Raw genomic sequence first — 69,023 nt, forward strand, 5'->3', positions numbered from 1 at the left:
ACAAAAATTTTGAGGGGATTCTGGATGACTTCTGATTTCTGTCATTCTGCGATCGTCTCTGCCTGGGGTTGTATGCAGCTCACCGATCAACAGTAGGAAGGGTGTGGCTTTCCGCAGGAGTTAACTCCACCCACACCGCCGGAGCTGACATCCTCTAGCTCAGCCCCCTGGTGCGGCTCCGCCCACAGTGGCTGAATCCAGAATGCGTACCCCAGCTGCAGTTGTTTTATCATGGGATCTTTATATTAAAATTCTTTAGATGTTGATAGACCTTTATTTTATTCATTGATTTATATACGTGGTGCAACCCCAGCCCCTCATCATTGGATTCTTTTTTTTTTTTTTTGGCTTGCAAGGCAAGCACTCTACCAACCATGGGATCCAACCAACTATATCCCCCGCCCAGCCCTGGGATCTTTTCCATGGAAAAACTGACCGTTTTCCGACCTTTTATGTAAGGTCACATGTCTCAGAATGGACAATCTCTTTCAGGCCTTCTCATTTCCTAGCGGACCTCTTTCCCTTCATATCTTCCTGAGGATAATGACCAGGTAGGCTTCTCCTAGGACTTGAATCTGATGTCAAGGGCGGATCTCAACTCCTGTAGACCTGGTTTCTGTGACTCTCCACGTTGAACTTCTTGAGTGGTGAAGGCCTGTGCGTGTTAACTTCTAGTGTTAAGATGGAAGCAGGGTGTATGTAAAATGCTAACGGTTGAGTGGGAGCAGTATTTGAACAGAGAGTAGGAAGATGTCATAGAAGAGCCCACAGAACCAGGAAAAGGAAAAGATGTAAAATTTCAACAAGTTGGGTGTTGTAAATGTCTTTATTTTCCAATCAAGCAAGAAACTCTTATTAAGCACCTTCTGGATACAAAAGGTATGGGGTCCATAAATACTGACAGGCTGTGGCATGAAGAAGCCCTCAGGCCAGGGACCATGGAGTGTGCCTGTAATCCGAGTGGCTCAGGAGGCTGAGACAGGAGGATCAGGAGTTTAAAGCCAGTCTCAGCAATTTAGCAAGGCCCTATGCAATTTAGCAAGACCCTGTCTCTAAATAAAATATATCTAAAAAAAGGTATGGGGATGTGACTTAGTGGTTAAGCACCCCTGGGTTCAATACCTGCACAAAAAAAAAAAAAAAAAAAAAAAAAGAAAGGAAGGGAAAAAGAAAAAAGCCCTCAGGGACTGGGATGTGGCTTGGTGGTAGAGCCTTTACCTATCTTCTGTGAGGCCCTGGGTTTGATTCCCAGCACTGTAAAACAAAACCAAGCATCCCAGAAAGCAAGTTAAGACAGTGAGGTTTCCTGCAAGATGAAACTCTGGCATCTACTCTTTTTTTGTTCAGGGAAGCAGCTCAGAAATCTGGTGACCATTGCCACCAAGACTTTCCTCCGCCCCCACAAGGTTAAGGTCCTACTTCAGAGTATTCGAAAGTATTACCCAGATGTGACTGTGATCGTGGCTGATGACAGCAAGGAGCCCATGGAAATTAAAGATGACTATGTGGAGTATTATCTAATGCCCTTTGGGAAGGTATGTCCCCCTGAGGTTGGGGTACTATGCTCCCTAGACAAGAGGACCCCAGAGTCAATTCTACCCTGGATGGGGCTCCTTCAGTGGTCTCCAAAGGCAAGAGAAGGCCTGGATTGGGAGGGAGTGGGGCCTCTCCCTGAATCCCTTTGCTAACTCCAGATTTGGAGAGAAATCGGGTCACCCTCGCTTTTCCGCATTAAGAAGTGGCTGTTTTGGGCTGGGGATATAGCTCAGTTGGTAGAGTGCTTGCCTCACATGCACAAGGCCCTGGGTTCAATCCCCAGCACCGCAAAAAAAAAGAAGTGGTTGTTTCATCTTCCACCATATTTGGTGTGGAAATTGACAAGAGGTCCTTATAAGTAACTTGAGGTCTCTGACATCCTAAGGATTCCTGAAGTATAGCTCCAACAGCAGAGAAATCTCTCAGCCCCATGATTCCACCCACACTAGGCTCTGCGGGCCTGCCTGCCCCTTCCTCTCTCTCCCTCTCCCCAACTCTCTTCCCCACACCTTCCTGCATACATAAAGAAGGAAGTGGATATAATACTTCTCAGATGTCCCCCAAACTTGACATCTCTTAGGAAGTAGAGGAAGAATTACAGAAACCCTGTGAGATGAAAAAGTACTTCTGTCCATTCATAGAGTCCACAAAGCCAACGAAGAACTTTCTAGCTTTTCTTTGTCACAATCTTCGCCCAGAAAGTCACTGTCTCTTACTGTGTTTCCCTGAGACATGGACTCCCTTTGGCTCAGTGCTTCTCAATGTTGGCTGTGTATTGATTTCACCCCCACAGATTCTGACATGATCCATGAGGGGGTACAGCCTGACTATTGGGACACTCCCCCTGTGATTCTCCTTTGTAGCCAGGGTGGGCAACTGCTGATCTAAGCTTGTGTCACTTACAGGGTTGGTTTGCTGGTAGAAACCTGGCCATATCTCAGGTCACCACCAAATATGTTCTGTGGGTGGACGATGACTTTCTCTTCAACGACAAGACCAAGATTGAGGTGCTGGTGGATGTCCTGGAGAAGACAGAGCTGGATGTGGTAAGGGATAATCACCAAGTGTATCCCACCAGCAATCCGTAGCAGCGGGGAAGGGAAGGGCTGGAGAGGAAGAGAGGAAAGTGTAGAGGCAGGAGGGAGGGAGGGAGGGAGGGAGGGAGCTGATGCCACAGATGAGTAAGCACAGTTCTGGGCCTGAGAGCATTGCACAAGGAACCACAAGATGTGAGTTCTGCTTTTCCCTCCACACTTACTTTTCTCCGAGCAAATTACACCCCACCCCTTAAAATCCACAGTTGTTCTACCTTTAAAATGGTGTATTTGCGCATCAATTCCAACTCTCTCTGAGGACTGGTGGGAGATTAAAGAGAGCCATGCTTTGGTTCTGTCACAGAACTTTTTTTTTTTTTTTTTTAAATGTAAAGTCACCCTTATCCAAATGCTTGAGAACAGAAGTGCTTTGTAATTTGGATTTTTTAAAGTTTTGGAATAGTTGCATATACACAATGAGATCTCTTAGATAGGGACCCAGATCTAAACATGAAATTCAATTGTTTCATGTATACCTTATACACATATCCTGAAGGTAATTTTCTACACTAATTTTTTTTGGAGGGGGTATACCGGGGATTGACCTCAGGGGCACTCAACCACTGAGCCACATCCCCAGCCCTATTTTGTATTTTATTTAGACACAGGGTCTCACTGAATTGCTTTGCGTCTTGCTGTTGTTGAGGTTGGCTTCGAACTTGCGATCCCCCTGCCTCAGCCTCCTGAGCTGCTGGCATGCACCACCACACCCAGCAATTTTATACACTATTTTAAGTAATTTTGTGCATGAGGCAGAGTTTCACGGTATGAAATTTACTACTTGTAGAGTCATGTTGCCACTCAAAATATTTTGGATTGTGAATCATTTAGGATTTTAGATTTCAGTATTAGGGATGCTCAACCTGTAGTACAAAACTTTAAAAGCACACATGACCCCAATGACATTTAAAAAAGAGGAAAAAAAAAAAAAAGAGGAAAGTAATAAAAACACCAAAAGTCAATGTACCATAGAAAAGAAAAGAAAACAAGGAAATGAATCCTAAGGTATGTTATCATGACCACAGTGGAAAATCCACAAAGCATCTGAATGAACTCAGACGTGGCTGGCTACCCCATAGGGACAAATTACAGTAGCTTAAACAAGAGGGAAGGTGTAGTACCTGCTCTTGTGAAACTCCATGCTTGCAGTCTGGAACTCCATGCATGCAGCTTCCAAGAGCATACTGAACAACTACTTCCTCTTGTTGCCCCCCACACTCTTCCCCGCCCCACTCCCGCAGACCAGAAACAAGGGGGAGTAGGAAGTCCAGGGCAAACAGCTTTCTGTTTCTTTTCTATTTTTATTTTTATTTTTTTTAATTTCTAAACAAAATCTTGCTAAATTGCTTAGGGCCTCACTAAATTGCTGGGACTGGCTTTGAACTCTCATCCTCCTGCATCGGCCTCCCACACCTCTGCGATTACAGGCGTGCACCACCACGCCCAGCCTGCAGACAGGTTTCTTTTAAGGACACGATCTAGAAGTTGCATACACCAGTTCTAAATCATATCCCTCCAGTCAGAACTTAGCCACCTGGTTAAACCTTAATGTAAGGGCGATGGGAAATGTCGTCTTTAATTGGCTAATGGCCTTTTTTTTTTTTTTTTTTTAAAGTATATATTTTAGTTGTAGATGGACACAATACCTTTATTTTCTTTTTATGTGGTTTTGAGGATGGAATCCAGGGGCCTCACACGTCCTAGGCAGGTGCGCTATCACTGAGCCACAACCCCAGCCCCTCGATAGTTGACTTTAACTTAATTCATTCCACTTAAAACTCAGAGGATTCATTTACAAAAAGGAAGGAAGAAGGAACAGATGAGAAGGGACAATGAGTAGACCTCAGTGTGTCACCTTTAAATGATGGTGATTATTTCAGAACTAGTATATAGTCTGCCCTTGGTATTGGTGAGTTCTATAACAGGATTGAATCAACCTCTGATCAAAAATTGTGAGGGGTCTGGTGTTGTAGCTCAGTGGCAGAGCGCTTGCCTTGACTGTGGGAGGTACTGGGTTTGATCCTCAGCACCACATAAATACAATAAAGGTATTGTGTCCATCTATAACTAAAAATATATATATATTGTAAGGGGTGGAGTTACCTTGTTGCTGATATGTACTAGGTAGCTAGACCCATTGAGGATCACGACAACACTGAACATGTACAAATTTTTGTTTCTTGTCATTATTTCCTACACAATACAGTGTAAAAATGACATTGTATCAGGTGCTATAAGAAATTCAGAGTTGATTTTATTTTTTCAGTGCTAGGGATGAAACCCAGGGCCTCAGGGCATGCTAGGCAAGTGCTCCACCACTGAGCTACACACCTAGACCTAGAGAAGATGTAAAGTCTACAGGGAGATGTGCTTAGGTTATTTGCAGATACTGTGCCATTTTATACAAGGGACTTGAGCATCTAGGGATTTCAGTATCTGCAGGGGGTCTGGGAACCATCTCTCCATGGATACTAAGGATGACTGTACTTGCTCATCCTGTTTTGCTCAAGCTCAAACATAAATGCATTTATCTCCCACAGGGGCATGGACAGGCATGTGGAGTGGTAAACCGGGAGCAGACAGGAGGGGAGGAAGGCAGCTTAGATACATGGCTTCCTGCAAGGAAACCTGGCACACGTACACTTCACAAATGGAACATTGAGAATAGGCTGCCTCTTGCCTGTACTCAGATCATAGAAGGGAGTGCTGAGTGACCTTCTCCCAGGAGAGGAGAGCTCCCTGTAGTGTGATCAGAATATGGGTAGCAGGTGCCTGCCTTTTGGACTTGGAGGTAATGCTGTTCACATCAAGGAGATCAGGGTAGGCAGGAATTCAAAGACCCAACGGGCCCAGCAGCAGTATGGTACAAACTGTGACCGCAGGGCAAGAAGAGAAGTAACTGAGGGATGGTTTGAAGGGCAGATCCAGAAAAGGTGCCATTCTCCTCGTACCAGCGGTGGAGTCCAGTGGGGCTTCCTGGAGAGGCAGGATGCTCTCGAATCACATCTCTGTGCCCTCTGGCTAGGTGGGTGGCAGCGTGTTGGGGAACACGTTCCAGTTCAAGCTGTTGCTGGAACAGAGCGAGGGTGGTGACTGTCTTAGCAAGAAGAAGGGATGGTTCCAGCGCCTGGATGGCTTCCCCCGCTGTGTGGTGACCAGTGGCGTTGTCAACTTCTTCCTGGCCCACACAGAGCGACTCCAAAGAGTTGGCTTCGATCCCCGCCTGCAACGTGTGGCTCATTCAGGTGGGAGGCTGGAGGAGAGGGGAAGGGAGGCGGGTAGGGCGGACCCCTGGGCAGCTTGTTCTCACCAAGAGCCACACCAGTGGGTCTCCTTCCTCTTGCACCCCAAACTAGGGAGCGCGTGGTCTTTCTTGCCTCCTCTCTCTTCCACGTCTGTGCCTCTCCTAGGCTGTCCCTGTCTATCTGAGATGCCCGTCCCCTTCATTCCCCTCCAGCTCTGTCCTGCTTCCTAGTCGCTTTTCCCAGAAGTCCTTTCCCATTAAACTGCTGCTGGTAACTGCCCCTGCCTCCCTCTCCTTCCACGCTGGAGCCCACAGTTCTGTTCAGCAGAAGCCTGATCCTGCCTCTCTGCCTGAGAAGTGAGCTTATGGCCTCCCAATATATCAGGACAGGCAGGTTCCTGGAGTTAAGGTTGTGGCTTTACACGGAGCTGGACCTCTCTAGCTTCTCCCTTGACCGTCCTCACAGAGCTGCAGGAGGACTCAGGCTCTGTGGTGGCAGCTCTCATTTCCTCTCCTGCTCTCCCTCTCTTCACAGAGTTCTTTGTTGATGGGCTGGGGAGTCTACTGGTGGGCTCATGCCCATATGTGGTTGTCGGTCACCAGTCCCACAGTCCAGAGGTCTTGAACCTGACCACCTTGGAGAAGATCTATGGCATATACCGGAAAAACACCAAGGATCAGATCCAATTCAAACGGGCTCTCCACTACTTCAAGAACCATCTCCAGTGCTTCGAATAAAGGTGCAGAGCACAGGAAAAGCTCTAGACTGACTGGTTGTGGGTATCGAGAACAATGGAACTGGCAGGGCTACTGGAAGGTGGACTCCCAGTGAGATAAATATCAGCAAACCTGTTGGTGGATAGGGCCAGTTGGATGGGTGTCTCAATCAAAGGTTAAGGGTCATTAGAAATAGACCAATCCCTGATCAGGGCAATGGAGACTGCATGAGTAACAATTATTATTTGTATGATGCCTCCCCTTTTATGAAGCATAGAGTATATCACAATGTCACATCTGATTACACACAGAAGAAAACATTGGTTGGTGTCCTCATTCAAGAGGACCATTGCTGGGTCCTTGAGGATTATTTGGTGCAAATCATATGACAATCAGAAACATCACGTCTGGGACGAGTGGGAAAACGTTCATTGGATTAGACAAAGGGGAATCAAGGGAAGGGAGGAGGGATGGGAACAGCAGAGGCAGTAGAATGGATTGGACATAACTTTCCTGTGTACACGATCAGTGTAACTCCACATCACGTACAGCCACCAGAATGGGAGTAATACTCCATATAGGTACAATATGTCAAAATACACTCTACTAAAAAGAATGTAAAAAAAGGAAACATCATGTCCAGCATCACTGTCTTCCACACATTTTTTTTTTTTTTTTAATTTGGTGCTATCTTGTAGACTCCAAAAAAGGCAAGTAGTCTTGCCTTGAGGAGGTTGTAGCCTGGTTCGGGCAGCAGTGGGCCTGGTGGTTAGGACTGGCCAGAACTGAACTCCTAATAAGATGTACATGGGTGAACCAGCTGGTGGGTAAGGACAGTGAATGTGTGGAGGTGTAACTGTGTCATTCATGAGGTATGACCCCCAACTCAACATTGGCAATCAGATGGGTGTTGAATGCTATCCAAGTAGGATACAAGGCCTGAAGTATTCCTGAGTCAACAAAACCAACTGGACCTTACAGATGGTCATAACCCTGCTTGTACTGCAGACACAAGTGAAACTTCAGTCATTTCTGGTAAATGCTTACATTAGACAGAAACAAAACTTAACCTCAGCTAACTGTAAGCAGCCAACTAGCATATGACTATGTGAATTGCTAACTTACTCAAACTCTAAATTTTGGTTGTGCCTCAGATTTCCTTCCATAATGATAAAATTTACAATAATCTTATTTTGATAAAAGCATTCAGTGATTTGTTCTTTTTAAGTAGATTTAAGATGTCATTCAAGTAATTTTGACTTTTAAATGTGATATTCATTCATTGTAAATTCTTTTAATAACTTTGAATATTCTAGAAGAAAAATAACTTCTAGAAACATGGAAAGGAATGCTAAGTTTTAAATTTCCTAGATTTGTTACAATTAACCCACAAGGTAAATTCTATAGACTTTGAACATAGTTACACTTAATTTTTTAATTCCTTAATTACTGCTCAGTGCTGGTCCACAAGGAGATAAGAAATACCTGTCCAAATTAATCAATATATAGCTTCCTTCATCAAGAAAATTCTTCTGGGGCTGGGATTGTGGCTCAGTGGTAGAACGCTTGCTTAGCACGTGCGAGGCCATGGGGTTTGATTCTCAGCACTGCATATAAATAAATGAATAAATAAAGGTCCATCAACATCTTAAAAGAAAAATTGAGACTTTTTTTAAATTAAATATTCCATGAAAGAACAGGTTAACTAAGAGTTGAGCTTACAGATGTATGGTGGGGCCCCTTATCAGAGTTTTTGCTTTCTATGTTTCAAAGTCTGAAAATAATTGCTAAGTGCAGTGAGAATATACTTTGCACATTCACTTTTATTATAGTATGTCATAACTGTTGTTTTATTACCACCTATTATTGTTAATCTTTTACTGAGTTCTTTTTTTATTAATTTATTAATACAAATTAAACTTCATCATAGATATTTATGTATAAGAAAAAACATAGTATATGTAGGATTTGGTACTAACCATGGTTTCTGGCATCCCCTTAGGGTCTTGGAACATATTCCCTGCTAACAAGTTAACCTTGAAGCTCAGACGTACCACTGAGCACACTTTGAGTAATCTTGCTTTTGGTTAGGGGTCAGCAAACTTGTTTGTAAGGCACCAGATAATAAATATTTGAGGTTTTCTGAGCCACATAAAGTCTCTGTCCTATGTTCTTCTTTTTCAATATAACTCTTTAAAATTTGTAAAATCCATTCTGGGAGCTCAAGGAACCATTCAAAGACAAGCCACAGGTTGCCTGTGGCCCACGGGCTGCAGTTTGTTACCTTTGACTAGAACTATTTTTTAGAGTACAAATTATGTGAAAAATCTTGACTATAAAAATATAATTATGGATTTCTGAAATGAAAGCGAGGAAGTTAAGCTGTGGAATAAATATATGATAATTTATGAATTTTACATATGCCTGTACATGTGTTGTTCTTACTCATCTAAACATCAATAGCCTATCAACTAACCACCCAGATATGCACAAAATTAACTCCTATTTCCTACTTTTGATCACCTTAACCACAGATTTAAAATATTTTGCATTTCAGCTGGGCATGGAGGTGACACCTGTAATCCCAGCAACTCAGGAGGCTGAGGCAGGAGGATCCCAAGTTGAAGGCGAGCCACAGCAATTTACAGAAACTGCCTCAAAAAAAAAAAAAAAAAAAAGGCCTGGGGATATGGCTTACTGGTAAGAGTGCCCCTGGGTTCGATCCCCAGTACAGATTTTTTTTTTTCCTTTTACCACAAAAGTAAGAGGATAGAACAAGATTTTTTTTTTTTTTTTTTGGTACTGGGGATTGAACTCAGGGGTGCTTGACCACTGAGCCACATCCCCAGCCCTATTTTGTATTTTATTTAGAGACAGGGTATCGCTGAGTTGCTTAGTGCCTTACTTTTGCTGAGGCTGGCTTCGAACTCCTGATCCTCCTGCCTCGGCCTCCCGAGTCGCTGGGATTTCACTGGGATTACAGGAATGTGAGCTTTAATATTTAGACCTAAGGGTGAGGGTTTTCATTTATCCCAGGCCTGGTTCCATAATAAACAGTTGCTTACTGATTACTCACTTGCTGGGGATTAAACCCGGGGCCTTGTGCATGCAAGGTAAGCACTTACCAACTGAGCTATATCCTGAGACCAATTAGTCACCATCTTGATTTAGGTGGTAACCTTGTGCCCTTTGTGACAATTATAGCTTCTCCAACATCTCCCGCCAGGGCCCTTCGACATGCTGTAACATATCAGCCTGCTCAGCCACATTTTCTTCTCTATCCCAACATTTGGAACCATTTGCTTCAGCTGACAGGAAGAGTCAACATGGAGCTGCGGTGGGGTGAATCAGGAACCCCCTCTCCAGGAAGTGATCATCTACCATGAACTGTGTGACTCACTCCCCAGCTCCAGTGTATATGACAAGAGAGGCACAAGTCTGACCCTGTGTCTGATCGGAATTGGAGTTGAGTCCGAGAAACACCACATCTGGCTCTGTGGGTGGTAGTACTTGAGACGTTACACCTAGGAGCTGCAGAGGTGCCCCTTGGCACTGTGTGGACTGAGGCGCAGAGGTGCCCCTCTGCAGCTAGAGAAGAATCCATCAGCTGTACCGAGAGCAGCTGAGATGAGGTCTGCCTACCCACTTTTTTTTGACTTTCATGTGGAGGGATCTTACTGCCCTAGGCTTTTGGAAGATACTGCACCCTTTCATTCCATTTTGCTAACCCTAATTTGAGTTGGTTCCTGTTACAATAATCAGAGTGTCCTAAATAACACAACTCAGATTGGCAGAAGCTCCCATGACCTGCGACAGTAGGACAAAACTCAGAACGGTGGCATGCCTCAGTGATTTCTGCAGTGTTTAGGATGGTCCTAGAAGAGCTACAGACTTTATGCTGAAGTTGTCCTCTTTTAGGGTTTTAATTCTGCTAAGAATGCCCTGAAATACAAGTTTCCTGGCGGGCCTATGACTGAGTCTTGCAGGCTGCAAAAGCTGACTCTGCTCTAAGAAACAGCACCAGCAGAGGTAGGGGACTTCACAGGAGAATAATCTGGGCAAAGAGACCAGCCTGCCCATTGCAGTGTCTTAAACATCTTCCGCCCAGAAAGAGGAAAAGCGGGCAAAGAGTACCCGACAGAGGACATTTAACTGAGCCAATCTGAGGCATCAAAGAATCCCCCTTCATACTAATTCTTGCAATCATGCCAGGAAGATTTCAGATGTCACTTGGAGTAAAAGGCATGAGTTTCTTAGGAGGGGTAGGAAAGGGGCAAAGGGAACACTCTCAAGGAAGAGAGTGGGTCCTCTCGAAGTGGAGAGACACAGTGTGCCTCTCTTACCTTCTTGTTTTATTGGGGGTCCCAGGAAAGTTTCCAGAGTCCCACCCAGGTACATCTCTTGAATTTCGACAGACAGTAGAATGACATCAGGCTTTAAAATCCCTACTACCATGACAACTCTAGGCCACTTTGGCCCATGCTGACCAGTTTTAATTAGAACCGGTTCTGAACTAGGGATATAACTCAGTGGTATAGTGCTTGCCTAGCATGCATGAGTCCCTGGGTTTGATCCCCAAGGCCCCCAAAATAAAATAAATAAGTATTAGAACCTGTTCTTACAGATTTTTTATGGCCAGGTAGAATTATTCCTATCTCCCTGAGTTTTAGGATCTGATTTGTGTAAAGATTGCAGAAGTTCCAAAGTTCCCCGCATTAGGGTAACTTGTGTTCTTCTTATCAAGCATTTCAAGTCTGCATTTCTTCTGCAGGTAACAGGTAGTTTGCTGAGGAATGTAACACATCCTGCAGGCAGGGCTGCAGGGAAATTGCTTTTTTGAAGTGAAAGTGTGTGGGAGTCAGCACAGTGGAATTTATAGAATTATTTCCTTAACATATGCTTCCGCCAGTCACGTCTGTCTGTTCCCTACCACTAACATTTCCCATAATTCAACAGTCTTGGTAGACGCACTGTCCATGTCTAGCTATTAGCAACAGTTTCAGGGTTATTAACATTCCAAGAGGTCTCTACCCTCCACACTACCTCTTCCACTGAGCCCCATTTCTGTCTAATGGTCTTACAGAGGATTCAAGTTGACATACAGCTCTTTTATTTTTTTCTTAATCTTTTGCCTGGATGGCTTCAACCTCATATATGTCCATCAGTCTTCCTGCTCCAATTTCAAACAAGTCTCCATATAAATTCTAATTCTCTCATCTTTAAATTTCACCAAGAGATAATTAAGATTGTCATAACGTAATTGAGCAACCTGTATAACTGCACATGTCCCTTTTCTGTCCCATTGTGCTTGCAAAGATCCCAGCTCTCCAGCAAAGGACATAGATATGCCTTTCTTCATTTTCTACATTTTCCATTATAAATATTTCACCTTTATAGTCTAAAAAGATAACAATTATTTTTAACAGAGAAAGTGAAAACATTTAAGAAAATAAAATGTGGATGCATGCTTTGTTAAAAAGAAGAAGAATGGGCTGGGGTTGTGCCTCAGAGGTAGAGCACTTGCCTAGCACATGTGAGGCACTGGGTTCAATTCCCAGCACCACATAAATAAAGGCACTGCGTCCATCTACAACTAAAAAGAAGAAGAAGAAGGAGAAGAGGAGGAGGAGGAGGAAGAGGAAGAAGAAAGAAGGAGAAGGAGGAGGAGGAGACGGAGAAGAAGAAGATGACGACGACGAAGAAAGAAGAAGGAAGAAGAGAAGGGGAAGGGGAAGGGGAAGAGGAAGAGGAAGAGGAAGAGGAAGAGGAAGAGGAAGAAGAAGAAAAGTGGCTACCTTTCCCCATCAAATCCAGGAACAGGGACAGGACAACAGAGTGTTGGAGATTTAGAGCACCCTTTGCCACCAAGCACAAGGAGGCGCTGTTGGCTTGTCTGGTTCAGACAGGGCTCCAAAGGGAAGTAGGGTGGTTCGTGGCATGTATCACCTGGGTGGTGAGGACACAGAGTAGGCAGATCCTACCCCAGCTAACTGAGCAACTTGAGAGTGGACAAAGGTAAGTGAATAGGAATTCTTTTAACTATTCAAAGCATTATTTTATCTATCATTCCATCCACAATCCAATTAGAGGCTTAACAAGAAATTGGAAGAATATCTTATAAAAGTTGTTAATCCTGGCAATTTTCTATCACCAGATGCCATCTCTAGGATGTCATGCACAATGGATTTATGATAAAATAAACTAGTTATGGGGGGAACGAAGATTAGAATTTCTTTTCCTGTTTTCTGTGTTATTTAAAAATTAAGGGCTGGGGTAGAGGCTCAGTGGTAGAGCACTTGCCTAGCATATGTGAGGCACTGGGTTCGACTCTCAGCACCACATAAAAAAATAAAAAAAATATCGTGTCTATCTGCAACTAAAAATATTTTTAAAAAATTAATGTCCCAGTGGCTGGGGAGGTCCAGGCAGGAGGATTGGAGTTCAAAGCCAGCTTCAGCAAAATCAAGGTATGAAGTAACACAGTGAGAACCTGTCATCTAACTCCAATTAGAATGGCTATTATCAAGAAAACAAGCAATAATAAGAAGTGTTGGCGTGGATGTGCGAGAAAAGGCACACTCGTACATTGCTGGTGGAGTTGCATATTGGCGCAGCCACTCTGGAAAACAGTGTTGCGATTCCTCAGAAAGCTTGGAATGGACCCACCATTTGACCCATTTATCCCACTCCTCGGTTTCTACCCAAAGGACTTAAAGTCAGCATACTACAGTGATGCGGCCACATCAATGTTCATAGCAGCTCAATTCACAATAGCTAGATTGTGGAACCAACCTAGATGCCCTTCAATTGACGAATGGATAAAGAAACTTTGGTATATATACACAATGGAATATTACTCAGCCATAAAGAATAGTAAAATTATGGTATTTGCTGGTAAATGGATGAAGTTGGAAAATATCGTGTTAAGTGAAATAGGCCAAGCCCAAAAAACCAAAGGCTGAATGTTTTCTATGATAAGTGCATGAAAATATATAACAAGGGGGGTTGATGGGGGGAAGAGAAGAATGAAGGAACTTTGGATGGTGTAGAGGAAAAAGGGGTGGGAGGGGGTGGGGATGGAAAAACAGTAAAATGAAACAGACAGTATTACTCTACATATATGTATGATTACATGAATAGTGTGAATCTACATTGTGTACAACCATAGATATGAAAAGTTGTACCCCATTTGTGTACAATGAATCAAAATGTGTCTGTAAAAATAAAAAATATTTTAATTAAAAAAATTAATTTATGTCCCAGTGGCTGGGGAGGCTGAAGCAGGAGGATTGAGAGTTCAAAGCCAGCCTCAGCAAAATCAAGACATGAAGTAACTCAGTGAGAACCTGTCTCTAAATAAAAATACAAAATAGGGCTGGGGATGTGGCCCAGTGGTTGAGTGCACCTGAGTTCAATTCCCAGTACCCCCTGAAATTTAATTAATGTGATGTAAAAGGTCTCTGAACCCCAAAACTGGAAGGCCTCTTCTTGCCTCTTGATTTCCCTGAGTCCCTAAGGAATGATTAGTGACCCAGATTGGAAAGGTACCAGCCACAGTCAAAGACCAGTAAGCCCTGGAGCCTGCCCCTAAGAATTCATAGCCCAGCAATGTGGAGAGGGAGGGAGACTTGTCATTTACACAATTACCTATAACTCCAGTGAGTAATGACAAAAAGTCTAAGGGAGGTCATCTTTTATGCTACCTGGGGAAGGCACGATGGGGGATTTCAGTAACGATCTCACTTGAGCTGGGCAGATGTTTTCCAAGCTGAGAAAGAAAGAGGAGAGAATGCAAAGGAAGAATTAGGGCAAGGGAATAGGTAGAAGAGGGAGTGGAGGTCATCTTTACCCTTATACTGCACAGAAATAAATATGTCTTATATGTTGTCAAAGGATATAATCCTGACTCTTCAGGATTTCTTTTTTTTTTTTTTTTCACTTGTTCTTTTTAGTTATACATGAAAGTAGAATCTATTTTGATGTATTTTTACAAACATGGAATATATCTTATTCTAATTAGGATCTCAGTCTTCTGGATGTACGCGATGTTGAGATTCACTGTGGTGTATTCATACATGAACATAGGAAAGTTATGTCAGTCATTCCACTGTCTTTTCTATTTCTGTCCCCCTCCCTTCCCTTCATTCCCCTTTGTCTAATCCACAGAACTTCTATTCTCCCCCGACGCCAGGATTTCTACAGTAGCTTCTGAGAAATTAATGGTAATGCACTCTCACTGGTACTCACAGAGGCTTTCTTAGAAAGAAGTAAACACAGGAAAGCTGAGGTTCAGAGACCCGAGACATTCAACCCCAGTTTTAATAGAAGGACACTCCTTGCTACAGTTTTTTTTTGTTTTTGGAGGGGTTTTTTTGGGGTGGGGTGTTCCTCAGAAGGAAAAATCCTTGATGATTCTTCTGAGAACATAGAAGTTAGAATGTTTTCAATGGATAAAGAAAAACATAAAAGATCCTCGGTAAATTTACTCCCCAGAGATAAATATCACCAACAGAGCTTTTCAGATTTGGGCTAACTGGGTTCTTGACTAAAGGTCATAGTAAAGAATTCAGTACATTATGCAGAAAAGGTATTTATCAGAAAGATATCAGCTCATAACACCAGAGGAAGACTGAAAAAAATGAACTAAAAAAAGTGGGCAAGAACTCAGGGGATCCAAGGAGCCCACCAGCTAAGGTCAGGACACCAGGCAGTCTCCTAAGGATGCCAACTGTGTTGCCAGGGGACATGGCATGGCTGCCCACACTGCCCTGGGGACATTGGGTGCCACAGCATTCACCACCAGCAGGACAAGTTCTAAAACACGGCTGCCTCTAGGCATCAGTCTCTTAGGATTACAAATCCAGGTAGCTCACACCAAGGACATGCACTTCCACTCGGAGCACCAGAAGCCCAGAGAGTGAGTGTATCTACCTTGAGGCATAGGCCTGCTGTCACCCAGACCCACACAAAGTCAGATTCTTCCAGAAAGTGAGTCTGATGTCATACAGCAAATACACGGCAGGTGTTCCTTACACATGTGTACAGCTTTTATGTTTCTACATAAGTGGGATTTTATTATATACGCTAATCGGTAAATAGATTTTTGGTTTGGTTTGGTTTGTTCAGGCTCGTATGTCTTTCATATGAATACAATAAAATATTCCCTAAAATTCACAGAGTACTTATTACATAGGTATTGTCGTTATTTACTTTACCAATTGTCACTATACGATAGTAAACAAGAGTTGAGAACATCCTCCAACGTGTACCTGTCGGGTAGTGTGGAAGAGATGCAACAGCGTGTTGCCTTCTCTGGATTAGTCTGCCAATAGGATCAAGTCAAATGGCACACGAAATTCTACCAGGTGCCAGACTGATCTGCAGAAACACACCTCAGTCAACGTGAAGGAGTCCAGAGGGGGGAGTGTCCTTGTCAACGGATCTTCTTGTAACCGAGGAGATTCAAGCCAAGTCGCCCATCAGGTGAGCATTTGGTGGGGGGGCGGGGGGCGGGCATAAGCTCCAGCGGCCCCACTGAGCGCCTGGCAGCGCACGCGGAGGTGGAGAAGGCGGCCAAATGCAAACCTTCCCAACTGGATCCCGCTGGAGCGCTACCTGCCCGGGCAGCCAGGCGGGGCGCACTACTCAAGTCTGCGCTCGCCCATCCCAGGTGCGTCTGGGGCTTGAACCGTCGTCCCACCACGTGCCAGTCCGCTTCCCTCCTCGCTTGGCCAATACGCCCTAAGCTCAGGGCTCGCGATGTAAATAAGTAAATAAATGAATAAGTAAACAAGTACGAAGACCAGACTGCGGGTGCCGTGCCTCCTGCCAGGGGCCGGGGCTGGAGACGGCTTTCTCCCGACCCAGTTCGACCCAGCGTCGCCGCCAACTTGCGGCCTCCGGACTTCTGGGACGCAGGGCCGGATCCCTGAAGGAGCGCAGGAGAAGCAGGGGGAGAAGATGACTTGACTGGACCAGGAACGCCGAGAACTCGAGGGACTTGGAAGGTTTCGCTGCTGGACTTCCAAGGGCGCCTGGTACTGCCCAGGGCCCTGCGCCTATCGTCTAAGCAGCCGCACTTGGGAAAAAGCCGCCTAGCGGGCCACGTGGCTTGAGAAGACTGCCGGCCGCCTAAAGCAGCCAGCAGGTCCCATGGTGTAATGGTTAGCACTCTGGACTTTGAATCCAGCGATCCGAGTTCAAATCTCGGTGGGACCTCACTAGGCCTTTTGGTCTTAACAATTTCTGTTTTGGGGACCGCCGGCAGCAGCGAGTACCTCGGGCTCTGTTCCGACCTCCTAGACTTGCTGGACCGCGGTTTAGGGTCACATCCCCTTCTCAACACTTTCATTTCAGGGCCATGATTACTGTTAAAGTGCGCACGCGCGAGAGTCGGGCGTAAAAAATAAGCGTGTCGATGGGAGACTGAACGTGACTTTACCCTGGAGGGGAACAGCCGAAAGAACCCGAAGGCTCCCGAGGTTGCAGCTCCGGGCGGGGCCCTGCAGTAATCAGCGCGCCTAAAGGCCAGCTCCTCCCCGAAAGCCGCCGAACTCCTCCTCCTATTGGCTACCGTGCAAGTTCTCTACGTGACTGCGAATCAAGTGGCAGGATAGAGCCAGAGGCGGGGAAATGGTGTTCGCGGGACTCCAATTGGTCCCAAGCAATAACCAGGCTCTGATTCCAGAAAGCAGAGCGTACAGAGGTCTGAGAAGACAGGGTCGCCTAGGTTGACCGGTGCTCGGACAGTGAGGTCATCTGTGTCTTGCAGTTTTAAATCAGTTCCCTAGGCTGTGGGCTCTTCAGTCCGTCTTAGCCCGTCAGAGTATCTCTGTTGGCCTGTCTCAGATCCATGGAATGTTTCTCCCTAGCGGAGGACGGGAATCTCTAAGGGATCCCCAACAGGGTCAGGCAGGTCTGTAGGCGAATCTGTCCACGAGCGGAATTGAGGATGTGGCCCTGGCGCACAGAATGTGCGGGAAAGAGCGTACCCATAGCTTAGTGTGGAAAAGATGTAATAGCGTGTTGTCTTCTTTGGATTAGTATCTGAGTTTTGAAAAGTGCCTGTCCCAGTGGGATAAGTGACAAGGGAGCCGGCTGACGCAGTTATGCTCTCCCTCCAAGGTGATTGGCACTGTCGTTATATGTTCCCACCCCTAGGGAGGATGCCATGGAAACGGGATCCTTGCTGTGCTCCCCCCCATCCCTCCCCTGAGCACCCCTCCTCCCCGCCCGACCCACACACTCCTTAAATGTTTGAATGGGTCTGCGTGTATGAACGATCCCAGCCTCAAAAATATCTAGACATGATAGGTGGGAGGATTTGCCGTACCAGAGAGTAAAGCTTATTATCTACTGTATACCATAGGAATTAAGGTTCTGTGATATTCCTGTAAGGATAGACAGACGTATCAATGGAAAAGAATAGAAGAGAACCAAGATACAGCCCCACCTATTTAGACGATTGATTTTTTAAAAAGGTGGCACAACAGAGAAATGGGGGAAAAGGACCTGCTTTTCGATAGATGGTTCTAGGATAATTGTGCCCATATGAAATCAGATTCCTTCCTAACTTATACTAGACACAGCAATAAATTCCATGACCATTATAGACCTCAATCCCAAGAAAAAGCAAAAAGTTTTTGAAAGACAAAGTATGTGAATATCGTCATGATCTCAGGGTAAGGAAAGTCTTTGTAAACGATCCAGAAGGTTCTGAAAGTTTGATATACTTCATCATATTAGTGTGATAATCTGTGTTCTTATCAAAAGGCCCAATAAGAAAGTGAAAAGGACTGGGGAAGTATGTTAGTGGCAGAGCATGCAAGCCATTGGAAGCTTGGATTCAATCCCCAGCGCGTGTACACACACACACACACACACACACACACACACACACACAACTGAAAAGGTAAGCCACAGAATAGGAAAAGATCATTTTAATGCATAACTTACAAAGAACTAAAATCTAGATTAAAATAAAGAAATCCTTAAAAACGAATAAGAAAAAAGATCTACAGGGCTGGGGTTGTAGTACAGTGGTAGAGAACTCTTATAGCATGTGTGAGGCACTAGATTTGATCCTCAGCACCACATAAAAATAAATCAATAAAATGAAGGTATTGTGTTCATCTACAACTAAAAATATATTTTAAAAGAAAGACCTACAGAAAAATAGAAAAGCCAAAAGAAAAATAGCAAAAGGTTTGAATGCACTTCATATTGGAAACCCCAAATAACTGGTATACATATTAAAAGATGCAAAGGATCATTAGTTATCACGAAAATGCAAATTAAAAGCTCAATCAGATACCACTACACACTCATCAGATGATAACCTGAAGATTATCAAGAATGGTATAGGGCTGAGGTTGTGGCTCAGTGGTAGTGCTTGCCTAGCATGTGTGAAGTACTGGGTTTGATCCTCAGCACCACATAAAAATAAATAAATAAGATAAAGGTATTGTGCCCCTCTACAGCTAAAAATAATTTTTAAAAAAAGGAACATGGAATAATGTGAATCCTTATAAGAGTATAAATTGGTGAGAAACAGTTCAACATTTACTACTAAAGTTGGAACTCATACCCTATGACCTAGAATTTCACTCCAGTCCAAATACAGAAATGTGTGTATATATTCACCTAGAGGCATGAGTAAGAATGTTATTGGCAACGTAAAAACCAAAAATTAGAAAAGAACTCAAATATCCTTCAATAGCAGAATGCCTAATTTTTCAGTAAATGCATAAATTGATATTATATAACAACAAAAACAAATGAACAACTATGTGCAATAACATGGTTGAACCTTGGTTTGGGGAGGAAGTTTGAGAGGCAAATAGGAAGAACTTCCTTTTCTTTTCTTTTCTATTTTGTGGTGCTGGGGATTGAATTCAGGGCCTGTGAGGCAAGCACTCTACCAACTGAGCTATATCCTCAGTGCCAGGAAGAACTTTCTAACAATTCAAGTTGTCCATCAGCAGAACAGTCTTGAGAACTACTGGGTTTCTAGTTCTTGGAAATCTTCCAGGGAGACTCAAAGATCTTTGTTGGTGTGGGCGTAGAAGATTTCTGTTCCCAGGTGGAGACTGGGCTCCACAAAAGGTATGCTCCCTTCCTGCCGGGATCCTTTGTGTTGTGACTCCTCACCACCAGCTCTGGGCTTTCCTCGCTGTGAATTTGTCATCATTTCTCCCATGAATTTCACCATTTCTTTTTGTTCATTTGCACAGAGACCCTCAGTAAGATCATCTATTTCATCTCACAAGCCAGTGCACACTTATATACATGCAAACTGAAAGAAAAAAACAGTCCAAGGAGCCCCTTCCAAAGATTTTATTTGAGTGAAGAGCCCCAGGGATTGACATTTTTTGTAAAGTAGTACCTTCAGTATGCCGTCCCTGACCAGAGTCACCAGCAGAGGGCAGCACTTAGCTTCCAAAACCAACAGCCCAGCCAGGTCTGTGCTTAACTCTCCCCTCTGCTGGGTTCCCAGGGCTGTCCATTCATCATCATCTTTGTTTACTTATCTGTACCTGAGATAATGTGTGTAGGACACTCACTGCCTACTGCACAGTTTGGGGGGTGGAATGAGTTACAGAATGCACAGTTTCAGACCAGTTGGTCAAGTTGAGGAAATACACAATAAAACGAGACTTGATCCCTGCCCTCAAGGAACTTGAAATCTTGATCAAAAACAAAGACGAAAGTACAGTGAGAAATGAACAACAGCAGGTTCAGGAGTATATGTGCATACAAATGTAAGTGAAATCCAGCGAGGTAAGGTGGAAAAGGAAATCCCCACAAAATCAGAATAGCATATAAATGTGCCAATGGTGTAGAAAGGAGAGAGCGTTTCTCTGGATTGGCTTGTGTTTGCACAAAACATCTCTGGAACGTTACAACAGAATCTGGAAACATCAGCGTCTCTAGGAATGAAACCAGAGGGAGAGAGGAGGAAGGGACTGTTTGCTGCATCCCCCTTGCCCTGCTTTTTTAAAAAAAAATTATACCAGGAATTAAACCCAGGGGTGCTTAGCTTCTGAGCCACATCCCCAGTCCTTTTTTTAAATTTATCGACAGGGCCTCACTAAATTGCTGAGGCTGGCTTTGAACTTGTGACCTTCCTGTCTCCGTCTCCCGAGCTGCTGGGATTACTGGTGTGCGTCACCGCACCTGGCTGCTGCATCCTTTTTGCACCTCTCCAATTTGGAACCTTCTAATATTTAAGTACCTTTATTCAGTCACAAAGTCTCTGGTACTGGGCGAACCAGAGGAAGCTCACAGCGATGCCTAACCTAGCAGTGACTTACTATGCGAGTTAGCTGGATAAAGAAAGGTCACAGGATTTAGGGTATTTCAGGTCCAGCATGGACCTGTCAAGGAGTTGAAAGGTGCTCCACGTTAACAGGTGGAGGCCAATGGTTAGGGCGAGCTGAGCCCCCACCGGGTAGGGCCTGCGTGTCCTTGGTCCTCAACTTGATCTGATAGAAAATGGAAAGTCAAGAAGGGTTTTAAGCAAGGGAGCCGCGGAGAACATGCTAGCCCTGGGGGGAAGAGTGGGCTGCAGCTGGCGGCGCCAGAGAGGGGTTTTCAGGAATCTCTGGAACCATGAATGGGGTTGGAAGCTGGCCATGGATCTTTAAGGGCGAGGCGGAAGGAGCAAAAAGATAAACAGATAAACATGTGAGAGCTTTAGAAGGTAGAATCAAGAGGAATTAGCATGGTTAGGAATTAGCACGATTAGGTGTGGGGGGGTGCAGTCAAGAGCCAAATCCCTGTTGGGCTCTTCATTGCATCTCTCTGCTTTCTGGCCTCCCTGGTTCCTAATTCCTCGGCCCTGTCACTGTGGAGGATGAGTCACGCACCTCTTCCATTTCCCTGGTCTGCTGGAGAATAAGAAATCAGAGGGGCCAACAGGTGTTTGTCCCCCCAGCTCCTCCCTCTCCCAAGAACACCTTCAGGAACGCTGGAGGAGGCCAGGAGCAAGATTATTTTTGTGCTAATTGGAAGCCCAACCTTATACCCTGTCCTTGGATAAGCATCCTGCCACCTCTCTCCAACTGGGGCATCTATTTCCCCTACAAAGGACTCGACGTATCATATAATATATTCTATAGTATGTAATTATATGCATTATACAATATGCAGGGTCTGTATTAAAAAATTATTAAGAATTTCAAGAGAGTGACAGTAGAGCATTATCCGCCCCAGCATGGACCCCTCTGAACATGGGGCCCCGTGTAACCACACAGCTGGCATTCCCATGAAGCTGGTCCTGTCCCAGGCATCAAGCTCAGGTAGGGAATCGGGGCAGGAGGCCCTGAGTGACCTTCTTAAGGTCTGATGTCATGATGGGTTAATCATCCTCTGCCCACAGCACCAAGGTGCCACACTGACACAATCCTGTCCCACATAACAAGAAATGCTACTTCCTAACATTTCACATCTCTCCCCCTCCAGCTTCCTGGGTGAGGCTGCCTCGTCTGCCAGAAGCTGAGGCCACTTGAACCACTCAGCTGTCCCCTTCCCCTCCTTCTGAGATCAAGGCATCTGTTCTGGGAGTCCCCAGTGGGGCTTGGAAAGAAGGTAAGAGGGAATTTGAAGCTTGAGAATGACTTGGCTCTGTTATTTGACCAGGAACTCCAGAAGTTCAAGAGCTCCCTCCCTTCCTCCTCCTTCCTCCTGCCTTCACATCATTTACTGACCGAGATCATCCAAACGTAGATTACTGGTCTCGCTCAGACCTCAGCCCTCCTCTCTGGGTGCTCTTCGTCCTCCACCCAGCCTCAGCGGCTGGTGTTCCTCCAAGTTCTATTCTTGGCCCCTTCTGTCACTCACACACACAGTCCTCTTGAGCAATCTCGGCCTCTCCTGCAATGCCAGCTACCACCTCTCAGCGATTCTCAATGCGGGCACTAGGAGAGCGGGGAGAAGCCTCGAGGCACAGAGGGGAGGTGGGGAGGGCAGTGCACCTGGTGACATTCACCCAGTCATCCAGGAAGAAGTCATAAAGTTGGTAAAGGCATTCTTGACAAAAGCATCTTCTCTGTCCACCCTTCAACCTCAAGGTGTTTGATCCCCAGAGGTGAAAATAAAAAGGTGGGAATTCCTGCTACTCTCTTCAGTCTATCCCCTCTCCATTCTTACTCCACCTGCCCAATCCAGCTCCTAACCTGGGTGGCTGGGAAGGAGATTATACACGGGCAGAACAGCATGGAATGTCCTTCATTACCGCCACCCTGGCTTCACTACTACCCCTCAAGCCAGCAATGGCGGCAGCCATGAGCCCCTCTTAGAGTACCAGATCTCATGTCAACCAGCCAGTTCTCTGGAAGTCTCTCATCAGAATAGGCCCTTATTCAAAAACTGGGTTTGACTGGCACACACCTGTAATCCCAGCAGCTCCGCAGCTGAGGTAGGAGGATCACAAGTTCAAAGCCAGCTTCCACAATTCAGCAAGGCCCTAAGCAACTTAGCAAGCCCCTGTCAGTGGCTGTGCCACTGTGCCGGCCAATTTCTTAGTTTTAAGGAAAGTGCCATGGTTATGTTAGAGGCTAACACTGGGGACGCGGCTCAGTGGTTAAGTGCCCCTGGGTTCAATCCTTGGTACCAAAAACTAAAAACTAAAAAATAAAAATAAATTGGGTTTTTCACTTTCTGTTATGTTTCAGCCAATACCAACACCTACACATTTATGGAATGTCTTCTAGATGGTCATGGCATCTTGGGCAGGCTATCTTTAGTCAAAAAGCTCTTCCCAGCAATAGAAGCAAGGCCCTGGATGTAGTGTGGGTGGTCCTGGAACCAAAAATATGACATTAATGAAAAAGCTGAGGAAGAATAAGTAAAGTCTGGAGTCTGGAGCTTAATTAATAGCATTGTATCAGTGTTAATTTCTTAGTTTTGTTTTTTGGGAGGGTCCCTGGGATTGAACTTGGGCACTGAGCCACATCTCCAACCCTATTTTGTATTGTATTTAGAGACAGGATCTCACTGAATTGCTTAGCGCCTTGCCATTGCTGAGACTGGCTTTGAACTCACGACCCTCCTGCCTCAGCCTCCCAAGCTGCTGGGATTATAGGCGTGTGCCACTGCATCTGGCCAATTTCTTCGTTTTAATGAAAGGGCCATGGTTATGTAAAGGGCTAACATTGGGGAAAACAGATGAAGGGTATAGGGGAACTCTCCATGGTATCTTTGCAGTTCTTCTGTAAATCTGAAATTATTTCAAAATAAAATCACTGAAGGAAAAAAAAAAAAAGGGAAGGACGAAGAGCAAGCAGGCAGCTAATATTGAAAGCATTCACTGATCTCATGTGTCCAACATCTGGAAGCAGGTGGCCTCCGGAGTGATAGGATGGGCTGGTAAAGACCCAGTTGGTACCACCAGCCCAGCTGGGAGACGCTGCTGGGCACAGGTGAGGTGCTATCTGAAAATCTGCTGGAAGTGCTCTGAATTGAACCAGTGACAATACACAGCGCTTGCTTGCTTGCTTTCCTTTTTTTTTTTTCTTTTCTTTTTGGGTGCTGGGGCCAAACCCAGAGCTTGCCCATGCTAGGCAAGCTCTCTACCCCTGAGCTTCACTCTCAGCCCTACGTGATGCTTTCCTTTCACACCTAAAAAAATCCAAGGATCTGTGAGATTGAGGTGGGGATGGATGCCTTGGATGAACGACAACAATGGCCTCACTCTTGCCGGGCATGGTGGCACACATCTTTAATCCCAGAGAGTTCAAAGCCAGCCTCAGGAACTCAGCAAGGCTCTAGATAACTTAGCAAGACCCTGTCTCAAAATAAAAAAATAAAAAGGGCTGGGGATGTAGCCCAGTGGTTAAGCGCCCCTGGGTTCAATGCCTGGTACCCTCCGCTCCCGCCCACATGGCCCACTCTTCGAATGGTCATTCCCATCCTCTGAACTTGCCTGGTGAGATGTGGGCATGGCAGGAAGGAAAGCTGCTGTCGGGCACAGCATCGTAATTCCTTTAAAAGGAAGCTGAGATCTCTACTTGGAACTCTGAGGTTCTCGATGGCAAACAATAAGCAAAGGGGTCAGAGTGTTGGGCTGATGCCCTATCTTGAGACTCGGGCTGTGACCACACCTCAGGGTGACCAGCAAAGGGATGCAGGAGCCAGAGATCATCTGGGCCACAAAGCTCTGAGTGAAAGCAAGCTAAAGAAACTGCTCCATTGGGCAGAGTCCCAGGAGGGCTCCAATCTCTCAGGGAGACAGCTACACTCACCTCCTGGGACCAAGCACCCATCCAGGGAGATTCTGCCTGAAGCAAGGAGAATAAGGACCAGACCAGGTAGGCAGAAGGAAGCATAGCCACGTGGCTGTGACTGCATGACATGGGCCCCATCTATCTCTCCTTTCTTACTGACGGAGCCATGTGGAATATTTCCAGTCTCCATTTTCTGAGATAAGAATTATCGCGGTAAACGTTCTCAGGCCTCTTCCTTCTCTTCATCCCGGTATATGGAGGGTGGTTGAATGCACTCTGGGTTGCAAACTGGTGAGATGGAGCCAGGATGGAGTTGGGAAATGGAGATCCAGGATTCTGACCATGACCTCGCCTGAACTTACCCTTACTGTGCCTTTGGGCTGTGGGGAAGGGAGGCTGAGACGGCGGCTGTTATGTACAGTCATGGTATGTGTTTGGTTTGTTTTCAGACTTCCCTTCAATCCTATCTAGTAAATCTTGGGAGCCAGAACCTTGGATGTCATCCTTGAAAACTCACTCTGCCTCACCGGCCATTTGATAAGACATTGAGATCTGAAAACTTGATTTCCAAAAGAACTCTTCAATCTATCCCACCCACACCCGGCCACACGGCCACTGCCCTAATTCAGGCCTTCTCCCTTCTCCCCTCACGGAATGATCGCCTTCTTAACTGCCCCCCTGCCCCTCCCTCTTTCCCCTTTCTATCGTGTCAAGAGCAAATCTCCTTCTAACACCACTAAGTCACTCCCAGCAGATAAGGCTGTTGAGGTCAGCAAGGGAGACCCCCTCTGGTCACCTCCAGCCCCGCCTCTCTAGTAGCATGTCCTGAGAATCCAGGACTCTCTTCTGATATTCCAACTCCAACCTGCTTGGTGCTCCCTTTCAAACCACAACTGTATTTTTTCTCCTAACCATGCCTCTGTTTATATTGCCCCTTCAGCCAGAAGTGCCTTCCGGGCCCCTCATTTACAAACCCCCAATGTCACCTCCTTCTGGAGGCCTCTCCTGCCCTCCCTGCCAGGATGTAAGGAACCCTTTTAGCAGGATTAGGGAGCCCTCCTGGGGGTGCCGTCCTATTTCACGCACATAGTCCCCTGGGTGTCTACTTGTCTGTTGTCCCTTCAGACAGTTATCTCCTTGCTGATGAGTCAGTTTCACCCATCATGTGTCCCCAGCCCTTGGTGTGATCCAGCCTCTTCTGCTAGTTGAAGCCTGTCCCTTGGTTGCTTAAATACTTCCCTCTGCTTCTTGTTACCCTTAGGATGAAGAAGAAAGTTCTTGGCCAGGTGTGGTTGTGCCCACCTGTGATCCCAGTGGCTTGGGAGGCTGGGGCAGGAGGATCACAGATTCAAAGCCAGCCTCAGCAACTTAGTGAGGCTGTAAGCAATCTAGTAAGACCCGATCTCAAAATAAAAACTAAAAAGGGCTGGGGATGTGGCTCAGTGGTTAAGTGCCCTTGAGTTCAATCACTGGCATAATAATAATAACAACAACAACAATAATAATAAAATAAAAAAAGTTCTTAACTGAGTTCACAGGAAGGCCCTTCAACACTTGACCCTGATCTCGCCCTCCAGCCTCTTTCTGGACTCAGGGGGCATCCAAGCTGACTTTGTTCATTGCGCTGAGTGTCCATCCACTGTTGTTCCTGCACTGACCTTGACTCTCCCCATTGTAGCACTTATTGACTTAATTATAAATTGTTTCATGTCTTCTCTACCAAATTCCATGAAGAGAGGAACCATGTTCATCCTGCTCATACTTTTAACCCCAGCGCCCAGTGCCCAAGACCCTCAACAACTTTAAATAAATCATGAAATGACAGCTTTGCACCTTGTCGGCTGGGCACAGAGGTACAGACCTGTAAACATGGCAATGTGGGAGGCTGAGGCAGGAGGATCCCAAGTCCCAGGCCAGCCTCAACAATTAGGGAGACCCTCAGCTACTTAGAGAGACCCTGTCTCAAAATGAAAAATAAAAAGGACTGGGGGGTGTGGCTGACTGGTAAGCACCCCTGGGTTCAATGCCTAGTACCACCCCCCCCCTATTTTTTTAATGTCATCAGATCATTTGGGGTGATCTAAATGACTAGAAAGAGGATCACAGGACAGAACATGAGGTGGGGGGAAAAGGACCACTTAACCCCAACCCCCCACCCAAACCATGTGGAAAAGTTTTTGAGAGGGAAGGGAAAGGACAGAGGGGCTTCAGGAGTCGCGAATCCTCCCTCGTATGGCCCTCTGGGGCCTCAGGGTACTGCAGGTTCTTCACACACTCTGTCACCCACGTGCCAGCCACTCAGCAGGCAAAGCTCAGGGTGTCTCCCAAGTGGGGTCTGCAGTGATCCAGCAGGAGGACAGGGAGGAAAGTGGGCTCAGGGAAGAGATTCACGATGCGCTCGTTCAGGTATCTTTACTGATTCTGTGACTTAGAGAAGGTGAACAATCACTGGTTTTCTGGGTGACCCAGAACACCTGGTCCTGGCTGAGGAGGGACAGACACGCAGGGGGAGATGCCCAGAGTCATCAGCTTATCGCGCAGGAGCCTTTCTCCTTGAAGGGATTCTTGTCCTCAGGGACGCCTTTGAGAAGAGGGTCGTTCCCGGCCTGGGCCTCCATGTAATCCTTGATTTCCTTTCCTGTCTTGGAAATCTGTGAGGACACAAAATGTGATCACAGCCCTTGTTTAGTTCTCAGGATCCATGACTTGGTCAGTCCCAGGGAAACAGGCTTCTAGGCAAGGCCGGGATGGAGGCCAAAAAGGAGACAGGTAAAGGGGCCCAGCAGGAATGAGGCCTTGACCTGACCTTCAAGCACTGACCCAGCCTTCTGGGAGCCTGGAGACAGGGCTGGACACGCTGAGCTCTCTGTGGCTCTCTCCTGTGCCCAGGGGATATGGCACCTTTCCCAAGGATCATACCCAGCCTCCTTTTATATCCTACCCTGGCCCAGAGGCACTTCCTGGCTCCTTTCCTCCTCAGGAAAGACCCCACTATCCCCTTATCTTATTTCATACCCCAACTCCATCCAGAACAGGAAGTAATGGAGGGAGGGAAGAGGAGGCTCACCGGAACTCTTGTGTTCTTCACTTCTTTCTTTAGCTGTTCCACTTCCATCTTCAGGAGCTCCTTTTCACTGAGATCCTGCGCCATCTTGCCCCCAAGAGACCTGGTCCTGGAAAGGATTCGCCAACCAGGATTATGAATGCCATTAGCTCCTCCAACTCCCTCCGCACCTCAGCTTTTATCCTCTTCCCTGCAGCGTCCCTCAGGTCAGGTCCCTCACTGTTCAACCTTTCTTTACTCCCTCCCTCCACCCCTGCCCCATGGTGAGTGCAGGGTCAGGAGAAGCTCCCAGTCTGATAGGGGAGCCACAGTCTTTGCTTTTGTATAAGGACCTGTCTAAGCAGGAAACAGAGAAGGAAGGAAAAAAGGAGTTTCTTTCAGCAAGGAAGATTTGGGCAGCATAGTTATTGTTCCACAAAATGATTCAGGTAGACATTTCTTTATTGTCTCCAGTCCTGGCAGGGGCGAGTATAGCCCAGTGTTACAGCAGGGGCTCTGGAGCCGGCCAGACTCCAACTCTGGCCTCAGCTCTGCCGCTTCCTCACTGCATGGCCTTAGGCAAGACAGTCAATCCCCTTGAATCTTAGTTTCCCCATCTGCGAAATGGGTATTATAACAATAGTGTCTATCTCACACAATTCTTGTGAGAAGTAGAAAGATAATGCATATGGCCAGGTGCAGTGGCACATGCCTGTAATCCCAGTGACCTGGAGGCTGAGGCAGGAGGATCATAAGTTCGAGTCTAGCCCTGGCAATTTAGGGAGACTCTGTCTCAAAATAAAAAATAAAAAGGGCTGGGGATGTAGCTCAATGGCAGAGCGCCCCTGGATTCAATCCCCTAGGGTGAGGAGGGGAGAGAGAAGAAGAAGAAAAAGTAGGAGGAAGAGGAGGAAGAGGAGGAGGAGAGGAAGAAGGAAATAATGCATATGAAATCTTTAATACACCTGCTTCCTGCCACCTAAAGAACATGACACATTTCTTTTTAGTATTATTACTGATAATAATGTCATTACCAACAAGTAATCCAGGAGACCTGCCTGGTGCCTAACCTCCATCATACTAAGTCTAGATCCCAGCCCAGTGAAACCTCGGTCCCCTCACCTGCCAGAGACGAGCACTCCGAGTCACTTCTCCAAGACGGGGACGAGATGGAGTTTGAGCCTCCTCGCTCCTCATCAGCTGAAAATCTTCGGATAAAGCAGATGGTCTGGAAACCCAAATCTCTGACGCCTAAGCTGATCAGAGGTTCAGGTTCTAAGCCCTTCCACCGCCTGAGCCTGCAAGACCTTGCCGCCACCAGAGCAGAGACGCCGACGCTCTGCCCATAAAGGAGGGAACAGAGGCCACCTTCAGTGTGTCCTCCAGGCTTTGTCCTTGGCACCCTGCATCAGCGCCCCGCTGTAGCGACCCTCAGGCTTCTCCTTCCCCAGCGCCCCTCTGCCTGCCTTCCCCCATTCTGAGCCTGCTTCCAGGCACTTCTTCCCCAGGGGCCAAGTCCCAGCCCAGTTCCTGACTTCCCTGACCTGGAAGCCTTTGTGTCCTCCTTTGAATCCCCACAGTTTCTTACAGGGGTCTCCTGGCTTGATCTCCATTCACTCATTCTATACAAATTCACTCCTTATTTACAGTGCTGCGCCATTTGGTACTGGGGGCCATGGCCACCCTAACGCCCATGTCCTTGCTTCCTGACCTGAGCCCCGGGTCTCCCTTATCTACTGCAGTCCCTGACAGGGGCCCACATCCTGGTCTTTCTCCTGGTACCTTCCCCGCAGACGCTGAGCTCCTGCTCTGGCTGACACCTGTCAAATGGCAAGAGACTCTCAAGGAGCAGGTGTTAAGGAACCAATGTGTCCTCTTGTTCTCTGCCTTGGGAATGACAGACTGGGGGAGAAGGTGGTCCGTGTCCTATTCCAGGACCCAAGCCCCACTTGCAGCTATGAGCCCTAAGAATTTTTTTTTTTTTTTTTTTTTTTTGTACTGAGAATTGAACTGAGGGACACTTTACCACTGAACTATATCCCCAACCCTTTTTAATTTTGATTTTAAGGGTCTCATTATGTTGCCTAGGGCCTTGCTAAGTTGCTGACGCTGACTTTGAACTTGCAATCCTCCTGCCTCAGCCTCCCGAGTCACTGCAATTACAGGCGCATGCCACCACGCCCCACCAAGCACCAAGAATTAGACAGAACCCCAGAGTTCACCAACTTCTCCCTTCTTGTTTTCTTTTTTGTGGTGCTGGGACCAAACCCAGGGCCTCACATGTGCTAGGTGAGCACACGACCACTGAGCTACAGCCCCAGCCCTCCAACTGTCCTGTTAAGTCGTGAACTGGATGGATGCCATAGCTCTGAAGCAAGGCTCCATTCTCTATCCACCACTACTGCCCCAAACCCACAAGTTAACCTGGAACTTGAACCTCATGTTGTCTCAAATCTAAGTCCTTCCTGTTGTCTAATCTGAGCCCTTCACAGGAACTTGGTCAATTTCATCTTGTCCAGCCTTCATCAGACACACAGCCTCTATAGCAGAACTCCATCGCACCTGACCCTTCCCAGGCTGGAAAACACTTCTCCAGGAATTTCTGGTTGCATCTTCCTAGTATCTAACCCCGATTCCTCTTGCTGCTGCGTGGGTTGTTATTCATTGTCAGTGCATTGCCACCCCACAGTCCCCCCCCAGTATGACTGATCTCCATATCCACCCTCCACTCCCCTATCCTTTGGTGACTCATCCCAGGGCTTCCCAAGGAAGCCCCCACCCTCTGCCCTTTCCTCCCCTCTTCCATGAGTGGAAAATCCACACCCCCATAACAGGCCAGCCCCCTTCCTCCTCAGTCTCCTACCCCACCCCCCCACCGGCCAGTTTCCTCTCCAGGACCAGGGAGCAATCACAGCCGCCCCGACCTTGGCTTCCTCTTCTGGGTGGGATTGGGGGCTGGGCCCCCAAACAGGCCCCTGGCTTCCCCCTTCCTCTGGGCAGGGGACATAGAGACACAGGCTCAGGGAGCAGGGACTGACTTCCTCTTGTCCCGGAATGAGCTTGCCTGCCCTTTGCGAGCAGGTTTGGGGCTTTCACGCAGAGGAAACCAAAAGCAGTCAGAGGGAGGGCAGACAACGCGACCAATCAAGGCCTGGGTGAGGCTCAAAACCAGCCGGCTCCCTGGGGAGCCCGACCGACCGAGGCTGGGGGCGATGGCGGAGCTGCAGCAGCTTCAGGAGTTTGAGATCCCCACAGGCCGGGAAGCTCTGAGGGGTAACCACAGTGCACTGCTGAGGGTCGCTGACTACTGCGAGGACAACTACGTGCAGGTAGGTGGAGTGGGCGCACGCCAGGCAGCCCGGCCTCAGGGGGCCCGGGAAGCCATCTGACAGGTGCCTGTTCTGGGCCTCAGCTCACACCAGGCTTCGGCCTTGGAGGCCCCAAGCCCAGCGACTCAAGTGGTGACCGGCCCCTTCTCCTGGCAGAGCCTCAGAGGTCTGGACATCCTGTTCTCGGGTGCTGCCCCAATTCATGTCTCTCAGAACCCCTACTCCAGAGACCCAAAGACCCTAAGACCCTTTCCTCCTGGGCACTTTATTCCATTTCAGTCTGGATCTAGCTGGGATGTCAGAAGACCTTCCAACCCTGTAGTGAACTTGAGACAGACCAGGGAAGGGAATTGGTTCCTTGATACCTTGAGAGCAGAGAAAAGTCAGAGCAGGCTGAACTAAAGAGAAGGGGTCGGAGGTAGAGGCAGGGGTCACGACATGGCTGCTGGGAGCAGGTCACAGGCAAGATGAGGAGAGTGGCAGCGTAGAAAGTCTTTTGAAATTGCATGGTTGTCTCAGGACTGAGAAAGTAGATGGCTGGGTCTTGAAGAGGAGGAGAGGAACTGAACGACTGAACGCTTCTGTGTTTTCATTTACCCTCACGGCTGCCTCTGGAGAAGTGTTATAAGTCCTGTTTTACGAATCTGAAAACGGCACCTTGGGGAGGTGAGATGACTTGTCCAAGGTCACCCAGCTCTAAAACTGCCGAGTGGAGCATGAACCCTGGCCTCTCTGGCTTTCTATGCCAAAATCTTTCCTCTCCGTCCTTGTGCCTGCTTGTCATGTCATGCCCTGTGATTTTTTTTTTTTTCCATTTTTTTTTTCCCTGTATGGGGGATTGAACTCAGGGGTCTTGACCACTGAGACACATCCCCAGCCCTTTTTATATTTTATTTAGAGACAGGGTCTCACTGAGTCCCTTAGCCTTGCTAAGTTGCTGAGGCTGGCTTGAAACTCTTGATCCTCCTGCCTCAGCCTCCCAAGTTGCTAGGATTACAGGCATGTGCCACCCACCTGGACCATGCCAAGTAATTTTAAGATAGTCTATTTGCATTCTCTGCCCTCGGTTTCCTCTGCTCCCTTAAGAGTGAGTGGCTAAACCTGTTACCTCTAGGGCAAAACTTTACTTTTCTAGAGAACTGGCCCAGGGCCTCCTGACATAATAAGAGAGTTGGGGGCGGGGAAGGAGCAAACCTGTAGCTGAGCATGCTCTAACCCAAGTCTGTGTAGATAGATGCTCAGTAACCAGCCTGTCGAGGAGATGGAACAGAGATTGCAAACCAGCTCTGTTCTCCTGGCACTAAAAACTCTATTCCTGTGGACAAGTATAAAAACATCCCCTTCCATTTCTTCGGTAACCTTTGCACACATGAAATATTTCCAGATGTTCTTTCTCGTTTGCACATACAGGGCACACTCAGGATTTGAAGTCACAAAGCCCTGAGGTCAGTTTCTACCTCTGCCACCTGCCAATTACAGGACCTGTGGCACGTTCCCCTTCAGAGTCTTATGCCTTTACTGTTTAGTGTGTTAGAGCATTTAGTTTAGTGCCCATTCCTTGAGAAGGGCAGGACAAATGGCAGTTATTCTCATCACTGTTTTATTGTCCTTCATCAGAAGGATGAAAGGTACACTGGATAAAGAAACTCCATTCTACGGAGATGACGCAGCCTTTGCAAAAATACTTTAGGCCGGGTGCGTTGGCACAGGCCTGTTATTCCAGCGATGTAGGAGGCCGAGGCAGGAGAACTGTAAATTCAAAGCCAGCCTCAGCAATTTAGTGAGGCCCTAAGCAACTTAGTGAGAACCTGTCTCAAAATAAAAAATAAAAAGGTCTGGGGATGTGACTCAGTGGTTAAGTAACCCTGGGTTCAATCCCTAATACGAAAACAAAATAAAACCACTCCAGATGCTGGGAGGCCTGGCCTTGGTCATGATCCCTGGACTCTTGCTTCCTTCATGCACAGTACTAATCACTAGACACTCAACCAGTTACCTTTTCTGGCCTGGTTCTTGCCCCTTCTTCCCCACCTCACCCTCTCTCTCCCCACCCCAAACAAGGTGTCAGGAAAACTCATGGGAAATGGGAGAAAGCAGACGGGGGTCAACTGCAGAGTTCTTGGTCAGGTTGATTGACTTTACAGACAGAGTAATTTGCATGATGAACAAGCTGTCAGCCCAGATGATGGATTCTAGACCCTTGTTCCTCCAGCCCTAACTTTGGGCTAAGAAAGTGTCCAGGCATAAGGCGCCCAGAGCTGGGCCCACACACTTTTCCTGTTTGGGCTGACAGTATCACATGCCAGTCTGGGGAGGGAACTGTCCAGAAGAAGAGCTGAGAAACTTGGGTGGAGACCCAGGAATCGTTAAGTTTCATTCTCTAAGTTTCATTCTGTAAGTTTCATTCTGGGCTTGTTTCCTCACTTACTGAGGGGGAATCTTGAGCTAGAACAAGACCTGCTGTCCTTTCTGGTTTAACATCCTGAGCTGATTTCTTTGCCTATTCGAAGGCTTTTGGTGACATATGCTGATGAGATGCAAATTTGGTTACATATGTGGATTAGATGTTAAATTGGCATGCAAATGAGCATTTGCCTGCTGTTGGAGCAGAAAGGCAGGGTGGGGAGGACCAGAATGTGGGCTTCCCAGGAGGTTCTGGGAGTCACCCAGGTCTCTCTCAGGACTCTCAAAATGTCTAGGTCTGCTCTCCACTAACAGGTCCTGCGCAGCATCTGAGGGCTCAAGTAAGGAGACCCCAGAGGTGGCCTTGCCTGTCAGTACAGGACCCTGCCCTGATTTGCCCTGGGCTTGCACCCTGTCCCCTGGGAAGGTATAGGGTAGATCAGCAAGCTCATGACCCCATGGGAGATTCAGAAGCTGCCAGGGGAAGCAAAAGACCAGAGAAGTTTTTCCCCAGCCTGCTACCGTCTGATCTGGGCCTGAAAAAAGATATTTTTTGTCTTCAGCCACCTTCTGCTCATTCCTCCTCCACTGACTGGCAGTGTAACTCTGGACAGTGCCCCAGTCAGTGTTTGACAGGCAGTACAAAGGTGGTCAGCAGGCATTTGGGCTCCTACAAATGCATACTTATTAAATATATTTTGCCAGGCATGGTGGTATCATCCTAATGGCTTGGGAGGCTGAGGCAGGATGATTGTGAGTTCAAAGCCAGTCTCAGCAATTTAGCAAGGCCCTAAGTAATTTAGTGAGATCCTAAGCAACTTAGCAAGACTCTGTCTCTGAATAAAATACAAAAAAAGGCTTGTGAGGGGATTGGGGTTATAGCTCAGTTGGTAGAGTGTTTGCCTCACATGCACAAGACCCTGGGTTCAATCCCCGGTTTTAAAAAAAAAAAAAAATGCTGGGGATGTGGCTCAGTGCTTACCCCTGAGTCCAACCTCTGGTACAAAACAAAACAAAGAATACACATATTGTCTCCTTTATGTTGGGCACTCTTCCAGGCCCAGACAAACTCCCTACACTCAAGGCACTTACATTTGGGAGAAAGGAATAAATAATATAGAGGTAAATAAATAATATTTGATACTGCTGAATGCTGTGAAAAATAGAACAGGGCAAATGTGACAGTCAATAGAGAAGTGGGCTGGGGGACTCTTAGGGTGATGAGGGAAAGTGGCTCTAAGGTGAAACCTACTAATGAAGATTCTAAGGAGTACAGCAAATGCAAAGGCCCTGAGGTAGAACTGATCCAGCTTGTTCAGGAACAGAATCCCAGTGGCAAGTGTGGCTGCAGGGGAATAAGTGAGAAGGGGTGTGGCAGAGGAGAGGATGAAGAAAAAGGCGGGAGCCAGACCTGGAGTGCTGCCTACAGATCGTGGTTAGAAGTTTGAATTTTAGTCTCAGCATATTGGGAAGCTACTGGAGGAATGAATGAATGAGTGAGGTGACATCATTCTGGTGGCAGTTTTCTTATCTGAGTTCCCAAGCACCAAACTGCAGAATGGGGCTCAGCAAGGAGAACAGAGCCACCTGAGGAGTACTTAAAGGTACAGATTCCTTGCCTTTGCTTTTAGGGAACTTCAGTTTAAAGGTCTGGGGGTGTGTGTGGGAGAGTGAGGCTGGTTGACCTTTTTTTTTTTTTTTTTTGTACCAGGGATTGAGCCCATGGGCACTTAATCACTGAATCACAGCCCCACCACTGAGCCACATCCCCAGCCCTTTTATTAAGTTTTTAAAATTTTGAGACAGGATCTCACTAAGTTGCTTAGGGCCTTGCTAAATTGCTAAGGGTGGCCTCGAACTTGCGATCCTCCTGTGGTGGCCTTTTAAATTTAAGGATGTCTCCCCCAGCCAGTATACCCTCCTGTTTCCTTTCTCCTATTCACCTCCCGACCCCGAAAGGGACATTTATTGCCGAAGTCCTTAGGGAGGTGGTAGCATCATCTCAGCCCAATCTTCAGCTTGACTATTGGAGGGAGATTCTCTTTCCCTCGCCTCACACCCATTCATCCATTCCCCAAGGCTGCAGACTTTCTTTCCTGACATCCCCTGAGTCCCTCTTGCTTCATCATTTTTCTAGAAGCCACCTCAACATCTAAGGGCTGCCATTTTCTCCCAGTTCTGCTCCTATCCCCTCACACTCTATCCCACCCACCTGAGGACCCAGGTGAACGTGCTGGCCTCAGGCCACGACTGTCTGCATTTCAGGCCACAGACAAGCGGAAGGCGCTAGAGGAGACCATGGCCTTCACCACCCAGGCGCTGGCCAGTGTGGCCTACCAGGTGGGCAACCTGGCTGGGCACACTCTGCGGATGCTAGACCTGCAGGGGGCCGCCCTGCGGCAGGTGGAAGCCCGTGTGAGCACGCTGGGCCAGGTAAGTGTGTGGAAGACATCCGGAATCAGCCCCCAACCCTTCAGCTCCACTCAGACATTTTCTGCAGCAAAAGTTCCTTCCTGCCTTCCTCCATGTCCTAGTGCCCAGCTCTTTCCAAACTCTGGGGGGCTCCTTATCTTTAGCTATGTCTCAGTGGTGGGCTTTGCCGAATTCCCTGAAGGCAAAGCTTTTTCTTTCTTTGGATGCCACTCTTGATATCAGAAAGCAATGTCTGCCAATCATAGTTCAGGGAAGACACAAACGGACACTGTTTGTATCTAAATACAGGCAGTGACTTAATAAACGTGCTACACCCAAGGTGCTTGCTTGGCAAACGTAATCTTTAGATCCGGAGGCACTGCCACCAGTTAAGTGCCCTGCCTTTCTGCATGTATACCCTCCTCCTTCCTTCCCAGACCTTGACCAAGGGGACTGCCCCAAACAGCTCATGCACAAGTCCATTTGCACATTGGACCTGGCTGTGCATTGCTCTTGTGATCAGTGCATGGGGTACATCTTTTTCTCTCAGCCTGGCTGACTGTAGTTCCCACCCTCTAAGTGATGTAGGCTTCTCTATGGAACATTCTAAGGGGAAATTAATTCACTTATTTGTCTCCAAAAAGGAGAGCCTATCCAGTCATGATTCTCTGCCATTTGCACGCCACCGCTCTGCGCTCGTAGGCCAGCCCTGTCCTTCAGTCCTTCCCAGCATCTCCAGGGACGTTGTTTTCTCTTTTCCTCCCTTCCTGCTCAGCTAATAATAACCCTCAATCTCTTCCACCAGGAAGTTCCTCCAAAGTGGCTCCATCCTCCCCTCCTACTCTTTCCCAATTGCTGTGTGGCCTTGGGGACAAAAATCACTCTTCCTGTGGGCCTCACTGCCTCCCAGGATCCCCCCTGCCCCCAATGTCTCTAGTCTCTTCCTCCCTTAAAGGGAAGGATGCTGGACACAGATGGGACCTGCACTGTCACCTCAAACCCTGTCACACAGATGGTGAACATGCATATGGAGAAGGTGGCCAGAAGGGAGATTGGCACCTTAGCCACTGTCCAGAGGCTGCCCCCTGGCCAGAAAGTCATCGCTCCTGAGAACCTACCCCCCCTCGCGCCCTACTACAGGAGACCCCTCAACTTTGGCTGCCTGGATGACATTGGTCATGGGATCAAGGTAGAAAAAGAGGCCCATCCTCTTCCCACAACCTGCCCTGTTCTGCCTCAAGGTTCCTTTCTCTCCGGGACCCCAGTTCTTGTCCATGTTCTTGTTTTACCCTGCGATCCCTCTTTCCCCACTTCCCTACAGCCAGCACCCTGAGCCCCCTCTCTTCCCCAGATTTTGTAGTTCTCCCTTGACCCTCTCCCCCATAACTGGCCTTTACCCTGTACTCAGATGATCTGCTGAGAGGTCCTGATCACCTTCCTGCACGCCTGGCCCCTGGGTGCTGGGTGTGTGTGTGAAGGGGAAGAGGGGGAAGGGAGGGTGTCAGGGTGTGCATGAGAACGGCTCCCCAGCCACATGAGAACAGCGACTTCCTCTGTCTGGGGGTTTGAGGTCACTGCACTGAGCAGTCACCCCAGAGCTGCTGATGGTGGGAAGGGGCAGGATGCAGCCACACAAAGGGGACATAGTGAAGAGAGGGGTGCTTTCCTTTCAGCCTATCTCTGCAAAGAAGGAGAAGACACACACACACACACACACACAAACACACACCTTTTCTCAATTCCTTTCTCCACACTTCATTACTCCAGACTGGATTCTAAACTCTCCTGTGTCTAAATGACCCCCATGACATCCCTAATATACAAGCCCTCCAAGAAGGGACATCTGTACTCCCTTCAGTCACCAGTTCTCTGCACCAGTAAGTTCTTTCTGATGCTCAACTTTCTCTCCCTCCCTTTCGTTTTTGGTGGTGCTAGGGATCCAACCCAGGGCCTGAACATGTGCTGTAATACTGAGTTATATTCCCAGTCCCTCCATTTATTCTTTATCCTTCAGTTCAAGTCCTCTTTGTCATGTTCCTAGTGAAGAAGAGCAAACAGAAGGTTCTTTCCTGTGTGCCCACTCCCGAGGAAATCCTAATAGTAACAGAGATGCCCTCTTGTATTCGTTCACGCCCTGTCAGCTGCACACAGCTTTCTACGTGTCCTGGGTCCTGCCACTCTGTCTTGAACTCTGAGAAGTCACTTCCATAGTTCTATGAAAATGACAGGAGGGACCTTTCTGAGAATGGCCCTGTCCACCCCTCAACTCATGTTGGCGTTGAGATTTAATCAAAATTAAGGACCACCAAGCCACCCCAGCTCCCTCGGTTCTGGGAGGGTTTGCGGGAAAGGCGAGGCTGGGGGCCCCACTCAGTCCCTGTTGCTATGCACAGGAAGTGGCCCTCCGACGTCTGGGCTCTGCATTTCAGTCAGAAACTCAGACTCAGTTGGTCAGTAGGGCCTGAGGCAGACTTGAAGTCCCAGGAACCAGGCGATGACAGGAGGCAAGTGGAGATGGGGGTAGGGCGGGAGCGGGGCTGGGAAGTGGAAGTGGGAACTTGCTGTGCCTGCGGCTCTCCCTCCCACTTCTCCTCCGCCCCTCCCCCATCTCCCCTGCGAGGAGGACGGGGATTGTCCCCCCCCCCATCCCAGATGCCAGCCCTGCCCCCCTTCCTGGCAGGACCTGAGCACGCAGCTGTCACGGACTGGGACTCTGTCTCGAAAGAGCATCAAGGCGCCTGCAACACCTGCCTCCACCACGCTGGGGTGAGGCTTTTACCGCGTCCTAACCAGCCTGGGGCCGCAGCGCGCGATCCTGAAACTACTCCCCGCCCCCGCCCTCCGCACCTGGCGCCTTGATGCTCCCGGTGCTGTGCATGACGCCTGGTGCCACACTATCCCTCCGCCAGTTGCCCCCTCCTCCTCGAACCCGAGTCCTGTGGCCAAGAACTGTCCTCCCTCATGCTACGCACCCACCCCACAGGAGACCACCCCGGATCCCGGAGCCCGTGCAGCTCCCGGTGGTGCCTGACGGCAAACTCTCCGCCGCCTCATCCGCCTCTTCCCTGACCTCAACCGGGTGAGCCCTACAAGCCCAAGAGGGTGGGTGGGCGGGCTGTGGATGTGAAAGGCGCCTCCTGCCTGTGATCACGGTGACCACTGAGGTTGAGAGGACGCGGGATCACAGAGGTAGAGCTAGGAGGCGGGGTTTCGGATTGGAGGGGCGGGGCCGATTGGGGTGGCTGTTACAGGTGTCCCAACGCGGCTTTCTCTGGGCTTCAGCAGCGCTGAAGGTGTTTGTGGGGTCCCCCAGCCCAAGGGAAAGGCGCCCCCAACCCCACCTCCTCCACCGGCCGCCGCCGAGGTCTTCCTGCCGCCCCCTCCACTCGAGGAGCTCTCCCCGCCCCCACCGGGTAAGGAGCTCCGCCCTTCTATCAGCTGGGTCGCTGTCACACCTCCGCACCCGGTGGCTCTGGGCTCTAACCCTGCCAGCCTCTGCGAGCACTGCGTGGCTGATGCACAGAACCCGAGCGAAAGGCGGAGGAGCGAGTGAACCAAGAGAACTCGCGCCTACTTTACACCAGGTCCTGGGTTCAAAGTTTCTCTCCCATCTTCTCACTGAAACTTAGCCCGAGAGAATCTTTACACTCTTATTTAACAGCGCAGCGTGACTGCGATGCTAGGGGATCTGACTAGTGCCATCCAGTTGAATGGCAAGGTCTGACTATCCTACACTGCTCGATCCTTCAGCGTGTTCTGAGCACCTTCTACGTGTTAGAGGCACTCTGGGAGAACCGGGATGGGTGTGCCCCGAGGGGCACAGCATGAAATGACTAGATCCTGGGGCCTCCTCTAGAGCAGCGGTTCCCCCGAGGTGAGCTTGGGGCTGCCTGCCACACTTGCAGTCTTTTGCTTTCCCTCTCTGCCGCAGAGCTGCCCCTGACCCTGGACCTGCCCCCTCCTCCACCCCCGGACGTAGAGGACCTGGGACTGCCACCTCCACCCCCGCCAGGCTTTGGACCGGATGAACCCAGCTGGGTCCCTGCTGCATACTTGGAGAAAGGTACCTGACTCCTAGAAAGAAGGGCACCAGATCCTATGGCCCTCTGTAGCCTTGATCCCAATTCTTCTACCCCAAAGGCATTCTCTCCCTCTACAAAGGTGTGAACTTGTTATCTGGCCCCCACTCCCATTAATTGATTAACTGAGTTCTGAACCAAGTTAGAAAGCAGCTGGCCTAGTATTGAATATTAACCAAGTTGGGGAGGGGCCTTGAAAGCTCTGAAGACACCCCCACTCTCTGCAGCCTTCGCCCCAGGTGCTCCCTCAGAGTCCAGTATTTGGCCCTTACATCCCTACCCAGTAGGGACAGGAGACACAACTCATGGCACCCTCCTGTTCTGCCCTGCAGTGGTGACACTGTACCCATACACCAGCCAGAAGGACAACGAACTCTCCTTCTCTGAGGGCACGGTCATCTGCGTCACCCGCCGCTACTCCGATGGCTGGTGCGAGGGTGTCAGCTCAGAGGGGACTGGATTCTTCCCAGGGAACTACGTGGAGCCACACAGCTGACAGCTCAGGGATCTTCCTGTACCGGCCCAGGCTCTGCAGGGAGCAAGCCTCTTGAGCCCCAGAACAAAGCCTGCACCAGTTAAGGCTGGACGAGGCCTGGCCACCTCTTGAGCTGTGTTGTCCCTTCCCCCTTATTGTCATGGGGGAGAGGTCCTAGGGACAGAGAGAAGATACCCAAAGACCGAATGCAGAGGGGAAAGAACTGGAAGTCAAAGAACTTGGTGATCTTGTCCACAAGGACTCCCTAATCCATGCAGAGTGGGGTTTCCAGCTGCAAGTACCAACTTTGAATAAATCTGATGACTGCCCTGCAGGGCCAGAGGACCACAGGGGAGAGATGGAAAGGCACCTAGTTCTAAGGTTCCTGCTAACTAGCCCTGCAGAATGCCCCACCTCCTCAGTTCTCATTATTGTTCCTTCCACTAGACCACCAGAGGTCCCTGGCAGCCAGTGATTGCCTGGCTCTTTAGACCCTTGCTTGGTGTGTGTTTGTGTGTGTGTGTGTGTGTGTGTGTGTGTGTGTGTGTGTGTGTGTTTTCAGTCTTGGTTCCTCAATCTGAGCAGTAAGGACAACCTCCCTCACTTAAGAGAGGCTGAAAGCAAACAACACCTCATTCTCAACCCTCAGACTGCGGCGCAGTAGAGATCTCAAGTCACTTTGTCCCCCTTCACCTCCTTTATAGTTCTCAAACACCAGAGGGAGAAGGGGCTTGGTTTTCCCTGGCTCTGCTTTAAAACATCATGGCTTTCTGTCCCATATGGAAGGAGGGGGACGTGGAGGATGATTTTGGTGAAGTCCCTGGGCTCTTGCTGCATAGACGAGACTGGGTGCGAGGAGATACCTTCGCACGCTGTGAAGTCCCTGGCTGGTCTTAACCGAGGTGGATGGTGTGCTACCTCGTTCCACCACCAGGAGGCGACTGTTCCCTCTGGCTTTTTTTTTTTTTTTTTTTTTTTCCATTTAGAGGTGCTGGTGGGCTTGGAGGGGGTCGGCAAGGTGTTGCGAGTACAGAAATAGTGTGGGATTTCCGTGGCTGAAGCAAGATCGAGGCGGCCTGGAGCTGTCAGCAGAGAGGATCATCTGTCTCCACGGAAAGTCCGGTGCGGCCATGAGGAGCTTGGGGTCCTGGGTCCCTTTGAGAGAAGACTAGGGGAGGGGAGGTTACGCAGCCAAGGCAACAGTTAAAGCAGTGGGAGATGTTCGTTTTCTCATCTGCCAAGGAGCCCCTTCCTCCCAGTTCGGAGCACAGAGTTTTGGAAACGCTGCTGTCCTTCAGGGTATGCACACCACTCCGCTACGGACAGACTCCAGAATTGAACTGTTTGCCGTGGAACTGGGGACGGCAGCAGATCTGGGTCAACTGCATAGATAGGGACCGTTCCGAACCTCTCCCAGAACGAAATTCCAGAAATTACCGGAGGGACACAGCAAAGCGAAAAGGGAAGAGGGAATAGTAAAACTAGGTTTGTCTTTCCCAATTCCCCCTCCCTGCCCTTCCTCAGCCCTCTCGCCGGGGCGCCCCCTCCAGGCGGCAGTGCTCAGCATGTCTTCAGCACCTGTTGCAGATGGAGGCGCACATCGGTGGCAGTTTCCCAGGGCACCACGCTGGCGCGGAAGGAGCTGGGCTCGGCTTTTTGTGCCTCCTGAATGAGGCGGTGCATGGGGTAGCCACGGCGCGGGAAGGCCACGTCACCGCCCGCCAGCAGCCCCATGGGGCAGAAATCGTTCGCACCATCGCCCACGTAGAAGAGGCGCTCGAAGTGCACACCATCGTGGGCCCGCTCGCGCAGGTAGTCGCTGAGCACCTTGTGCTTGCACATGTTGGCTGGGCAACGCGTGCAGCTGTGTGTGTGGAAGGGCCGCAGCACCAGCAGTCCCCGAGCGTCAGGCCCGGAGGGGTTGCTGAGGATGCGACGGAACAGGCCGTGGTGGCCGGCGGCACGCAGGGCGCTCTCCACACCGAAAGTGTTGGCATCCGAAATGAGAATAACCTCGAAGCAGGAGCCCTGCTTGGCCACAAACTGTAGCAAATCTCCCATACCCGGAGACAGGGGGATGGCCTCGTAGATAGCGCGCAGGTCCCGCGGCCGCACGCCCTGCTCACCCAGGTACTTGAAGACGCGCTGCATGTACTCGTTGTAGAAGCCCTCGCGGTAGGTGGCTCTCAGGCTCTCGGGCAGCCGCTGGCCTGGCGCAGCGCGCACGATCGAGTCGTCGCTGTTTTCGTCCACGATAGTCTCATCGAAGTCGAAGGTCAGGAGGAAGCGCGGTGTGCCCTGCGCAGCCATCCCGCTGTCCTGGGAGCAGGAGGAAGGGGTGCAGGAGGAGGAGGAAGGGACAAGCGAAAGGGGGCGCGGCGGGAGCCGGCCAGGGAGAGGCTGGTTAGAAGGCCACGGCCAGAGGCGCTGGCACATCCAAGACCTGAGGAGGACCCAAGGCTGGTTAACCTCTGAAGAGTACCCAAAGCTGCGTCCCGCCCCGCCCCACCCTTCCCTGCCCACCCTCTTGCACCTTAGCCACACTAGGATTTATGCCCAGGGGACCATTCTAGTGCTGAAGGGTTTCCTTGGCTCCTGTTTCTGCTAATCTCATCTGGGGTCACTGGGGCACTATAAGGTCAACTTAGAAGAGTAGCTTCCTAGGGGTCACTCCTTTGGGAGGTTCCTGGACACAAATGATTTAGAGACTTCTCGTGGCCCCTGTGGTTGGTATGGACAAAAAGAGGGTGGAGGGAATAGATCCGCCTTCCACAACACAAGCAGAGTTAGGGGAGAGGGGGACTACCCATTTGCCCAGCAGGGGCAAGCTCCATATTATCCTTTTGGTCCTTGTAGGATCAGTGGCCTGCAGGACTGTGATGGACGATAAGGAGCTGGGCTCCAGGGAAGGTTCTTTGGGCATCCTCCAAGGCATGCAGATATTGAGCGTCAGGCCTCAGGGTTAGGTGCCTGGGCCTCTGCATTGGCCAGACAACTGGATTGGGCCCTAGGAATTACCAAGTAGGTGGACTGACCACACAAGACCCAGGGAGGTTCTCTGGGAGCTGCTTCGAGACAGATGGCTCTGGGTAGGGATCCAGGGTTGGGATACAGCTTCTCCAGGGATTTTAGGGCCCTGTGCTGACAGCTGATCACTAATCACTTGCCAAATCCCTGGGAGGAACGTGTCAGCAGGTGGGGTTTCTGCCAGAGTCCGAAGCAAGCGGGCAGCAGGAGAAGCAGTGGGGCTTGGGGAGGTAGGAGCCTCCCGCGCCAGGCCACGGCATACCTGGGAGACAGGTAAGGGAGAAGAAAGAGAGCAGCAGTGGCTGAAAAGGTAGATGGGGAGGGGCAGGTAGTAGGGACATGAGGGGAGGACTAGGAGGAAGTCATGCTAGGAGAACATGGAGACAGACTGCTAAACAGGAAGACAGAGAGGGGAGGGGGGTCCAGGAAGTGAGACCTTGCTGAAATCATGTTAAGGATGGATGGATAGTGGTGGTGGTGGTGATAGTGGTGGTAGTGGTGTGTGTGTGTACAGCATGGGAGAGGATGGGGAGCAATAGGAAAGTGTCAGGGCACAAAAAAGGCAAGCAAATGAAGACAGCCAGAGCCCTCAGTGGCATGTAACTGCCACCCTTGCTTGCCAGCAGCTATGCGTGAGAGGGGCAGCATGAATGGATCCTGTACAGCTGCAGAATACCCACCACATTACCTCCCCGCACCCCCATCTCCCACCCCAATTCATCGAGATGGAGCCTGGTTTCTTCCTTCCCCTCTCTCTAATCTGCCCGGGATGCTGATGGCCTGGCAGACCTTGCAGAACAAAAGGCTGAGCTCCTCATTTTGGAGCAGGGATTTGACCCTGGCTATTGCCTCCCTAACAGAACTGTCCCTTTGACCTCATCCCTAGAGTCATCCTCTGCTCTCACCAACATCCATCTGGGAGCCTCAGTGGCCCAGAATCCCTGGAGCTAAGGATGTAAGGTAACCCACACCCAGGATAGAAGCTTCCAGGGATTACTGGAGCCCAGATGGAGGTGAGAGCAAGCCTGAAAGGGGCTAGACAAGACCCCTCCCACTCCGCAGTGGAAAAGTGCGGGCTGAAGCCCCATCCTGGAGGGATCCACTTACCCTAGTCAGGCATCGGAGGCCAGCAACTGGAAGACACCCAGTCATTGTCAGTGCATCACCTGAGCACCACCTCTAGGGACTCTGTTGGCTTCCAGCCGTTGTCCAGAGCTCCTGACAACCAAAAAGTCCATTTACTGGGCCCTGTCAGCTGGCTTTGCTTCCACCACTTCTGCCCACTTGGCTCTGTCACTTTTGCTGAGCCCCAGTAGCCACTCCCAGGAACTCAGCAAAAACAAGCCCTTAAATGGGCACAGCATTTAGATGCACCTTGCTAGCATCCTCTTACAGTCCCCTAGCATGCCACAGAGGTCACAGATGGCATTGTATTAGAGACCAATACAACTGACTTGCCACTATGAGTGGCAGAGGCATCTTAAAACCAGATTTTAGAGGCAGAGTCCAGGGATTTTTTTCTCCAGTATGATCACTGCCCCCTGCACATGTAGGGTACATCATAGTTTACAAACCACTTTTACTCCTTCTCTCAGTATTCAGCCTCATGAGATCAGCAGACAAGGCTCAGAGAGGTTGACTCGCTTGCCCAAGGCCATGCTGTTTAAGTGGGGAATAGCCTGGGTCACGAACACCTGGCCACAGCTTTGCCTTCCCTGTGCCCTCAAAAGGGAAGGGGCCTCCAGGGATCATGGCACATGCCTATAATCCCAGCAATTTGGGAGGCTGAAGCAAGAGGATCACAAGTTCAAGGCCAGCCTGGGAAATTTAGTGAGACCCTGTCTCAAAATAAACAAGGACTGGGGATTTAGTTCAGTGGCAGAGTACTTGCCCAGTATATGCCAAACCCTGGGTTCAATCCCAGTAACACACGCACACACACACACACACACACACACACACACACACACGTAGAATATAAAAATAAAAGGGATGGGAATATAGCTCAGGGTAAAGTATCCCTGGGTTCAATCCCCATGCCAAAATAATAATGATGTGGAAGGGGCCAGTGACCAGGATTTACTGTACCAAAGATGGGGGGCTGAGACCCCTGGGTTTTGCAAGTGAACAAGCCTCTCCAGTGCTCTCAGAGGTCTGGAGTCCAGCAGATAGAACAGGAGTCAAGTTGAAATCTCTACTGGATTTTGCTGTATGCCTTTGGGGACCAGGTTTGGCCTTTTGAGGTCTGCATTAATGCAGCTACAAAGGACACCACCTACAGCTGCCAGCTCCTCCCTACTCCCCTAACCCCCTCCATCCAAGGGTTGAGTGAGACCAAAAGCATCTGGGATAATTGGAAAGATATTGAAAGCCAGGAGACTAGACCAGGAGCAAAGGTCTGGCTGCTTGCTGCCCTCTGGTGGTGACAACGGGTGACACTGTAAACTCCTCTGACTTTGTCAAGGTGACTCTCCCCTGACCATCCCAGGGGAACAGGGGGAAAAGACTGGCCCCTACAGAGACTGGGTCATCCCAGGAGCAGAACACAGGCTCTATGACCTTCCATCTCCTAGTGCGCCCTGCCTTCCCAGTTCAAACACTCATGCATCAAACCATTTCAGTGAGGATGAGATGTGGGTCTTAGTCCCCCCGCCCCCAAACAACTTTTCATTGGGAATAGGGAGAGGGCCAAAGGCTGAATGGGGCAGTTGGCAAAGAGTGATGGGGTTGGGAGGGGAGACGCAGGTTAAGGAGAAAGTGAGAGAAGGGGAGGGAGGCAGGGGGGGGGGGGCAAGGGAATGGCATGTGGGTGGGAGGGTGTCCCCATTCAGAATCCTGGCTGATATCACATGTCTGCTGGGTCTAGGTGAGTCAAGGAGAAAGGTCAGAGGATGCCACTCCCTTTGCAAAAGCAAACACAGACAGGCATGTGTCAGGCACGCAAAGAAGCAAGGGGAAGATATGAAGATACCAAGGGGTGGCCAGAGCCACACGGAGACCAACTTTTATCCCACAGAAAAGGGTCTCATCACTTTGTCCCTGTTTCCTTTCTTTTTTTGAATATTCTTCTTATTCCTTTTTTAGGCCAGGGATTGAACTCAATAGTGCTCTACCACTGAGCTACATCTCAGCCCTTTTTATTTTGAGACAGGGTCTGGTTAAGTTGCCCAGGCTGGTCTTGAACTTGTGATCCTCCCATCAGCCTTTTAAGTTGCTGGGATTACAAATTGTACACCAACCAAGCCTGGCTTTGAATATTCTTCTGATCTTTAATTATGCTCAAACTTTTCATTTCTCATAGTAAAAGATGTAGTTTCATTTTTTCATCTAATAGTATTTAAGGAAATCAGTTAAACACTTGTTTGGGAGATTGCCCTTGATTCTTTTCATCTTCAAAGCCAAAAGCCAGACATCTGCCCTGGAGACTGAGAAGGCCACACTGTGACACCCCCACCCCAGCCCACAGCAATCTGAGGGACCCATCCCCAGTTGGGGAATCTGGCTCCTGTAAATTCCAAAAGGTCACTCACCTCTGGCAGCTTTGTCCTGAGTGATCAAATCCTTTTGTGGTCACCAAAAGGGTCTCCAAAAGAGGTCAGGATCTCTGAGTTTCTCCCTCAGGCTAGAGCAGGGAGAGGAAAGAAGATTTTCTGGGGGTGGTGGCAGGGAGTCCATTTCTAGTCCCATGTAATATAAGTGCCTGCCTCCTTGATTCATCTGGGATCATAGGTTCCTGCCTGCTTTCTCCTGTCTTTGACTCAAACACTCAGATTAAATCTGCGGGGAGTGGAAGAGTTCCTGGGAATGGGGGAGGGAAATAGGACCCTCTTTGAAATTGGGCCCTAAGCTTGAATTTCCCCCTCCTACTGGGTAGATGAAGCCCCCAGGAAAAGTTCTGGGGCAGTTTTCCAAAGGTCAAATGCAGGATGAGAATGGGGTTGAGGACTCCTGAAACACCACGGTTAAAGGCCCTCTTTGCCCCCAGACAAGTCTCCTATCAATCACTAGAAATCAGATTCAACATTTTAAAGGTGGAATTCCCTCCCTCCCCGACACAGTACCCCCCAACTTCACCTTTCTTGTTCACCAACCCCAAAGAGCCACTAGGAAAAACTGGCTGAGGGAGGTCAAGCTAACATCGCACATGGCGTGTGGGGGGTGGGGGGATCACACAGCATCAGAATCAGGATTAGAACTCAGGGGTCTCTGAGCCTCTTGGGGAAACTGCACCCGGAGCTTCCCCTATTGCCCTGGAGGCTCCCTTAGGCTCAGAGCGCTGTCCTAACTAGTTTCAGGGCAATGATGTATGCATTGGTGCCAGTGAGGAATCTGGGACCAGGAGTCACCTCTGGGCTCTCTCCCTGCCTGGGTGGACACCCTGAGAGAAGATCCTCACTGGGAAGGGGTAGGGAGGTGGCAGCTGCGGTGGGATGGGGGGAGATATTTTTAGAGGTGACTGGAAAGCAGGCACTCTGGCACACCCCCAGCTGGCGGGCCCTTCACTTTAATGCGGGCGGGGGGTGCGAGGCTTGGGGAGAGAGGAGGACTTACGGGTGGGCAGGGAGCAAGAAGGCACCTATTCCGTGGCTTTGCCAGAGCCGGAACGAAGGGACACCAGGGCACCACCACGTTCTTGGGGTAGAAGAGGACTCTTTCCTCTGCTCCAGGGACTCCCCCACCGCCACGCGCGTGAGGAATCGCCCTGAAACTCCACACAGCCCCCACCCTACACTGGGACCCCAGCCCTCCCCACCTCGCGGAACCCAGGACTCACGTGGGAGCGGTGGCGGCAGAGATCTGTCCCGGCAGAGTTTGGAGAGTAAAGAGAGGGAAGGGGGTCTAGCTAAGGTATTTGGGCGCAGGATGGAGTAAGGGGTGCTTACGGGAATTTGGGGGACGCGGCGTCTTATCCACCCCCGGATTTCTGGGCTTCGGCTCACGAGTCCCTCCAGTCCCGAGGGACCGTGGATGATGTGCGTCTAAGCCGTCCCCTCCACCTGCCCCCCATCCCCCCGGGCCGCCGCCGCGTCCCCTTTAAATGCCCGGGAGCGGGAGCCCGAGCCGCGGCCGGCGCTGCGGCTGCCGCAGCACCGGGGCCCACCGCAGTCCCCGCACGTCACAAGAGACTGTCCAATCACAGTGGAGCCGGCGCACATCAAAGGGGCGGGCCGCCCACGGACCACGCCTCCCGGCTGTCCGGGAGGCTCTGCGAGCGTGAGCGAAGGTGGGATTGGGCGCAGGGGCAAGAGTGGGAAGGTGGAGATGGGCGCGTCCCATCTGAGGCTCTTGGGTGGGGAGCACCCTCATTAGAGTGGCTGGCCCACACGCCTAGCAGTGCAGGGCGGTGGACTTTCTCAGCCTCCGCCCCCAGGGCTCTGCTTCCTGAGATTTTTCAGAAATTCACCTCCACCTTCATCCTGTTTCGCAAGTCGTCCCTAAACCAGGGCGGAGGCGCAGGTTGACCCTGCCTGGGGAAGTATTTCCCCTTCCACGTGCACCTAGCTTGGTGTTCTCTGCCCTTAGGCGGAGTCGCGATGCCCGGCTCCACCCCTCGGTACCCTCTCCCCAGGTTATGGGTTCCTGGGGGTAGGGCTGTCTCCCTCCCCTGCCCGTAAACACTGATTCAGGGGACCGAACAGTTTGATCCTTTGCAAAAGGTATTGTACATTTTTGAAAATCACTTTCTCCTTCGCTTCCTAGGAGTCCGCTCCCAGCCACACCCCTCCTCCCCGGGTTTTGCCCCCGCCCGCCCCGCCCGCCCCGCCCTTGATGAAGGGATGGAGAGATCGGGATTAGAGAGGAGAGAGGTGAAGCTTGTATTTCCCCAGAACATGATATGAACCAGGATAGATCGCCGCGTTCATGATTGAATATTCATAACACCCAGGAGAAATTATTTGCCCAAGAGTTAAAACCCTGGGATGCTTGACTCCATTGGGTCCCAAAGGGAGTGTGTGGGTGAGCATGTAGGCGTCCTCGGGCTTGATTCTAACTTCAGTCCTACCTAAATCTTCCCCTGCTTCACTCTTAGAAGAACCAGACGTAGAAGCTGGTGAATCTGGAAGTCCTGGGGGAATGAGAGTCAGCAAGGAATTGCCCTCATCTCGGTACTCAGGCCTGGGGGGTTCATAAGACAGACCGTCCTCGTGCTCCCCAGCGCCCCCAGCACTGCCCCTCTTCTCCTAGGGGCCTCCCTCCTTCAGGGGCAGCAGCTTTCCTCCTGCCTTCCCCGCTGGGCAACGTGGCTCAGCCTTGGCAGCATCTCTGCCCTCCGCCTGTTATATTCCTGCAGCCCCCCCTGGTCCCGTGTGTACTACTAGGTACTGGGAATAGTTTGCGTGTCAACTCAGGTAACCCGCGCCACTGCTGGTGAATCAAAGTCGAAAGTGTTGCGCTTGCTCACTACACGCGTTTAGTGAATGGTAGGGCTGGGATTCCAACCTGGTTGCCTTAAGCATTACTCCACACAGTTCCTCTCATTCAGTGTCTGTCACCCCTCCTCTCCTGTAAGTAGCAGGTGGAGACCATGTTTATCTTGTCTATTAATATGATCCCCAGCTCCAAGTATAGAGACCCTGGCACACCTAAGTCTTAGATGTTTGCTGTTGAATGAAACAAGCCCCCTACTGTGTTCCAGCTCCGAAGCTCTATTTATGTTTCCTCATTTAATCTTCATAATAAACAGGCTGCTCTGGTATTATGCACATCTTGCAACAAGGAAATTGAGACTCAAAAGATGAAGTTATTTACCCAGGGTCACACAATTATTGAGGAGGCACTTGAGTCCAATCCTGACACTCCAATGCAATTTCAATCTTGTTCCCAAATTCACTGATAGGATTGGGGGAGGGGTAGGCAGATGACTTCCTATTGGCACCGGTGACCAAATTTGCTGCCCAGTTCTGCCTTCTAGCCCAGAGGTGGGGATGCTAAAGATCACAGGTGCCACCTGCAAAGTGTCTGTATGAAATAAGTGTAGAAACTTCTGTTCCTCCCTGTGCTAAAAATTTTAGGACACAGCTGTCTCTCAACTTTCTTTACTTTCCCTTCTTACTGTCAATCAGCAAGTAAGCTAGTTGATCAGTCATGTGCCTAAAGATGGAGACAGAAATGGAAAGGGAAACCCACCTCCCAATGGGTAGAGGCCTCTGCCCAGCACACATGCAGTGGATCTTGCTCTCCTTGTGTATTTCACCTTAGGACTTCAGTCAGTTGACACAGCAGAGAGCTTGTGAGAACAGGAGTCATCTGAGGTGACAGGGCTTGCTCAAGTCTCTGGTGAACCCTGACTCAGGCAACCAGGGATGAGCTCTCCACCTGCTCTTTCCAAAGGGTGAGTCACTTGCCCAGTGTTTCAGGGTTAGAGTCAAAGGAGGCCAGAAACCCAAGAATATGGCTCCCGCTCTCCAGGTGGCATTCAGTGGGAGAAGCAAGGGTGAGAGGGAGGGACAGGACAATTCAGTCCACACACTCCACCTGCAGGCAAAGAAACATGTCTGGGAACCAATGGGGTGCTGGACGCATACTCCCCACAACCACTCCACTCCCCACAACAGGGCAGATAATATTTATTATTAATGAAAATGCAGATGCGCAGAGACATTAAGAAAGCACCTTGAGCCAGGCATGATGGTGCACACCTGTAATCCCAGCAACACGGGAGGCTGAAGCTGGAGAATCACAAGTTCAAGGCCAGGCAGTTGTGTGAGGTCTGTTGTAGAGCATTGTGCTGGGAATGGGGACCAGGGCTGAAGAAATCCCTTTTGGGGTCTCCCTGTGGCCTTCCTCGATAACAATGGCCAATATCAATACACACTGTGAACCAAGCAGCATTCCAAAAGGCTCAGCTCCTGACAGGTCAGTGGTGCACACCTGTAATCCCAGCAACTCAAGAGTCAGAGGCAGGAGGATCCCAAGTTCAGGCCAGCCTCAGCAACTTAGCAAGGCCCTAACCAACTTAGTGAGACCCTCAAATAAATTTTATCTTTTTTTTTTTTTTTTTTTTTTGCAGTGTTGGGGATCAAACCCAGGGCCCTATGCTTGCAAGGCAAGCACTTTACCAACTGAGCTATCTCCCCAGCCTGTTTTTTAAATCTCGAAATAAAAAATAAAGAGGGCTGGGGATGTAGCTCAGTGGCAAAGCACACCTGGGTTCAATCCCCAATAAGGTGGGGATGGCAAGGGTGGGGAATAAAAAGAAAAAGGCTCAACTCTTCATTCTTATATCCCTCTACACCCTATTAGTTTCTGCATTTTACAGATGAGAAAAATGAGACACAGGGTGGTATGAATCTGCCCAAAGTCACAGAGCTAGGAAGTGGCAGAAGTAAGACTTGAACCCAAGCAGTCAGCTGCAAAGCTGTATTCCCACCCAAAATGCATGACCTCCCCCCCCCCAAAAGAAAGTGTTCCCCTGCAGGACAAAGAAAAGTACCAGCCTTGGGGAAGGGAATTGGAGGGAGACTTGTGTTCTTAGGTATTTTCTTTACTCATCGCAGTCTTTGGCCTATCAATTGCTATCTATTAACCTAGAAGGTTGGCTGTCCCTCGTGCTCTGGCTTCTAGAACAGTCTGACTTGGAATCAGGATACTGGGTTTGAACTTGCATGACTTCAGGCAACTGAAGGTCCTTTGGACCTCATTTCCCTACTTGGGTGGACCTCACCAATTTTGAGGATGGTCTGTTATTTAATGGAGACCAAAGAGGGAGGCCTGGGGGCTCCTCAACTATCCAGAGGCCAAACAGCCACTCTCAAGAACTCTCGTTTCCAAACCAGAGCATGCGGTGCTGCAAGGAGTAGGGTATAGACAGGAGCAGGGAGAGGCCAGAGGCTCTGAGGGAGCATAGGAGGTGCTGGGGAGAGAAGTACCCTGCTCCCTTCTCTGCCCAGGCGGCGGACAGCTTGGCCACCTGGGACAACAGCCCTGGAAAGGCAAGGTGAGAACCATTTTTGAAATACTCTGGCCTGAGTCCCTGGATTCACCCAAGCAGGCTGAAGCCTGTCTGCTTCCCTTGTGGCACTTGGGGCATCTCCTCAAGTCTGCCCCCTACCCACTGTCCCCATGGGAGAAGGCTCTTATTTTCATTTTCCAGTCCTGGGCTGTGAATTGACCTTCCAGTTTCTGGTCCCAGCTCACAAACTGTATGATTCTGACTGACTTGCTAGACTTGTCTGAGTTTTGCCCTTCTGTGGATCCACTATCTGGTCCTTAGAAGAACCTGATGATAACATAGATCTGGGCTCAGAACTTCAGAGCTGGATCCCATCAGTCACTGTGTATGCTACACCCTCTACACTTGCAGAAATCTCTACCACGCCTGTATGCATCTGATTGTGTTCTGTTGGTGCAACAAAAGTTAATTGCTTCAGGCACTGGGAGATAAGATATTGAACCTGACATAGATCCTGACCGAGGGGAACTTGCAGTCTAGAGGGAACCTGGACAAGAAAACCTTCCTTCCCAAAAGAATGTTAGGGAAGAGTTGCTGACCCTGTGTCAACCCAGGAATTCTGCTTTGTCCTCCAGCAGCTCAGGCAGCTGGGACCCAAGGTGCCTCCGGGATAAAGAGGGAGACCATTACCCAGGGGATGTCCCCCAGAGAGGGCCCATCTGCTTATTCTCCCCGTCTCACCCCAATTCTTGTTCTTTGATGCTGCTGGTTGTCCCTTCCCCTGTCCTCTCCACTTCTTCATGTAGCCCAGAGACACCCAGGATTACCTTATGCTCACCCTCAATGCATCCTTCCTCCCTGCCTTCCCCACTCCCAGCCCCTTCTCCCTACAACAGACAGCTTGCCCTTTCTCAGTAAGCAGCACCGATGGGCAAAACCACAGCACCTGGGGAGGGATAGTGTGGAATTTTCAGGTCTAAGGGACCAGGCATGCTCCTCCCAACTTGTGTACCGACTCTTCTCCATGTTGCAGCCTCAGTTTTCTTGGCTGTAAATCAGGTCTATTGCTACCCTATCCACCCTGCAAGTAGGTTATAAAATTAGGAAAGGGGAGGGATGTGGAAGGCCTGGTATATCAGAGGATCCTCATCTGGGTATGGTGGCACACATCTGTAATCTCAGCAATTTAGGAGACCGAGTCATAAGGATTGCAAACTGGAAATTGGTCTCAGCATCTTAGTGAGACCCCGTTTCAAGAAGAAAAATAAAAAGGGCCAGGCACGGTGGTGCACGCCTGTAATCCCAGCAACTCTGGAGCCTGAGGCAGTTGGGTCCCAAGTTCAAAGCCAGCTCCAGCAACTTAGCAAGGCCCTAAGCAACTTAGTGAGACCCTGTCTCAAATTAAAAAATAGGGCTGTAGCTGTAGCTCAGTGGTAGAGCGTTGGCTATCGTGTGCGAGGCACTGGATTCGATCCTCAGCACCACATAAAAATAAACAAATGAAATAAAGATATTGTGCTCATCTTTACAACTACAAGAATGTTTAAAAATAAATAAATATGTTGGTTTAAGTTTAAATAAAAATAAAAAATAAAAAGGTCTGGGGTGTGGCTCAGTGGTAAAGCACCCCTGGGTTCAATCCCTAGTACAGGGGAAAAAAAAAATTTTTTTTTCACAGTGTGGCTGAGAGATGACCCTTCAGGTTCACACCTTCTCCACTCACAGATTTTCCAGGCCCTCCTGGAGTCTGGCGAGTGGAGGTTCATGTTCAAGGGTTTGCCTTCCCTGGACTGACCTCCAGGGAGAGTCTAGGGAGTGGAGGAGGGGGAAGCTGGCTTCCTCGAGAACAAGTTCTTCAGAGAATCTTCTAAGAGGATGTTTTCAATGAGAGGTGATGTCAGATGCCAGTCAGGTCAGCTTCGCTTTGCAAAATAGAAACTGATCACTCTCCTGCTCCCCCTCAACAGCTGGTCAAGTACAGACACCAGCTCACTCCCCATAAGGCTGCAGCTACGAGATCCAACTCCTGCCGGTCTCTCAGGCCTTTCCCAGTGTCTTCTTTCAGTTCCTTGAATCCAAGCATACCAACTCTCTCTGGCCTCACAGCCTTGGCACATGCTGTCCTCTCAGCTTCCTGGGTGCTTCTTCCTGCTAAGATGACCTGGGCTCCTTCACACAAAAGATGTCTTCACTGATAAATACCATCTGGTCCCATGGTTACCTCTCACTGATTGTGCTCTTTACCTTTAAAGTGCTTGGGACAGTTTGCACTTCTACATGTAAGCGGAATGTATAACCAGCTTTCAGTTTTCAAATGTGTTGCCACAGGCCCTTTGCACTTCATACAGCCTCTGCCCAGAATACTTCCCATCCTATCCATGGCTCCTCACCAAGTTTGGGGCTCAGCTCTTGTGTCACTTCCACAAGGAACCTTGTTCTGCCCACCCCCAAGATCAGGATCTCTTATTAGATATCGCTACAGCCCCCTGTATTCCTCCCAGGTGATTAATTAAATCTGCCTTCTACAAGATTGCCAACTCCAAGAATACAGGGACCATGGGGATTGTGCTTCTGTGGTACCCCTGGTACCTCGCACAAGTCTTGGTCTATAGTAGCTGCTAAATAAATATGTGTTGCCCAAATGTCCTCAGGATTCTCTATCTAGTCAAGTTGCATAGGGTGTTGTCTTGGGCTTGGAATGGGACCAAAGCAAGCTGTCTCCGCCTCCGTCATATCGTAACCCAGTCACCTGACTGTGATATGCTAACAAAAACAGGTCTCCTGGAAAGCGTTTTCACATGTTCTCCTGAGCAAACTGCTCCGCTAGGAATCTTCCCCTCCCCAAGGCAGGTCTGTGTTGATGGGCGCTAACATTCAATTCCTTTTGCCTGACTCTAGATGTACCCACCCAAATAAGAGTTCATCCAAAATAAGAGTTCCTTGTGTTTTCACTAGGCTTTGCAACCTACAAAACAATCTGTCATTCACATTATTTTCTTGATGAGGAAAACAAGGCTGAGAGGTCAGGTGACAAGTCCAAGTTCACATAGTTAGTAAGGTGACCAAGCAAAGCTTGAATGCAGGTCTTTTGAAGACAGCCAGTTTTCCAGGGGCAGTTATTAAGAGGGGAGGTCTGTGCCAACCAGAAAAGACTCTAAGCCTCTGGTCTTTGGGATAGTCGTTTGATTCTTTTTATTCATGCATTCAGGAGATGCAAGTTCTGGTAGGCCAGAGTTTTGTGCTGGCATTTTGAATCTAGCGCCTGGGAATGGCTTGAGTTTATTATATTTATTTTCTCTCTCTCTCTCTCTCTCTCTTTTTTTCTTTTTATGCTAGGGACTGACCCCAGGGCCTTGTACATGCTGAGCACCTGCTGAACCACTGAGCTACACCCCAGCCCCATTGGTGTGCCCTGCTTGGTTGAGTGATTAAAACCCCAACGTGAGAGCGTCTCTGGCTCTGGGTGTCCAGACCAGCACCACTGCCCCGGGACAGCTCCTCTGGGAAGATCAAAAATAGAGACACACACTGCCACTCACTCTGGTGCCCCCAGCTGTACAACTGCTCCTGACCCCAGGGAGAGACTTTGCTTTTTCCCTCTGGGATTAGTAGCCCATGCACTGACCGTGATGGCCCTGGAGGGAGGTCTGTCTGTGTCAGGCCCCCGGATACTTAGTGTCTTCATCCCCGTGACAGGTCTGTGGGTTTCAGAACTTGGCCCACGGTTGCACAGCTGGGTAGAGGTGAGGTGAGTTCTAAGAGGGCACGTGGGCAGTGGGTGGAGGAAAGCTGGATTAAGATCCTTCAGAGTGGGCTGGGGAGATAGCTCAGTTGGTAAAGTCTTGCCTCGCAAGCACAAGGCCCTGGGTTCAAACCCCAACACCAAAAAAAAAAAAAAAAAAAAAAATCCTTCAGGGATGGGTCAATAGGCAAGGCTGTTCAATCCCCATGAGGACTGAGATCTAGACTACTTTATGCTAAAATTGTTCCCATCTTCATTTTTTCTCTACACCTATTTCTTGAGCATCTTCCATGTGCCACGTATGTGTTGGGGATTGTGGTAGCCTCCAAGGTGGCCCTATTCAGACCACCTCCTAGGGTCTACACTTGGAGCAACCATCACCCCCTCCGACAAACTCTTGGACCAAGAGTCAAGAGACATCCCTTTCCTTTTTTTTTTTTTTTTTTGGGGGGGGGCATGTACTGAACTCAGGAGTGCTTTATCCCCAGTCCTTTTTATTTTATTTATTTATTTTTTTTGAGGCAGAGTCTCCTTAATTTGCTGAGGGTATTGCTAAGTTGCTGAGACTGGCCTCCAACTTGTGATCCTCCTGTCTCAGCCTCCCGAGTGGCTGGGATTACAGGCCTGCACCTCCACACCTGGCGAGGGACGTCATTTCCCATATTAGATTATCAAAGACTGCAGGTCTGTTTTAGATGCTCTCTCCCTCTCCCTCTTGTTTGGATCGTTCTCTGGGAGAAGCAGGCAGCCACGTGGGGAGCAACCCACCAAGAGGCCCCAAAAGGAGGAAACAAGTTTCTCGCCAGTGAAGAAACTAGGGCTGCAAACCACTGCATGAGTGAACTTGGATGCAGACTTCCAGCCCGGGTCTGGCCCCAAGATGCCTGCAACCCCGTGAGGACTGCTGCTCACAGAAACAAGAAATGCTTATTGCTGTAAGTGGCTAAATTGGGGGGGTAATTTGTTACACGATAATAGAGAACTCAATCAGGGAGACATCAGTAAACAAAATTGACAGTGCTCTTGTGTTCCATGGAAAGGAGGCAGACAGTAAACATGGTAAATAGGTTAAAAACCCAGCGTGCCAGACAGCAGTGAGTGCTTCAGGGAAAGCGAGGGAAGTTCAATATAAGCAGGGTGATCAGGGAAGGTCTGAGTGACAAGGGGCATTCAAGCATAGAGGAGGCGGATGAGCCACACAGAAATCAGAGGGAAAGTTGGACACAGTGGCACATGCCTGTAATCCCAGCAGCTCAGGAGACTGAGGCAGGAGGATCTCAAGTTCAAAGCCAGGCTCAGCAACTTAGCGAGGCCCTAAGTAACTTAGTGAGACCCTGTCTCTAAATGAAAAGTAAAAGATGTGGCTCAGTGGTTAAGCACCCTGGGTTCAACTCTTGGTACCAAAAAAAAAAATTCCCTTGGGCCCAGGAATTCAAGACCAGCCTGAGCAATACGGCAAGACCCTCCCCCCCACTTCTGTCTTTGATACTGGCAATTGAATCCTGAACCTCAAGCATGGTAGGCAAGCACTCTACCACTGGGCCACATCCTCAGCCATTGAGACCCCATCTTTAAAAAGATCAGAGAGGAAGAGCATGTAGTCAGAGGGAACAGTAAAGGTCCTGAGTTGGGAACAATCATGTGACTTGCCTGAATCTGTGTGTGTGTGTGTGTGTGTGTGTGCGTGTGTGTGTGTGTTTTACCGGGAATTCCAGCCTCCTGAGTCTCTGGAATTACAGGGGTGCGCCACCACACCTGGCTCCATCTTGTATATTTTGCCACTAGATTTATCATCCTTGCCAGACATGACTTTTGGCCACTCATAATGCTGCTTCCAGGAGTGGGAAGGTGGGGTGCTGAGCCCCCCCATTGCTCTTGTGTTCTCTTCCTGAAGGCCAGGGCCCTGCACCTTGGCCCCCTGGCTCCATTCTTGGGGGGAGGGGGTCTTGTGCTCTCTGAAGGTGGCAGCAACCGCAGCCGCCATGTTTTCCCGGCCCACAGTTGGAGCAGGTCTCGGGTGAATTCAGGTGAAACTGCAGATAAGAGAAATTATGAAGGAGATGCAATTTGGATGCAGAGCTACTGAAATTTCAGAGGTCTTCCTTAACTTACGGGGACACAGAATAATTCAACTTGAGCCGGGTGGCTGTAGTTGTGATTCTTTGCCATTTCCCTCTCTGGCAAACAGTATACAAAGTGCATCTCCATATTAAAGCAAAAAGTGCAAAATACAAACCTGCCTTGGTGCACACCCGCCTTCCCTCCCACTAACAGAGCTGCTGCTTGTAAGTGACTTGGGGCCCGAGGACTTGCCCTTCCACGCCCACCTCCCTCTCAACCCAATGGTGCCCGCCTGGTCCAACAGCATCCTCAGAGCCTCAAGGGAGGGAAGAAGGAAGCCCTTGGGGCTCCCACCAGCAGGCCCATGGTCATGGCAGCCATATTTGCCCAATCAGGATGGACAGACTGTGCAGCAAAGCCTGCAGTTACTTAGAGGACAAAGGGAAGCCTGGCCTTTCCTGGAGAATGGAGGGAACCAAGAGGTCACATACTCTCTAAGAGACCATCCTGGAGGGGCATAGGAATCATTTGTTGATTCATTCCTACCTTCTTTTAACAAATGTTTCTTGAACACCTACTGTATCCCAGGACTGGGCCAGGTGCTGGGAGTGCTACTCTGGGAGCACTTGTAGATGGCTAGGCCACGGTGCCTCTGGTGAAGTCAGGAGGGCCACCCATCCTGGGCCAGGGGAGGACCAGGGAAGCTGGTGTATCTGTTGTGAAGTCAGGGGAGGAGACCATGAGAAATGGCTTCTAAGCTGAGATCCGCAGGATAAATAGGAGTTAGGTGAGAAGGAGGGGAGCCAGAGCTTGTGCAAAGGTCCTGAGGTGTGAGGTATGATACAAACAGCAGACAGTAGAGGGTCTTTTGAATGTCATCCCTAGGGGTTTTGGGGAGCCGCTGAAGATTTGAAGTCATTAGTTTTGTTGGTGTTATTGATGCTTCCAACACACACCCACTCATACGTGCATGCACACACACACACACACACACACACATACAAACACTTTCATGACTCTGTGGCTGGGGAGAACACAGTCCAGACTGACCCAGTCCCCAGGGTGTTGTGGGGATAATGACAAGCTCTCTACAATCCACCCCAAGCAGCAGACTTCAGGATCAGGTTCAAGGGCTGCTATCCTGGGCGCTGGTGGGTGAGGCCTCCATCCCACCTCTGCCCACACTGAGCCAGCCTCTCTCCGGGATGAGGAGCTCATTTGTATCTCCAGGGTGGCAGGGCCTCCTCCCAGAGCCACGGTGCCCAAGATAACAGGGCAGCCTGGGAGCTGTTTATGAAAAGGCTGCAGAGCGGGTGGGCAGGGCCCTGGGGAATCATGACTGCTACCGCAGATAGCAGCTGGGGTGGGGAAGGCTGTCTAAATTACAGCTCCCAGAATAGAGGGGCCCAGAGGGCGTGGCGGGGCGTCCTACCAAGGAAGCCCTGGCGGCCCGCCAGGCTCCTCCAGGCTCCAGGCCCTGCCGCAGGCAGAGGCGGGGTGACCACATGACAGGCGGGCTGTGGCCAAAGCAGCCCTGCAGCTCTGCGGTGGGACCAGGCAGTGGCAGTGAGCTCCTTGGGGGTTAGGTCAGACCAGCCTGGTGCGACCTTCTAGAAGGGGTGAGAGTGTCTGGAGAGAGAAGGGACAGATGAGGGGGGAATGATTTCTGGCCTGGCCCTGGAGGAGAGGCTCTGTCACAGGTCCCTGTGGGACATTTCATTAAAAAAAGCGTGAGATACTCTAAAAATAACCAGAATGACAGGCAGGCGGAGAGCAGCCAGGTGTCAGGCTGCTGTGACGGGAACACGCACCGCCTCAGTCCACCCGCACGGCCCCATGACACAAGTGTCATCATCCTCATTTTATAGATGTGGATACTGAACCCCAAAGGTCCAGAATGTGCCAAGTGGAGCTCGGGGGTGGGAAACGTGACCCCAGGCTTGCTGGACGGCAGAGCTGGGCTCACAGTCATCTCTTCAGAGTCTTCTTTCCGGGTCTTGGTGTCTCATCTGTCACGTGGGATCACAGCCTCTTGCCCTGTACTGGGCTTCCAGAGCTGTTGTCAGAATCACGTGGGCACAGCAGTACGATGTGCTGGGAAGAGCGGCAAGTCTATGGCCTGGTGAAATAAACCGTGGGACTTACCCCACCCCTTCTTCCTCTTCTCCTGATTCTCTTTGTACTGGGATGGAATCCACTGGAGCTGTACCACCGAGCCACATCCCCAGCCCATTTTTATTTTTTATTTTGAGACAGGGTCTCACTAAGTTGCTGAGACTGGCCTTGAACTCACGATTCTCCTGCCTCAGCCTTCCAAATCACTGGGCACCACCGCTCCTGCACCCTGATTTATTCAGTTTTCCTAGAAGGGGTGGCTTAGAGCAAGGCACACCTGCTTTCACTCTCTTTTGAGGATTTTCTGCCTTAAAATGGTCTTTGCAACTGTTTGGAGTCAAAGCCACTGGTTTTCAGCTGAGGCTGGGGAACCCCACTCCTCCCTAGGTTCCCAGCATCCACTCTCTCTCTTGGGCTGGAAGCTTCATACAGACATGGACTCAGCCCTAGATGACCTTGACCCCAGGCTGCTACTGGTCTCTGAACCTCTTGCTCTCCCAGGTGTATTACTTAATGTCAGGCAAGAACTTCTAATCTGCCCCAGGGGATGTATTGCAATGAACCCCAGAGGCTGGAATTTGCTGATTCATCTGGGGAGCCAAGGATAGGTTAAGGGCACCAAGTCTGGGGACAGGAGGGGACACCTGGCCTGCAGTTTCACGAACGCTCTGATCCTGAGGACTACCTCCTCTCTGTCTCTCTAGATCCTGGCCTTGATGTCTTCAGTGACTAAATACGGTGCAGGGAGCTGGGAACCATACCCTCCACCTGCTCCTGCCCATCCCTATGGTGCTCACTTTCCAAGGCCAGGCCTTTTCTTGCACCCCAGGTTCCTCATCTGTCACCTCAAGGAGCTGTTTCAACCTGGCACCTGGCACCTTCAGGTGCCATTCATAATCATGTTGTTACAACTGCTTGCAGCATGGTAAAATTGGACCAGGACCTCTGCCACTGTAAGACTGTGCTCCCAACCAATGTGAGTGCGCCCTCCTCCCAGGGAGGAGCCCAAGGAGATGGTTGAGAGGGAGTCACCCATGTCATTCCATGACTGCTTCTGTGTCCAGTGCTGTTCTGAGCTCCAGAGGCACAGAAAAGGGTGCCCTCAGGGCGCTCACATCCCATGGGAGAGGTGAGCCAGCGACAGGGAAATTCACGGATGCCACATGACGATGGAGCCCTTGGAGAACACAAGGCAGAAGGAAAGCAAGGACTCCGGTGGGAGGGATCTAGGTGTGTTCTAGAGCAGCGGGGACCCACGTGTGGACTCAGTGTGTGGCCAGAGCCGGAAACATGTGGAGTTACCAGCTGCTCGGGAGAAGCAGGTTGAGGGATGGAAGTTTTGCTGTGAAGATCATCCTCAACTCTAACCCACGTGCCTCAAGCCGGTTAGTTCATTAATCTGGGATAAAGCTCAGTCCCAATCTGCTGCTCCTACACTTTCAAGGGAGAGCGGCAGGCTTCCCCCTGTGAGGCAGCGTCCCCTCAATTCCTTGCTGCTCAGCTCTGATCCCCTCTCCCCAACCCCTTCGACTCCCCTGCATGCCCACCCAGAGACCATTATCTATTCACCATTCACCGACCTCGCTTTCCCCTCACTTGGCAGTCACCATGATGTCATTATCACTTCCTTCTAGATCTCTCTTCAGCTAAACTGAGAGCAACTGGAGGGCGGGGACGAGTTTAAAACTTCTTGGAGTTTACTGCACTAGGTACACTGAGGTCTTGATAAATATGCTGAAGTTGATTGGGAAGGATCATGGGAGGCCACCTCTCTCCTTGGGGACCCATGACTGCAAGCAGCCTTCTCCCTACGGCAGCCTTTCATGGGCTTGTGGATGTAGAGCAGGACGAATGGGCATCGCAGGGGCTGGGAATTCCAAGGTTCACATCAAAAGAGTTGAGCTGGAAATTCTATTCCTCTTTTCTGTCCTTGAACTTGACCTTGTGAATATTAAATTTATATCACCTCTAGGATGTCACCTAAGATGAGACTGTGATCTTACTACCCCTGGGTTCCAAGCAGAGCTGCAATAAGGCAGGGGGAGAGGAAGCTTAGTGAGGACTCCCTCCCTGCCCACCCCACCCCACTTCAACTGATGAAGGAACTCTGCTTTGATTATTTACTTCTTTGCACCCAGATACGGTTCCATTTAGAAAGGGTGTTTGCTACTAAGGATAAACATACACGCACGCACGCATGCACAGGGCTTGCAAAATACTGATGTAGCTCAAAGTGTTGTAAACTCTGGTTCTAGACCACCATGAATTTGACCAGGTTTGACCTCAGTCTCCTCATCTAGAAATAGGGGCATCTGGAAATACCTTCCACACCAAGCGTGATAGCTGGCAGGTTCTTCAAAGAAGTTTCTCCCACTTTCATGATTGTGAGCTGGGTGATTCTGATTCAGGTGGTCCATAGATCACGTCTTGGTAAACATTACTTTAGAAGAATCCCTAGAAGAGAATATTCGATTTCTGGAAGGACATATAAGAAAGGAATAAAAGTGGTTACCTTTGGGGAGGGGTATTGGGGGGCTGAGGGTCAGGAAGAGAGGAAGATTTACTTTTTTTTTTAACATAGTTGTAGATGAACACAATAACTTTATTTTATTTTTAATTTATTTATTTTTATGTGGTGCTGAGGATCAAACCCAGTGCCTCCTGCATGCCAGGCAAGTGCTCTACCACTGAGCCACAACCCCAGCCCCGAAGATTTACTTTACACTGAATTCTTTGTACCTTTTTAACTTTGTACCACATGCCTGAATAATTGTTAATTTATTTCAAAAATAAATTTAAACATTTAGAGCTTTGTGCAAGGACAAGGTAAAAACTGAATGCCCCAAGTATGACCACCGGCTGCACAGGTGGAAACGGAACCAGTTGAAAGCTAGCGAGTGCATTTCCAAGGACTTTAGGAAGCACACTCACTGCCACCTGGCCAAGTCACTCAGGTCATGCTGAGCGCCAAGGAGAAGGGGTCCAGAGAGCCATCCAATCGACCTCTCTTTTCACATGTGGCACCTAAATTGGGTAAAGAGGACAGGTCCTTAGTGGCCCAGGTTTCCCTTTAGGAGCTGCTGAAGATGGCAGAGGTTGAAACTAAACACACACACAAATCAACCCAGTACGCCTGGGAGGCACCTGAGTTACAACAGTGGCGCTTAGCTTATAAAAATGGCCTGGAGGGATTGTACTGATCTGTGTATTCAGTCGCCCCCTCCCACAGAGTGTCAGTGCCTCGAGGCAGAGACAGCACCTTGTTCATCCTGTGTGCCCAGCCCTGTTTAGGACCTGGATGCAAAGGTCTGAGGAAGGAGGGCCTCTCGCAGTTCCGTGCCAGGCTTCAGTGTTACTGCTTCAGCCACTGCACCCAGCAACGAGCAGTTTACCACTTACAAACTGCTCTCCTTTGATTTGCAGACAGCATCCCATAAAGCAGGCATTGTCATTACTGCTGTCACCCCCATTGAACAAATGAGGAAAGTGATCTTACATTTACCATTTCATATTTCATATTGTGTATGTGGCCAAATCATGTCATTTCTTTGGGTTTGTCATCTGCAAAATGGGAGCCATGACTTCTGATATATCCACAAGCCAGGCAACAAGGAAGAATCAGGGTTTTCCAAGGCCACATGTTCCCAAGTACCCAAGGAGAAAGAAGCATCTTTACTGAGGTTTTTTGTTTGTTTGTTTGTTTGTTTGTTTTTGTACTGGGGATTGAACCCAGGGGCACATTACCACTGAACCACATCCCCAGCTCTTTTTTCACTTTTCCTTTTAAGATAGGGTCTCACTAAGTTGCGAAAGCTGGCCTTGAACTGCATGTGGCTGGTGTTTGACATTTATGCTACCCTCCAAACCTCAGCAAGTGGGAGTCACCTTCTCATTCTGGATGCACAGGTACTATCTTTGATCAATCAAGGTAATAAACCTGCTCTCTCTTCCTTCTTTTCCCTCCCTCTCTTTCTCTTCTTTTTTGTACAGGGGATTGAGAATGAACCCAGTGACGCTTAACCACTGAGCCACATCCCCAGCCCTTTTTATTTTTTATTTTGAGACAGGGTCTCCCTAAGTTGCTTATGGCCTCAATAAATTGCTGAGGCTGGCCTTGAACTTGAATCCTTCTGCCTCACCTTTGCCTCCTGAGTCCCTAGGATTACAGGGGTGCATCATCATGCCCAGATCATTTTTCTCATCTTTCTGTTGGTCATCATTAGGAGTTTGCTGGCAAACAGGGGACAGGCAAAAAGACCTTTACACTTCATTAACAACATTTTTGACTACCTGGTGTTGGGGAGGCAAGTATAATTCTGATACAAAAAAAAAAAAAAAAAAAAAAAAAACAGTTAACTCCTTATGGCAGGCTGTTGCCTGCAGATAAAATATATGAACAAGAACCTTGGAATATCAGTGCTGGAAGGCAGGTTGGGGGTTAATCTAGTCCTTAAATAGATGGGAAAACCGAGGCCCAGAATGGGAAGGGGTTTTGCTCAAGTTAACACAGTCAGAAACAGTTGAGTCAGTTGAGTCATTTGTAATTCTATTTATTAAGGCGAGGGCAGGAGTGTTGGTCCTTAGCCTTCAATCCTGATGGAATGAAGCAGGGAAACCAAGGCTAAAATCCCTTGGTAAACCCGGCGAGGCGGCGCTTGCCTGAAATCCCAGCAATTCAGAAGGCAGGAGGATCACAAGTTCAAAGTCAGCTTCTTAACGAGGCTGAGGATAAATAAAATATGAAAACTAAAATATAGAAAGGGCTGGGGAGATGGCTCAGTGGTTAAGAACCCCTGGGTGCAATTTCCAGTACAAAAAAAAAAAAAGACTCCCACAGTAAACTATGGCCCGGCCCAGCTAGAACTAGAGCCCGTTTTCCTCTCCCAGTCCTGTGCCCTGAAGGCTGTGTGGAGAAGTCATGAGGGGGAGGGTGGAGTCATCCCGCAAAAAGAAGCCCCGAACCCGAACAGGAGTCCAAACCTCTGTCCTTTCTCCCCTAGAGTCTGGAGATCCTCACCAGAGGCTGCATGCGGCTAGAAAGGAGATGAGCCTGTCAAATTCTGATCCCAGCGACAGAGGGCCTTCTAGCGCCTGGCTATGGACGAGTGGGGATCCTCTCCTTTCTGCTAGATTGCTCTCCCCTCCGCTTTGCCACCTGTAATTTGGGGCGCCGTCCCCACTTACAGGCTAATGCGGCTTTGGGGGATGGAGAGAGGGGCGAGCAGAGGCAGGTTGTTGCGCCTGGCCCTCCCTGAGAGCAGATCTCCCCTCCTCCCCGAGGACCATAAAGATGTCTGGAAATTCAACGGAGCCAGCGGGTCTTGGAGATGAACGCTCCGCAGCCCCGACGCGGGGGCGGCGCGGGGACCCGGGCGCGGCGCGTGCCGCACGGCTTGGCGCGCGGGCTCGGTGTTGCCATGGCGGCCCCTCCCGGAGCGGCCCACGCGGCACCCGGGTCTCGCACGGGCCCCGGCGCCCGCCGGGCGTTCCCGGGCTTTCTTGTTTGTGGGCCAGGGAGCGCGGAGCCTGGCACGTCCGGGAAGGACGAGCTGGTCCGTGGCTGGGACCCGGCGCCCCGCAGGCAGCGGTCCCCGCCCAGCCCCGGCCACGCCTAGGCAGGCGCCACGTCGCGTTCCCGGCCGTGGCGCGCCCTGGGCCTGACACCCTCCCGGGACGCGGGGCCGCGTGTGGCCGGGCGCCCCCGAGCCCCGCGAGCTCCGCCGCGGCCCCCTAGCCAGACCCGAGGCTTCCCGAGCGCCCAGCCGCAGCTCGCGGTAGGAGGGCGCATTGTCTTTCACCCACCCCCTTTACCGCCCTGGACAGTCGCTCGACTGAGAGTTGGCAACTGGGGGACCCAAAGCTAGCGGGCGAAGGGGCTGCGACAGTGCCAACCGGGTCCCCAATCGGCCGCCTCGGGTCGGGTCTCCAGCGTTCCTAGGCGATGGGCCAACAACCTCCCAGTCCCTTGGGGCTGATCGTAGCATCCGATGGGGAAGCGGTGTCCAGAGCCTAGGGGTCAACCCTTCCGGTTTTGCTGATGAGGACGCTGAGGTCCCTAGAGGGGGGCTGATTATTGGAGACCCCACCGTAAGTTATGACCCTGCCAGGACTGGAATCCCCATATTTTTGTCAACCGGCCCTGGGCCCTTTTTCCAATACTCCACTACCCTCCTCAGATTAAATCAAAACTACCCTTAGGCTAAGGACACCCAGAGTTTTTGCCAAGAGTGGTTTGGCTAAATTAGGGAAATACCAGAAAAATGAAAGGTTTCTAATAAAAGCCGTCTCCACCGGCCCAGGGTGTATGAAGCGCATCCACTGGCTCCACAAATCACCTGCACAGCCTTGCCTGAAATTTGCTGCTCCAGATTTCCCTCTCCACCGGCCACATAGACACCATGGCATTTTCTTTTCTGGCATCTGGAAGGGGCAGAAATGCCCAAAGACCTGGTTTGACTTCACTTCTCTTGGGCTCTTCTATATTCCTGTTTCTAAAATTGCTTCATGGTAGTGCTTGGAAGGCTCTTGTGGTTTCCTGTATGTAGATTTGGTGTCTCCACAGGACCCAGTCTTGAGAGTCACACATCAGTGCCACATTGCCAAGGCTCTTTTAAGTGGCTCTGTGCTTCTGGGTCAAACCAGAGAGCTTCTGAAACAGGGGTTGGGATTGTCTGCAACAGGATCACCCTCTACACTCATGAAACTTTTTTTCTCTATATTTTAATTAATTAATTTTACTGGGGATTGAACTCAGGGGCACTTAACCACTGAGCCACACCCCCAGTCCTTTTTATTTTTTATTTTGAGACAGGGTCTCACTAAGTTGCTTAGGGCCTTGCTAAGTTGCTGCGGCTGGCTTTGAACTTGCAGACCTCCTGCCTCAGCGTCCCATGTCCCTGGGATTACAGGTGTGCACCACTGCGTTCATCTTTTTTTTCTCTTTTAAGATGTGCTGTCTGTTTCATCATCTCCTCATTCTCACAACCCTGTAATGCAGGATGGGAGGGGACAGCCGTCTCCATCCCCGCCCCCCCAGCAAAATGCAAGCTCCGCCTGCTGCTTATCAGCTGCGTGTCTTTGGGCCAGCGCACTGACCTCTTTGATCCCATCTCTGAATAGTGTTTTCTCCCTGCAGTGTGGTAGAAGATGCTGAGAGTGAGATGGGCTGCAGCTAGCCCCCAGCCAGCAGTAGCAGGTACCTCCCAAACAGTAACTTCTTTTTTTTTTACATGTGAGTTAACTGAGGCCTGAAAACACCATAGCCAATGAGAACACTACCCAACTTATGGTCTTTTTTTTTTTTCCTTCTTTACCTATAGCAGATGCTCAGAAAACTGGTTCTGATGGTTGATATTGATGACTGCTACACCTCAGCCAGGGACTGCACTGCTACCCTGGGCAACTTTGTCTAGGACACCTTCGATGACCTCTCAAAGACCTATAGTTACCTAACCCCTGACCTCTGGAAAGGAAACATGCTCACCAAGTCTTTGTATCAGGAATTCATCTACCATCTCATAAAAATCCCCTCTGGATTTTTATGCAGAGGACTCAGGCTGCGGCTATGACTTAGGTTTTGGTTTTTTTTTTTTTTTTTTTTTTTTTTTTTTTTTTGGTACTGGGGACTGAACCCAGGGTCGCTCTACCACTGAGCTACATCCCCAGCTTTTTTTGGTACAAGGGATTGAACCTAGAGGCTCATAACCACTGAGCCACATCCCCCATTCTCCAACCCACCCCCCTTTTTAAAAATTCTTATTTAGAGACAGGGTTCTGCTAAGTTGCTTAGGGTCTCACTAAGTTGCTGAGGCTGGCTTTGAACTCGAGATCCTGCTGTTCCCGCCTCCCCAGTACTGGGATTATAGGTGAGCTCCACTGTGCCAGTATCCCAGCCCTTTATTATTTTTTAAATTTTGAGACAGGGCCTCATTAAGTTGCCCAGGATAGTCTCAAACTTGTATTCTCCTGCCTCAGCCTCCTGAGTTGCTGGGATTACAGATTTGTACCACTGCACCCAGTCAACACAGGGTTTTTTGTTGTTGTTGTTGGTACTGGGCTTTGAACTCAGGGGCACTCGACCACTGAGCCACATCTCCAGCCCTATTTTGTGTTTTATTTAGAGACAGAGTCTCACTGAGGTGCTTAGCGCCTTGCTTTTGCCTAGATTGCCTTTGAACCCTCCTGTCTCACCCTCCCAAACCACTGGGATTACAGGTGTGAGCCACCGCACCCAGCTCAACACAGGGTTTTTACGTAAGAAAAACAAAGTGCATGCAGCCTGATTTTAAAATAATGCCCAAAGATGGAAGGTGGGGATAAGTGGATTTGATTTTATTATCATCTCAAATCTCTACATGGAGTTATTTTATTCTACTCATAGTCCTAAAACTCTGTCCCACAGACATATTAATTTGTTATTATTATTTCTTACAACATAAAGGTTTACTTCTTGCTGTGCTACATGTCTGTCGTGTGTGGCATGGCTCCACACTGTCCTCCTTCCAGGACCACGGCTGCAGACTCACGCCTGTCTGCAGCATGCTCCTCCTCCTCCTCAGAATCATTCCTGAACATGATGGTTTGTGCAAGACAGGGTGTGGCTGCTGTGTTTTCTTTGGCAAAATAAGCC

The 69,023-nt window shown here is 49.5% G+C and overlaps 4 protein-coding genes and 1 long non-coding RNA gene across 9 annotated transcripts in view; 2 read left to right on the forward strand and 3 right to left on the reverse strand.

The window, feature by feature from the left end:
- LOC306657876 overlaps positions 1-3,836 on the reverse strand; it is a 9,847-nt gene extending 6,011 nt beyond the window's left edge. The window contains exon 1 of the long non-coding RNA XR_013762909.1: positions 3,752-3,836. This is a non-coding gene — a long non-coding RNA (uncharacterized lncRNA). The remainder of the gene's footprint in view (positions 1-3,751) is intronic.
- Positions 1-8,978, forward strand: part of B4GALNT2 (beta-1,4-N-acetyl-galactosaminyltransferase 2 (SID blood group)) — a 27,159-nt gene extending 18,181 nt beyond the window's left edge. The window contains exons 7-10 of the mRNA XM_079134282.1: positions 1,348-1,535; positions 2,442-2,582; positions 5,656-5,875; positions 6,410-8,978. Coding sequence (XP_078990408.1) covers positions 1,348-1,535; positions 2,442-2,582; positions 5,656-5,875; positions 6,410-6,612 — 752 coding nt within the window. The 3' untranslated portion in view covers positions 6,613-8,978. The remainder of the gene's footprint in view (positions 1-1,347; positions 1,536-2,441; positions 2,583-5,655; positions 5,876-6,409) is intronic.
- Positions 8,979-27,217: 18,239 nt separating this feature from the next.
- On the reverse strand, positions 27,218-32,008 carry GNGT2 (G protein subunit gamma transducin 2). Of its 3 annotated transcripts, none has more exons than XM_079134331.1 (4): positions 31,553-32,008; positions 28,981-29,066; positions 27,883-27,988; positions 27,218-27,466 (listed from the first exon to the last, which is right to left on the reverse strand). In XM_079134331.1, exons 3-4 carry the CDS (start codon positions 27,964-27,966, stop codon positions 27,341-27,343), a joined length of 210 nt encoding a protein of 69 aa, XP_078990457.1. In that variant the 5' UTR covers positions 27,967-27,988; positions 28,981-29,066; positions 31,553-32,008; the 3' UTR covers positions 27,218-27,340. The 3 variants fall into 3 exon arrangements, with proteins under 3 accessions (XP_078990457.1, XP_078990456.1, XP_078990455.1); XM_079134330.1 differs by lacking the exon at positions 31,553-32,008 and adding an exon at positions 30,783-31,070; XM_079134329.1 differs by lacking the exon at positions 31,553-32,008 and adding an exon at positions 30,739-31,070.
- On the forward strand, positions 30,964-40,925 carry ABI3 (ABI family member 3). Of its 2 annotated transcripts, none has more exons than XM_079134297.1 (8): positions 30,964-31,187; positions 35,856-36,023; positions 37,015-37,191; positions 38,683-38,768; positions 38,986-39,081; positions 39,288-39,415; positions 39,934-40,065; positions 40,414-40,925. In XM_079134297.1, exons 1-8 carry the CDS (start codon positions 31,071-31,073, stop codon positions 40,575-40,577), a joined length of 1,068 nt encoding a protein of 355 aa, XP_078990423.1. In that variant the 5' UTR covers positions 30,964-31,070; the 3' UTR covers positions 40,578-40,925. The 2 variants fall into 2 exon arrangements, with proteins under 2 accessions (XP_078990423.1, XP_078990422.1); XM_079134296.1 differs by having other exon boundaries at positions 30,966-31,187; positions 39,285-39,415.
- A 309-nt stretch (positions 40,926-41,234) lies between these two features.
- PHOSPHO1 (phosphoethanolamine/phosphocholine phosphatase 1) lies at positions 41,235-48,700 on the reverse strand. 2 transcript variants are annotated; one of them, XM_079134314.1, is made up of 4 exons: positions 48,467-48,700; positions 47,114-47,205; positions 44,691-44,801; positions 41,235-42,875 (listed from the first exon to the last, which is right to left on the reverse strand). In XM_079134314.1, exons 3-4 carry the CDS (start codon positions 44,733-44,735, stop codon positions 42,117-42,119), a joined length of 804 nt encoding a protein of 267 aa, XP_078990440.1. In that variant the 5' UTR covers positions 44,736-44,801; positions 47,114-47,205; positions 48,467-48,700; the 3' UTR covers positions 41,235-42,116. The 2 variants fall into 2 exon arrangements, with proteins under 2 accessions (XP_078990440.1, XP_078990439.1); XM_079134313.1 differs by having other exon boundaries at positions 41,235-42,999; positions 48,467-48,698.
- Between the last annotated feature and the right edge of the window lie 20,323 nt (positions 48,701-69,023).

This window comes from Sciurus vulgaris (genome assembly GCF_902686455.1).
Source record: "Sciurus vulgaris genome assembly, chromosome: 3".
In the NCBI taxonomy this organism is placed as follows: Eukaryota; Metazoa; Chordata; class Mammalia; order Rodentia; family Sciuridae; genus Sciurus; species Sciurus vulgaris.

What these genes read in the sequence shown, in the direction of transcription:
- GNGT2 (XM_079134331.1), bottom strand. Translation starts at nt 27,966, where the DNA reads ATGGCGCAGGATCTCAGTGAAAAGGAGCTCCTGAAGATGGAAGTGGAA. An exon ending in TGAAGAACACAAGAGTTCCG is followed by an intron (nt 27,467 to 27,882) that starts GTGAGCCTCCTC and finishes GTGTCCTCACAG; the next exon opens with ATTTCCAAGACAGGAAAGGA.
- ABI3 (XM_079134296.1), top strand. Translation starts at nt 31,071, where the DNA reads ATGGCGGAGCTGCAGCAGCTTCAGGAGTTTGAGATCCCCACAGGCCGG. An exon ending in ACATTGGTCATGGGATCAAG is followed by an intron (nt 37,192 to 38,682) that starts GTAGAAAAAGAG and finishes CCTTCCTGGCAG; the next exon opens with GACCTGAGCACGCAGCTGTC. An exon ending in TCTTCCCTGACCTCAACCGG is followed by an intron (nt 39,082 to 39,284) that starts GTGAGCCCTACA and finishes TCTGGGCTTCAG; the next exon opens with CAGCGCTGAAGGTGTTTGTG.
- PHOSPHO1 (XM_079134313.1), bottom strand. Translation starts at nt 42,992, where the DNA reads ATGTGCCAGCGCCTCTGGCCGTGGCCTTCTAACCAGCCTCTCCCTGGC.